General features: G+C 40.4%; 2 protein-coding genes across 2 annotated transcripts; both read left to right on the top strand.

Moving 5' to 3' along the window:
- The first annotated feature begins 1431 nt into the window (after window positions 1-1431).
- On the top strand, window positions 1432-7734 carry LOC124113925 (protein rolling stone-like). The gene is made up of 4 exons (XM_046474419.2): window positions 1432-2017; window positions 6461-6692; window positions 7007-7117; window positions 7275-7734. Exons 1-4 carry the CDS (start codon window positions 1940-1942, stop codon window positions 7679-7681), a joined length of 828 nt encoding a protein of 275 aa, XP_046330375.2. The 5' UTR covers window positions 1432-1939; the 3' UTR covers window positions 7682-7734.
- A 41284-nt stretch (window positions 7735-49018) lies between these two features.
- Window positions 49019-50302, top strand: LOC124113930 (probable G-protein coupled receptor B0563.6). The gene has a single exon (XM_046474425.2). It carries the CDS (start codon window positions 49019-49021, stop codon window positions 50300-50302), a length of 1284 nt encoding a protein of 427 aa, XP_046330381.2.
- Window positions 50303-68982: the final 18680 nt, after the last annotated feature.

Below are 68982 nucleotides of genomic sequence, written 5' to 3'. Positions count from 1 at the left end.
CGCCTCTCTCTCTCTCTCCCATACCCACAAACCCGCCTCTCTCTCTCTCCCATACCCACAAACCCGCCTTGCTCTCTCTCCCATACCCACAGACCCGCCTTGCTCTCTCTCTCCCATACCCACAAACCCGCCTCTCTCTCTCTCCCATACCCACAAACCCGCCTCTCTCTCTCTCCCATACCCACAAACCCGCCTCTCTCTCTTTCCCATACCCACAAACCCGCCTTGCTCTCTCCCATACCCACAAACCCGCCTCACTCTCTCTCCCATACCCACAAACCCGCCTCTCTCTCTCTCCCATACCCACAAACCCGCCTCTCTCTGTCTCCCATACCCACAAACCCGCCTCTCTCTGTCTCCCATACCCACAAACCCGCCTCTCTCTCTCTCCCATACCCACAAACCCGCCTCGCTCTCTCCCATACCCACAAACCCGCCTCTCTCTGTCTCCCATACCCACAAACCCGCCTCTCTCTCTCTCCCATACCCACAAACCCGCCTCTCTCTCTCTCCCATACCCACAAACCCGCCTCTCTCTCTCCCATACCCACACACCCGCCTCTCTCTCTCTCCCATACCCACAGACCCGCCTCTCTCTCTCCCATACCCACACACCCGCCTCTCTCTCTCCCATACCCACAAACCCGCCTTGCTCTCTCTCCCATACCCACAGACCCGCCTCGCTCTCTCCCATACCAACAAACCCGCCTCTCTCTCTCTCCCATACCCACAAACCCGCCTCTCTCTCTCTCCCATACCGACACACCCGCCTCTCTCTCTCTCCCATACCCACACACCCGCCTCGCTCTCTCCCATACCCACACACCCGCCTCTCTCTCTCTCCCATACCCACAAACCCGCCCTGCTCTCTCTCCCATACCCACAAACCCGCCTCTCTCTCTCTCCCATACCCACAAACCCGCCTCTCTCTCTCTCCACCACCAACAAACCCGCCTCTCTCTCTCTCCCATACCCACAAACCCGCCTCTCTCTCTCTCCCATACCCACAAATCCGCCTCTCTCTCTCTCCCTTACCCACAAACCCGCCTCACTCTCTCTCCCATACCCACAAACCCGCCTCTCTCTCTCCCATACCCACAAACCCGCCTCTCTCTCTCTCCCATACCCACAGACCCGCCTTGCTCTCTCTCTCCCATACCAACAAACCCGCCTTGCTCTCTCTCCCATACCCACAAACCCGCCTCTCTCTGTCTCCCATACCCACAAACCCGCCTCACTCTCTCTCCCATACCCACAAACCCGCCTCGCTCTCTCCCATACCCACAAACCCGCCTCTCTCTCCCATACCCACAAACCCGCCTCTCTCTCCCATACCCACAAACCCGCCTCGCTCTCTCCCATACCCACAAACCCGCCTCTCTCTCCCATACCCACAAACCCGCCTCTCTCTCCCATACCCACAAACCCGCCTCGCTCTCTCCCATACCCACAAACTCCGCCTCGCTCTCTCCCATCCCCACCAGCATGTTACATCATCATTTGTTTCCACACATTCAAGCTGCTGCAGCCTGAGAGAGAGTCCAGTCCGCTCCACACTGCAAGCATCCGTTCAGCGCCCTCTGCCTGCACGCGAGCCCGGGGGTAAATCAGAGGCTGCCAGCACCCCCGCGTCAGTTATATGGAAACTGCGTTTATATAGCATCGGCTGCTCATGAATGAAGTCAGGCGCCAGGCCACAACACACAGTTGGGAAGAGCCGTGTGTTCTCAGTCAGTGGGTAGAGACTGTCGAGTGTTTCTTGTCATGACTCGGATCTCGGAGGACGTATCTCGTCATTTGTGGTTAGGAATATCAGGGTCACAAAACACCTCGGCACAATATATCGCCCAGAGGACAGCTTTAATGTGTGACTTTTAAATTAGTCTCATCTTCCTCGTCAATAGATGTCAGTTTTTAACGACCTACATCAGCGTTGATCATGGGCATTAAAAACGAATTCCGTATTTCCAACTTTGGATTAAACCACAGTGAAGCGCAAAGATTTGTCACATCTCAGGTAAGATAAGGACTAGGATTTATTTAGGAGATAAACGTACCGTGTTTTCAATGTAGAGCTAGCTAGATTTAACCGCGCAAAATTGTATTTAGACTCGAACGGGCAGCGCGAGGTTTAAAATGTTAAATTTAGCGCTGTGAAATCTACAGGTAACCTAGCTCTTCATTGAAAACACAGTATATTTATCTACATTCTACGATGACTACATAAAACGCTCACTCCTTGGTGTTAGAAAATATATATGGAGTGAAGGGACATGGGTTGAGTCCAGTGTTTTGAGTGGGCTGTCGATCAGAATTTACGGAGTCACCAATCTCATTAAAATCAGACCTTAGTTCTCGCTACCGCTAAACAAAGATCTGAGGACATTCCATTACGGGTCACGTCAGACCGACCTTGCGCGAACTTTGACCGACCAATGGAATGACCAATCAGAAGGCAGCTTTCTCGTGTTTTACGGCACTAATTTCAAATTGGCGACTACCCTTCGAAACATATTTTGACAAATTCTCGATTACAAATTTGAAACCTGGACAAAAGAACATTCTGGAATGGCTAATATATGGTCTAGATTGTATGGATTCAGTCGTTAAACCCGTAACTATCGTTCGGAGTTGAAGTTTTCGAGGTTGCATGATTAGACATCACATTCCGACTGTCACTTTCACAATTTGGTAAGCGATGCTGTGATTGGTCGGATGAAAGGTGTTCTGACGTGACCCGTAATGGGATGTCCTCAGATCTTTGTTTAGCGGCAGCGAGAACTGAGGTCTGATTTTAATGAGATTGCGGAGTCACCGACAACAGCTTTTAAATAAAATATGGCGCTTTGTATGCACAAGCTGTTTATTTGCATTATTTAATACTTCACTCGAACTTATGACAGGCATAAAAGCATATATCACTACAGCTTCGTAAACTAACATGAGGTGGTCACCCCTAAAGCTTTAGTTCCACACCGAACATAATTATGATGAGAGGTATATATCGCTCATTGTGACGCAAAAGATATGACGTCATGGTCGTAAACAGAAAAGCGCCAATGGGCAATCTCTCTGTTGTTCTCAAAACTTGAAATACAATTTCTTGGTAGATTTTTATCGTGTTTTATGCACGAAATATATTGCCACACATCCTTTGAATATTGTAGTACCGCAACTTTGCATTTTTGTTGCCTATAATTGTACATACAAGTATTTAAAATGCCTACCGACAATGACTATAAAAGAAGCACTGTTCTAAAAATATCCGCCTCAGATCGGCTGTTTCAATCAGAGGGGGTGTAGTGTGTTATCCTTGATTGACCAATCAAAATCGAGTATTTTCCAAATTCAGAATTATGTTTACTGATTATTTCCATAAACTTTAAAATTTACAAAGTGGCGAAAATATTCAAGTAAATCAGTCACCTAAGATGTTTTTTGCATTGAAGACAGGAAGGTATTTTAATATTCAAAAGTGTTCTAGTGATATGGAAAGGTGCTTCGTAAATTATATTGACATTGGGACAAGTGTCCCCGGGTATGTTTTGATGGCGCAGTAAGATTAATCCACATACCTCAGCTATCAAGTACAATTACAATGTCGCCATGCACGCAGTCGAGGGGTGCGTTGAAAGACCAGCTGTATATCCAACACTAACGACGGGAGTTACTGACTCTCCCTCTGCACGAACACTAGGTGTCTGTAGTCTGACAGATGAGTTATCAGTGTAAATATTGGAATTATCAGATCTCATATTGTTGGGCTTTTTCTATTGCCCAAATACCTTGAAGGGCTGAATACCCCGAATGTATGGAATCCCAGAAGAGACATTGTCGCGCTTACAAAAACAAGCAAAAAGTGTCAAATTAACCAATGCGCGTCAATGCGACAATGCGATATATTTTGACCTTAAAAAATGTCGAGTGGTCGCGTATCCTTTGGTAACAATAAATAGTAAAAAATAGGATTTAAACCGCGTCAATGCGACAACGAAATAAATGTCGCATTGTAGCATTGTCGTGCTTTGGCTAGTTTTGACACGTTTTCCTTGTTTTTGTCAGGGTGACAACCCGACAATGTCCCTTCTTTTATTCCATAGTATTTGTAATGTTAGGCGTTGTGAGGCCTGCTCGTATAGCTGTATCGCGAGAGGATACCCTGGTCTATCTAGAATGTTCACTACGTACAAAGTGATCCGTGGGTGCATAGGTGGTCCATTTAACATAACTACAACTGTGAAGACAGGACACGCCGTGAGTGGGTTCGAATCCTTCATGATGATGATCCTTGGGGTGTCAGCACCGTAAAACGTTCGTGGGTTTCACCAGCTGTAAACGTCTTGGACCTGTGTCACTTCGGACTTTCACACCCACACACCAATCTACCACGCGGGGGCACGCGTGGCCCAGTCGTCTAAGGCGCCGCGATGCGCTGTGCAGAAACCTATGACTGTGGGTTCGAATCCCGGTTCGCCCCAATTATGTTTCTAGGTTTGTCAGCACTATACCCGTGCTCGTTGGTTTCACCGAAGTGGTAAACGTCTGAGACCTGCATCACTTCGGGCTTTCCTCCCACATTAAGCTGACACGCCGCGATGTAACTGGATTACTGTTAAAAGCGGCGTTAAACCCAACTCACTCACTCTCCGGGCAGACGCTCTACCACTAGACCACGGAGGCGGTCGTGTCACTTCGCACTTTCCCCCCCACCAATCTACCACGCCGTGACATAACTAAAATATTGTTCCAATATATTGTTAAACCCGACTTACTCAGTCATGGCGGCTTGCTCTCGAAGGCTGAAAATTGTCGGGTGGTCAGGCTCGCTGAGTCGGTTGAGGCATGTCATCGTATCCCAATGGCGTTGATCGATGCTCATGATATCAGTCACTGGATTGTCTTGCCCTGACTCGATTATTTACAGAACGCCGTCATGTAGCTTGAATATTGCTTGATGTAAACAACACAGCTCCCCCATCTTGAAGTCACTACATTGGCTGCAAATACGCGAGAGGATAGATTAAAAAATCCTCTCTCTTGTCTACCAGTCTCTTCATAACACTGGGACCGCCTCCGTGGTCTAATGGTAGAGCGTCCGCCCGATGAACGAAAGATCCGGGGTTCGATCCCCGGGCGCGTCATACCAAAAGACGTTAAAAGATGGTACTTGTTGTTACCCTGTCTGGCGCTCGGCATTAAGGGGATAAAACAAGGACTTGGTCGGCTCGGAATCAGTATACTGTGTCTGAGTGGGATATTCATGTTAAACTGCGGCATGGTATCTCAGTGAGCTAGCACTATAAATCGGAATCAGTCCGGACTAGTACAAGCAGCCACACAAACACATACACGTACATGCACGTCGCTATATAAGGGCAATAATCTTGGACGCGACGTTAAACCCCATTTCACCTCACTTCACCTCATAACACTGGCCCTGCCTATCTTCAAGAAATGTTTTCTCAATACAAATCTACCAGAAATCTCCGATCAAATGACCAGCTTCTCCTGTCTGTACCAAAATACAGACTTAAGTCCTTCGGTGCTCGATCCTTCTCTCAAGCTGGCGCCTCTCTTTGGAACACCCATCCCTTCAGCCTCTAAAGTGCACCTAGTACCACTGTGTTTAAGTCTGGACTCAAAACAATGTCCCCTCTCTGTTGCATACATGAACATATGCTGACTTTGTGCATTGAGCATGTCCCTCAGTGATGTGGATTTTGCGCTACATAAATAGCATTATTATTATGATGATGATGATGATGATGATGATGATGATGAACGTGTACATGTACCTGGTTGAACATATTGAACATACAAGTAACATTAGTTTTCTTTATGAACTTTGTATTCTTGTATTCCTTTATGCTTTAGCTTTTTTCAATTTATATTAAGTTTATGCATTGTGTTTTCAGTATTCAGTTTTAGCAACAGATGTCGGATTTTGTTATACAGTAAACTACGGTTATAACGAATTCAAAGGGACCACTAATTTTAGTTCGTTATAACCGTTGTTCGTTATAAGCATATATACAGCATAACTACAGCAAATAGTCGGGACCGAAAAAGTTCGTTATATCCGTCAGTTCGTTATAAACGTGTTCGTTATAACCGTAGTTTACGGTATACGTGTTATTGATAATCTAATCTACCTACTCACCTTTCTCTACTGGGGAACGAGATACTTCAGAATCAATGACATCAACGACATTTACACTGTAGAATATTTTACGTTTGGTTTCCGCGAACCTCAAGCTGTTGAGGTTTTGATATTCGGAGCCGCTTATCCGAGAACAACAGCTGAATTTTCGAATATGAATGACATTAAGTCTCCCCATGGCAAACAGAATATCTATACCTTGGCAAATAACACGTCAATCCCATGACGTTATTCTCGTTGAATATGTTCACTCATGGCAGCGTTACCCGTGGAAAATAAAATAAAAAACTTCTGTTTCAGTGGGGCCACCCTCGTCTCTACCTGTCATGGAGGATATTCTGGGCTCTGTTTCATACTTCCTGGCTGGTCAGTAGCATGGTGTATGCGACCAAAGTGACGTCATCACCGCTAGGTGGCGCTGTGTGGTTCATCTACCTCACCAACTGGACCTACCTCCTGCTGACCACCAGTGCTGTCCTGGACGCAGTCATCGTGGTGTTCGTCAGGATCAACAGACAGGACATTATAAAGGGTAAACTTGATCACGTATTAATCGATATATCAACGATCAAATTAGGGCTCACAAAAGCTGTCTCGATTGTTCTCTCTTTAAGAAAATATAAAGACAGTCTTTATCGAATACACCAAACAGTCACGGTATTGAAACGTTTGCTGGCCAGACCCAAAGCTCCAAAGATATGTCCATTCCTTGGTTTAAAATTTGTGAAATTTGCGAAGCATGTATACAATACCCACAACTCTCTCATTTGCTACATCCTCAATGACGTGGAGTAAACTGGTACTCACATACATTTTTGTGTAATATGAATGTTTTTTCATCTTCAGGTTTCACCTCATATCTACCTTGGTACATGAAGGTGTCTTGGCTCCTCAACAGTGTCGTCACTGAAGGGAGTTTACACATCAGCGCCATCTACTGGATCTTTATTTTCAAAAGTGAATACATTTTACCTTCTTATAAAACATTAACCAAAAAAATATGTGTAATATGTAATGGGTTTCTTATTACATCGGTTTACTAAAAATAAATCGGGGATTTTTAATATGATCTACTAAAGGATATACGCATGTATTGATATATCTTCTTTTTCAGATCAGGACCTTACACTGCTGCGATTCATCCTCCACGGTATGAACTCCATCTACGTCTTGTCCAACCTCCTCATCACCGCCATGCCAGTTCGTGTGTATCACGTGATCTACCCAATTATCTTTGGCGTCATCTACACAGTTTTCAGTGTCGTTTATCACATACTTGGTGGGACCAATGAAAAGGGAGAACCGTATATCTACAAGATTCTTGATTGGTCCAAATTGAAGCGGACTCTACCTCTTGTGTTTCTGAGTACCTTTGTGGCTCTACCGTGTTTGTACTTGGTTATTTTCTTCATTCACATACTGAGGATTCATGTACGTTCAAAATGTCTGAAACAGAGAGAGGAGATAAGAATTCTAGATTCGTCGACTGAAAGAAGTGACAGCGAAAGTGCACGTGTTTAACAAAGTATAATACAACATTGTACCCAAGACGATTATAAATTTGTTTATCTCTGTCACGTTTTTGATTTTTAAGAAGAATACAGCATCTAAAGACATATTAATGATTTACAATAAACTGACGGGTAAAAGAAAGCATACACTTCATGAGTGGATTTGATCGACAAGTTACAAACGTTATAAAATCGTTACTAGGCTGAAAGACCCGTGAAGGTGACTACGCGTGTCGTATGAGGTGACTAACGGGATCGGGTGGTCAGTCTCGTTGACTTGGTTGATGCATGTCATCGTATCCCAATTGTGTGATATCAGTCACTGGATTTTCTGGTCCAGACTCGAGTATTTACAGATCGCCGTCATATAGCTGGAATATTGCTAAGTGCGGCGTTAAACAAAAAAACAAACAAACAAAACCAAAAAATGCTATGCTGAAAACAGTCACAGGACACTGCAAGGTAAAAACACAACTCAGTTACTGTATCACATACATATCGTTTGAATAAATCTGGTTTAATTGTAAGCCATTATCAAACATCGGTGTATACTTTCATTTGGCCGGCAGTTAGAATTTGAAAAAAAGATTTATGTTTTGGGTAATGTTTTTAGTATTCTTTGGTATTTACTGGTATAAAGTCTCATTAGCTCCAAGTCACAGAGGTTAGTGTAGACTGAAACTGAGTAGGATTCTTGTTGGAACATGCAGCTACATCTTAAACGACATACCAAGTGCACACTGTACATACATTAGTGTCGCTGGTTGCATTGGTACCTCTTTATAGAGTCTGTGCTCTGTATTACTTGAAACAGGTCTGCTTTATTTGTTGTGACAGAGGTCTACATTACCTGATGTGTTTGAGGTCTGTATTACTTCTTGTGAAACAGGTCTGCTTTATTTGTTGTGACAGAGGTCTACTTTTTCTCGTGTGACGGAAATCTGCATTATCTGTAGCGACAAGAGGTCTTCATTACCTGTTGAGACAGAGGTGTGCAACACCTGTTGAGACAGAGGCCTGCATTACCTGTTGAGACAGTGGTCTGCAATACCTGTTGTGACAGTGGTCTGCATTACCTGTTGAGACAGAGGTTTGTGTTTCCTGTTTAGACAGAGGTCTGCATTACCTGTTGAGATAGAGGTTTGTGTTATCTGTTGAGACAGAGGTCTGTAGTACCTGTTGAGACAATGGTCTGCATTACCTGTTTAGACAGAGGTCTGCATTACCTGTTGAGATAGAGGTCTGCAATACCTGTTGAGATAGTGGTCTGCAATACCTGTTGAGATAGAGGTCTGCAATACCTGTTGAGACAGAGGTTTGTGTTATCTGTTGAGACAGAGGTCTGTATTACCTGTTGAGACAGTGGTCTGCATTACCTGTTGAGTCAGAGGTCTGCATTACCTGTTGAGAGAGGTCTGCATTACCTGTTGAGACAGAGGTCTGCAATACCTGTTGAGACAGAGGTCTGCATTACCTGTTGAAACAGTGGTCTGAATTACCTGTTGAGACAGAGGTCTGAATTACCTGTTGAGACAGAGGTCTGCATTATCTGTTGTGATTGAGACAGTGGTCTGGATTACCTGTTGAGACAGAGGTCTGCATTACCTGTTGAGACAATGGTCTGCATTACCTGTTGTGACAGAGGTCTGCATTACCTGTTGAGACAGTGGTCTGCATTACCTGTTGAGTCAGAGGTCTGCATTACCTGTTGAGAGAGGTCTGGATTACCTGTTGAGATAGAGGTCTGCATTACCTGTTGAGACAGAGGTCTGGATTACCTGTTGAGACAGAGGTCTGCATTACCTGTTGAGACAATGGTCTGCATTACCTGTTGTGACAGAGGTCTGCATTACTTCTTGTGACAGAGGTCTGCATTACCTGTTGAGACGGAGGTCTGCATTATCTGTTGTGATTGAGACAGTGGTCTGCATTACCTGTTGAGACAGAGGTCTGCATTACCTGTTGAGATGGAGGTCTGCATTACCTGTTGAGACAGAGATCTGCATTACCTGTTGAGACAGAGGTCTGCATTACTTCTTGTAACAGAGGTCTGCAATACCTGTTCAGATAGAGGTCTACAATAACCGCAACCACATAAAAGGCCCTTTACCGAGGCCAACGAGTGCATAACGATATGTCATGGCGGTGTATCGCCGTGAGAACACTGACAGTCTACAGGGATATCCATGTGTATCTTTACGATTACACCGTGGAACCTTCTTGAGGTGAAGTAACTGATCCCTGTAGGATTTCACAATACACTATGACTGTTATTTCATAGACATCGTTTCATCACAATGAAAGTATACAAGGATATCTAACCCATCTTGAACTCTTAACAACATGTTTGGTAAAGATGTCCACATGTATGTAAATATTCGGAACAAGGGCTATTATGATACAGTAGGAACGGCTGATATCGCCTGCCTTGTCCAGATAGGAATACGAGCCGTGCTAACATCCGATTTAAGAGCAGCGCGTTGAGCATGTGTATGATCATGGCCTGTCATTTCCTCACACACGAGACGATAAGAAACAAGGAGAGACTTATCCCATTTGTCCGCGTCAATTCTACTGATGCTCCATGCTATATTTCTGTTTGTTTGTTTGTTGTTTAAGGCCGCACTCCGCAATATTCCAGCTATATGACGGCGGTCTGTAAGTAATCGAATCTGGACCAGACAATCCAGTGATTGATATCATGAGCCTCGATGCGCGCAATTGGGATCGATGACATGCATCAACCAAGTCAGCGAGCCTGACCACACGATCCCGTTAGTCGTCTTTTACAACAAGCATAGTCACCTTTTACAGCAAGTATGAGTTGGTGAAGACCTATTCTACCCCGGATCTTCAAGGGTCCAATGCTACATCAAACCAAGTCAGTGAGTCTGACCACCCGATCCCGTTAGTCGCCTCTTACGACAAGCATAGTCACCTTTTACAGCAAGTATGGGTTGGTGAAGACCTATTCTACCCCGGATCTTCAAGGGTCCAAATCCTTGTAAACAGGTTTAATCGCAATTAGGTCGTTAATTTAGTAACAGCTTTAGGTGTGTCAAGTTCTTTTTAAAGTAACTGTATTCACTGTTCATGCATCGTAAAAAGACAAAAAACAGTTAGGATACTTCGAAATTATGAAACTAATAGTTTTAGCAGCAAACAGGAATGGCGCAAAACAAAGTTGCCAGATATTTTTATGTTCATCGAAACACAATATCATCTCTTATGATACGTTATCTACAGCAGAGCAACACTCATGACGGGTCATGGGCCGGTCATCCACGTGTGACGTCACGTCAAAATGACAACCATATTCGGTTGGTGCATCTACGGAATCGATACCAAACTGCCACATTTTCTGATCCAATTCCTAGTTCGAGACCAATTGGTGGCAGAACACTATCCGGCCACGATGTCAAACGATACGCCCACTATTGCTTCAACGTCACCGTTAGGTGTTGACTGCATCTGGGATTCAGAAGACAGGACTCGGACAGCAGATTGTTCACAGATGAGTCCAGGTTTCATGACGACAGCTCAGGTGGTGGTGCAAGGGTCTACATGCGTTTTAGCGACGCTTGAATTACTCAGTGTCGTTTGTGTGGGGGTTGAAGTGTAATGGTATGGGATGGCATCACACTCGTGGGAGAACTTAATTTATCATTGCGGCAAGATAATGCCCCCTGCCATGATTAAAAGACTGTTTGAGGCAGCATAACAATGTAGTACTGAAATGAACGGCTGTTTTTTCGCGACCGTTCCCCCATAGAAAATGTCTTGGATGAGATTGAACGACGCCGACGACAGGAACAGAACCACCCGGCAATAGCAACTTGTAACAGGTGACAAAAGGACACGCCCTAAAAGAGGAGTTGTGTAACAGCTCAATTAACAATGTCAATATCGGGTGTAGCCACCATTTGAGTTGATGAAGGCGCTTGAAGATACCACATGATCAAACGCAACCTGGGCGACGTAGTTCCAAATGTCTACCAAAGATTGGCCCATCTGAGCTGGCATTATGATGAATCATTGATCAGACGAATGACCAAATGTATGTTGTTTCAGCAACCTAACATTTACACCACTTTATATGAAGCAAAGTTAATCTTTTCCCGAAGAATATTTTCCAACGGCTTCCTGTACTTTCCGCCCACTCACAGAAGTCATACCAATCACAAAACATGGTCTTGTGTGATGCATTATGGAATTGAATTAAGTACCATAACTCACCTGTTAATCAGGCATGAGTGAGTGAGGTAGTTGGATTTAATGCAGTTTGTAACAATATTCAAGCCCAAACACGGCAGGGAAACAAAGGTTGGGTTCACTGACGATGGCCGTGTTCGGAATCGATTCCAGGTCTACACGAGACAAAGATTCCACCGTTATATATGCAAACCCACAGCCCCAGATATCTAAACGTGAATGGTTTAGTTAGGGTGTCTGGTGGAGGAAAGAGGCTGATGGAGAATTGCCAACATGACGGTATACATTATATTGACTTTGGCCTTGACCTTATACCCAAATAACATGGTATACATGTCCACGCGTGGGACTGCATGAATATAAACCACAGAGACAGAATTCTGTTTTGCAGAAATACCACACAGAATGTTTTATCTGGTGTTACCGTTTACAATTGGAGCCGCGCACTCAATAACAAATAGGGCAACTTATGTGACAGTAAATATAGATCATATATGCTACTATTTTCTGAAAACGTCAAATCATGGAAATAATTATCTCAATGTTTATCACATTTATCAGGAACATAATTTCTTTCGCCACACGTTTGAATGTGAACTCAAGGCTCCGATTCATACCGATACAGAAAATGCTCTCCCGTTTCGGTCGACGTCATCATTGCAATCATACGATCGTTAGAGACTGGAGGATTTCCTTTAGTGTGTTTTTTCATTTGAATTCATTTGGGCAGGTCGTATGTATCGTCACCATATTGGTAGCAAATCCCGTTCTGATTTGATTGGGGCGGCGGGGTAGCATAGTAGTTAAAGGTCGTCACGCCGAAGACCCGGGTTCGATTGCCCACATGGGTACAATGTGTTAAGCCAATTTCTGATGTCCCCTACCGTGATATTGCTGGAATATTGATAAAAATGGCTTAACACCATACACACCGATGTTTCAGAATACACTGAAGCATGTAAACTATTTTTTCCTACCTACATACATGTATGTCCTAGACAAGAATGTATTTGTATATAACGGTAAACCTGTTCAGTCGCGATATGAAGTCAAGGTTACACAGATTATCCAGAGGCATTGTTTGCTCCTATATACATAGGTCGCAGTACTTCGACGTGCCGATCTCGGCTTCTCATTCATATATACGTCGTGGGAAGGGTATGCATACTTGGTTCCGTATAAATAAGTATTAAAATATAAAGGCAAAAAAAAATTCATTTTGTACATATCTCAAGCAACTGCAGGTAGGACAAGACTTCCTGTGAACAAGGTCTCAATTGGCCACGTGCACAGACTCCGCAGTGCCTCTCCATGACATGGGGTGCAAATAATCTTTACTGCACTTGCACGTTATCATGACGTAAAAGAATTTAAACATCAAACGTTTCTGAGGAGCCGTAATTCGCTGTTCCATAGCTGCCAGGAATCGCTGATCCGTCGGCACCATCCATGTGCAAGTACTGTTCAATGCGGCGTTAACTCTCCACTTGTAGCATTGCAAATCTGTGATCATCGTACAGGTGATATATAGAAACAGCAAATGGTTTATCTTTATTGTCGGCTTCATCAGTTTCCGCGACTGGAATCACGGACAGAATAGCTCCCCAGTTTCAACCTAGGGACTAGATGGTTACAATGTTGTACCTTGTCGATTGTGTGACATCCCTCCCAACGGCGTGGGACGATGGTCATGCTATCAACCACTGGTTTACCTTCCCAAGATGATACTTTACAGACCTCCGCCAACTCACTTAAATCTATTAAGAGTATATATATGTAGTGTATATTTACCTGCCGTTATCCATGTGTTCACTGTACGCGACGTGACAATACATCGAAGCTGACTGGTCCCGTGGAGATCCGGGGTAGAATAGGTCTTCAGCAACCCATGCTTGCCGTAAAAGGCGGCTATGCTAGTCGCAAAGGGCGACTAACGGGATCCGTCAGGCTCGCTGACTTGGTTGATGCATGTCATCGTATCCCAATTGCGTGGATCGATGCGAATGATGTCAATCACTGGATTGTCTGGTCCAGACTCGATTATTAACAGACCGCCGTCATATAGCTGGAATATTGCTGAGTGTGGCGTTAAACAACAAACAAACAAACAAATCGAAGTTTATTGTGTAGTTTCCAACATCAGAGATGATATATCGGTCTGACAGAAATTATACATACGTCTCTACTGGGGTTTTCCAGTTGTAGAATATACCGTTATACTTCTGTTCTCTACACGTCTTTATCCCATGCCAGCTGGGCTGGTCCTAGATCTACATCCACCAGACAAAATATCCCAGACCGGGCAGACATTAATATCAATATAATATAAATTGTCAATGCAAGAGAATAAACGGTCGAGTTATCCCCGGAAAAAAATTCCGATTGGCGTAAAGGGCAAACAGCTGTGAAAATAATCTGAATGGACCACTGAAAATCAGTGATGACACCAATGTTAACGAAAAGGCTAAGCATGTCCTGCCCTATTGGTAGCACCCGCCATACTCGCAATTTGTATAAGAAAGAACATTTACTATTTATCGCCTGACCCTGCACAGCAGTACTCCTGCCATGCAACGGCGTCCTGTAAACAAACCAGACAATCAAGTGATCGATGATGCATTTACCGTTATTGTTTAAATTGATAACTACGACATGTTAATTTTGAGTCACGTCTGCTGTGTTCAAGTGCAGAGAATCTACTGCTTTATAAAGGTAAACGTTCAAAATATATAAATGTCTATATGTAATGGTCTATAATTGCATAAGGAAGTTTGACCTGTGAAAATGGTCATCAGTAGGAACCACAGGTTAGGAACTGCCACTGCTACCTACATTATGTAATTCTCACCATCATTGCTTCGGCTGTATGAAATCATACATATATATTCAGCAATCTTTGATCACCCCTAGTTGTTAAAGGTTAACATATTTTATTCCGCTCACATGAACAAACGATATGAGTAACTGAGAACAGAACCGTTAAAAGAAATACATGAAAAGCACTAATAACTTGTCAACCAGAACGTCACCTTGGGCTACCCACTTCGTGTTGTAACAAAAGGGCAGTTGGTTGTACATGGCAGAAGACAGATAGACTTACCCAGCTGTCTAGAACATAACTAGTCAATAAAATACAGACGGAAATGTTTTTTTTATTCAGAAAGAGTTGGCAATGAAAACGATGTAATCATACATCACTGATACGATCTCAGGAAAATAACAGTATTTGCTCATGGTAGGGAAAGCCATTTGTTTCCTTCATTGTTTTCACATTCAACTTTGTTCTGGAATTTTTAAGTGTGTAATGCCTTTGTTAAGAGTAGGTTTAAGAATAACAATGATTTTACCAGAAAAATAAAGTATTGCGTGGAAGGACACGCAACAAAACTACTTAATGACATTTGGTTTTCTTCCACTCACAATACGATATGTGGTAGCTTAAAAAGTTCAATATCTGCACATGTACACTTGGTATTCATAGTAGCGCTGCGTCGTCGAGTGACATCGATCTCGGGGCTATGCCAATACTGTGACTACTGAGCTAACTCACAACGCATCTTGCGATTGAATTTTAATAAAATAAAAGTAATGAATCAAATATAACTAAATGTGTGTTTTTACTCCTCATGGTGTAAATTTCGTGACATCAGCGATTAATATTTATTGTTTTTTAATAAATCATATTTTGAAACAGTTTCAGGTTTACAATTTAAAACGCAATACTTCTTGGATCCGGATTAGTACTGGAAACTCGCAGACCAGGTCATAAAAGGTCAGTTGAAAACATAAGATGAATGGTTCATTTATATGATACAGCCTTTAGTCACACTGCGGTGCTTGTTGTGCAGTTGGGCTGCGCTCTGTTTTATAGGTGACCTGCAAAATCACGCTCTCTTCTCAAAGGAAGAGGTGGGATAAGTGTCCTTTGGGCCTACTGGGAACGTGAAGTTGAAAGTTGCAGAAAACTTTGAAATATTGGTGTGGAAGTTATGAGATGTGAGTGTGGTTGACTGCTAGCTTCTTTTCCCCCTTACAAGACACATTGCTAACCTGAATGAAAAAGATGAATATGTTACCATTACATCTCCTTAGAAGAATGATCTCATATCGACATCAAGAATGGCGTTAAGTATTCTATATATACACGAAAGGAGTGATACTGTGCAAATAACAGTTCATTTTGAAGCATGAACATATCACTTTCGTTCTTCAATTCATATCGTCATTATGTTGACAAACGGCCTGCTTGCTAATACGTTTAGACGTATTATATACAATGTCATGTAATTGTTTTGAAGGTATTCATTGCACACCGTACATGTTCACGTTGATTCGTACTGGATTCGTCTTAGCGCAATAACCAGAGTATCTCACTATAGTGATCGTGAAATTGTTTTAAACTTTAAGCAAGATTGTTGTCTTGTTAAATTGCTTGGCAAGTAGATAAGGAAATATAAAACAAGTGTCTATGTAAAGGTATTAGTATTCATATTCCCCTTCTTAATAATTTGTATTTGTAACATTTTTTTTTATGTTCTTGTGTCTGTTGTACAATAAATTTACAGTCGTAGTTTGTTGACTCTGCAAACAATATTAAGCTGAGCTCAACTTGATTTCTATCTAGTAATGATAAGCAAAATTCCACGGCCATATCTAATTTGCCAAAATGGAATATTTGCATACCGTATCCTAGGATCCCAGTCAGTGTATCGTTAAGTAAATCAATTTATTTCATGACCCGAGCCTTATCATCATCTCAGCTTATAATTAGTAATCTAACATGATCTCTGTATTTTTATCAATAGTAGGCATTTCCTATCAAACGTCTAATTGGTAACTACGTTGTAAAAAGTGTTGAATGCTTGTCCGATAATATAAACGCGTCTTGATGCCTAAATATGTTTATATCCTAAATTTGTTGTGGAATTGTTTAGAGTGAAAACGTTTTAGATTTATTTATTAATCAAAGCAAAATGATACATTATTCAGATAATCATTTGGGATATGTGACTTACACTTATGTCACTTACAGAATTAAATGGTCTCGCACAACAATCGACATTTCTCTTTTGAAATGCTTGATTGTATTTCACTGTGATTAAATGTTCCTAAGACTCATGCGTTTGATATATCGATTTTAGAAACAGTTGATTTACGTATTGACGCGGTAACTAAGGACTGACACCACTTAACAAAATGTCAGTTTTTACGTACATGTTTATGTTGAAAATATGTTGAGATTTGGGGATATTGGGATCACGGTGTGTTATATATAGCATAATGTGTTTAGTTGAACCATACACAGCCTCTGTTCCTTTGGGACATAAATCTTCAGCACCTGTTTTGTACCTCAACACATTTGAACAATGTATAAACATGGTAATATCTAACTGTCATGACCTTTACCAACTGTGTTGTAGCAGATAGAAGAGTAAGATGCAATACATCCTTACCTTCTCAGCTTGCTGACGGGGTTAACCTCTTTGGTCACGTGGACAAGGCGTTCGACTTCGGATCAGGAGGTCCGTGGTTCAATCCCATCACGGATTTAGGATTTTAGGGCCGCTACATTGGCGCGTGAGGCTGAGCACGTTCATATTAAATTTGATCAAAATAAGCCTCAGTACCCTACTATGTGGCCCAGGACGTGCCTTCTGGTGACAGGGGAGTAAGTAGCAGGGCGTGGATTCGTCCCACAGATGACATCCTTACCATGTCAGCTTGCTGACTGGGTTAACCTCCTTGGTCACGTTGACAAGGCGTCCGACTTCGGATCACAGGGTCCGTGATTCGAATCCCATCACGGGACTCTAAAATTTTAGGGCCGCTACACTTACAATGTAATATACTAGTTTTAAAGGTGATATTTATCATTATACAGTTAATTTTAATCTGAAGAGTATTACGTTCAAGTGGTAAATTCTACTAAAACGCAATAACAGATCTAGAGTATTGATTCAGGGAACATGTACCTTTCGCTCATATTACCAACTTACCATTTATTAACACTTGTAAGGGTATTATATAACCGACAATGTTCATTTTCCCACAGTTTTTAAACAAAAGCATATTGCCAAATTAAAATGAAGTACACGGGATCATATTGATCGAAGTACCCATATCCTGAAGCGCTTTCTGATTGGCTTGCGCCATTTCGACGCAGGACGGCCTTCGAGAGGGGGACCTCCATGACGGCGGAAACATGCAAGCGCTGATGAATGGTACAGTGCAATGGGACATCGGTCTGGATCATTTTTTATTTTTTCGAACATCAATTAGATTGCGACTTGTTCCTGTGTTAATTTGTCTCATTGTACTAGGGATGTACTATCCCTATCGGTTTTCAGTGCAACATCCCCAATTCATATTTCTACGAGGACGGAAAAAACCAAAGCCAAAACACATGGCGTTATTGAAGCAAATTGAGAATGGAGAATTACATTTATTACGCATGCCATGAGATAAAAGAGCTTGAAACTATAAACATGTTTTACGTGTGGGTACACTCCTCCACACGTTATGAGTTTTTAATCATACACAATCTGCTGGTATTGTATCAGTCGCCGTGTACAAGACAATAATATGATAATGTGCAAGCTTGTTAAAGGTTTGGGGATGCTCATACTGTAACCAAGGAGTCACCATGTATTGTAACCAAAGAGGTTATAGTAAAAGTGGACCAAAGGTTGACGTGTGCTTGATTATGTGCAATGGAGGATAAGAGAAAATATCAAGAATGACAAACTACATGGACATGAACTTGAATAATGAAGGACAACATAAAAAAAACACTCACGTGCTACAGTCAGTTGGACAAAATACATTCACCTACATTCTGTTGATTAGGATCCTTAGTTGTACAGAGCTGAGTTTGAAGGACAATTGGAAAAGACAATTGTATGCTGGTAATTGTGATCTGGAGGAATAGATTGAAAAAAGCATCTGCATGGAGAGCAGAAGGTCGTGGGTTCGATCCCTTGGCCACGTCATACCAAAAGACGTTAAACGACGGTACTTGCAGTGGCCTTGCATTATAAATACATTTTTCAAGATGCTATACAATGGAATGATGCAGGGCGTAGTTGTTTATGAAGTCTTCATTTTTTCGGGTTCCTCTATTAAAATCTCCTAAGATATAAACTTTTCCACATTCAAGGTACATCGCTATTTGAGTTCAAGGATCAAATCATATTGTCAAAAGAAAGTTGATTTGGCTGATGTATGTTTACCAAGGCACTTGACATGTTGTGACAGATGTGTCATATTTTAACCAGACCATGGTATCATACGACACCTCGCATAAAGTTATGACTCCTTGTGGCTCCTTGGTATGTCACATGTCATGTATGATTCGACTCCAAAGTCAGACTTGAAGGTTCGATACCGTTGAAGTTTATTACCTCCCTTGCCTCGTCTTGTCGCGGGACATTCAAGCTTCTGCTTCCAATCACCAATACAATTGTTGATTTTAACAGTTGTAACAACATACTTGGCTTTGAGTCCGTTATTTATATCAAACAGTTCTAACAGTTTAGCAATTTCAATTTTGAGTGAACTCGTTTGATCCAGTTTTTCTTATTATTCAGAGCCTGTCCTCAGGACCACTGGAACAGTTTATATGTCAGCCTCTGTCTGTTCAGACTGTTACATCTTGTATAGAAACGCTTCCCCACAATCTCACTCCCGGGGGTGTCCACCCCATATCCCCCAGAGTTCGAAACATTTTCGTTGTCGTTGTTACACTCTGCGACAGTATCTTCAGCCTGGTTACAATTTAACAAGTCTGAATAAGCTTCCTTCCAAATTTCCAAAAACTCGTTCTTGATTTATAGTCAGTGTCCCATCTGGTAACCTCACCTCCATAAAAATATTCTGTGTTCTCTTCTGTCCCAGGCCAACTTTCCCGATTTCCCGATCTGCTATAAGAATTCGTTCTTATTTCCTTAACACAAGGTCTCAAATTCTGCTGTCATGCCACTGTTGTATCGACGTTTAGCTCGTTTCACTTCAGAATCGAATCGCTTTCTCCTTAGCTTGTATAACTCTCTTAATCTACCTTGTATAACACAATGACGCTTACACCACTCATGTTCTGTAGCACACACTTCATTCCACAAATCAGTTAGGACATCAGTCCACCATGGTTTTCTTCTAATCTTCCCCTCTCCCCTCCCGGATGATACACGTACAGTTCACGTTGGCAGAGAAACGTCATTTCCTTTTTCACAGTTGACACAAATGTATTATATGCACCATCTATGTCTTTTTGACGGCATTCGGAGGATTCAAGTTTTTTCAATTGTCGTTTGTTTACAATCACTCGAGGTCAAGGAGGTTTCGGGCACTGATGTGACGTCATAGTTCACAAATGACGTCATAGTTCACAAATGACGTCATACTTCACAAATGACGTCATCATGAAATTTTCCTTCTAGGTTTCGTCCTTCGGGAACTCGTGGGGAACACGGAAGATCTGTTGTCTATGACAGGAAGGAATGATTCAGCGCTGATAGAGCCTTGGCTCCAACACAACCCGAACTCTGTAGAAGATGAGACGCACGAGCCATACTAAAGTCATGTATTTGATCTAAGTGCTCATAAGGAGACAGGCAACACAGAGACACCCTTTCCTGACACACGGGTATATTCAGTATTCATACATGTACGACCATTTACAACACAAAAGTTTTATGTATATCAAAATGTCTCATTAGAAATGTCCGTGATTATTTACAGACTCATCCACAATGTGTCGTTTAGGTAAAACGTCAACGCCTTCAATGTGATAGATCACCAATTCTGCTCACTCAGTTCCATCTTCAACTTACTATGCACCTGTTTGACTTCACTACTTAGTTTCCCAAGTAGTTCGTCCATAATTGTTGTTTTTTGTATCTTCTAGCTGCTTATTAAAAGTCTCAATCATTGATAGAGATCATAGTTGTATCTGGATTCATACCAAGTAGGAGATCGACGTTGGACTTTGTACTCAGTGTTATGTGAGGTAATGTTGTCAGCATCTTCCCGAGGCAAGCGTGTCCACTAGCCTATATTAAAGGCTAGTTTCTACCCTTGCCACATCAAGGCCACTTTTTTTGTCTCGACCCTGGCGCCACTTCGCCGCGATCATCTTCCCGAGGCAAGCGTGTCCACTAGCCTATATTAAAGGCTATTTCTACCCTTGCCACATCAAGGCCACATTTTGGCTCGACCCTGGCGCCATCAGGAGTTGTGCCCCTTGTAATGAAAATGCGATATCCAATCAGATCGCTGTTCTTATCGCGTATAGCTTCACGATCAGATAACGAAAACATTCCTTATCCCGGACACAAAAACATAGGCAATCGTTTGGGAGTTTAAAATGTGAAAAAACATATAACCACAAAGGCATTCAGCGGTAAATCACATTCATACGAAGGTGTACCAGTCGTGGATGTTGATTGTGTGAAACGTTTTCTGATTGGACTATCGATAAGTGCGATAGTCCAATCATATTTAGCACAGGAAAGTGGGCTTGATGTGGCAGGGGTGGAAACAAGACTTTGATAAAAAGGCTAGTGGACGCTCTTGCTTCAGGAAGCCGGTTGTGAGCTGGAGAACTATTGTTGTGGCACTGTTTTAAAGTATACAAGTGATCCTTGTACCTGATTGTCCATATCGTTACACCCAGTGCCGCCATGATTGTTTGTTGTTGTTGGCACTCATTTGAACTGAGGCACTTAATCTTTGTTGAGACTTACGTTTCAGCATTCGGTGTAATTTCATTATTTGAGATTTTTATCGGAGAGTCCCTCTCCCCAGACGTTTCCTTATCAAGGGGCGTAACTAATATACTCGAACGTTGTTTTCATACACGGTTTAAAAAATTTTTTTCTTCAATAAGCGGAATTACATCTTAAAAATCGATGATTTTAAGAATTTCATATGCTAAGAATATTATTACACTCGTGTGTTCGCATTGTAAATATCATATATTAGGAATAAACAAGGCGTATACTGCTATACATGATATTTACGATACAGGAACACACTTAACTACTATTTACAAAAAAAATACTTATGTTGTGTTGTCTGTAATATTTTTTTTTTCAAAATCAATTTATGATTTAAAGACTGTGACAGATATTCTTTAATGATTAAACTAATTTATGACGGGAAAAGTGTTGATATTAACTCAAATATAAACATATTGAAAACATACTTCTGTCATTATGCATGGAAGTGTAGAAAAAGATATTAAAATATTCAAGTTACTCAGAGCTTGCGTGTCCTTCAGTCTTCTTGTTGACCCTTTGGGTATATCGACATCACTTGAAAACATGAAGAAGGTGTTGATAATTGGTCGAAAATTGCTTTGTATGAGATTAACAAGAAAAAAAAGATTTGGAGGTATAATTATTGTGATGATGCGTTTCCCGTTGCTGGAGATGAGATTACCGTTATTTGCATTAGCCGTTCACCCAGTCTGGGGACAATAAGTACAATAACGATTGGATACTTCCATACTATCAGGAAGGTCGGCTTGGGGTATGTTTTAATACGTAGAAGTTATCTCTGGAGCAAAAACATCGATCTATTATGATTAGAAATGAAGCATGTTTACGACTTACCAAAAACTATTGCCTGTTAAACACTCCCTGATTAATGCTATGTGGTGTATTAGGTAGATATCCACTTTCTGTTACATCCTGTATCTCATTGTATTAGGTAGATATTCACTTTCTGTTACATCTTATATCTCATTGCATAAGGTAGATATCCACTTTCTGTTACATCCTATATCTCATTGCCTTAGGTGGATATCCACTTTCAGTTACATCCTATATCTCATTGCATTAGGTAGATCTTCACTTTCTGTTACATCCTATATCTCATTGCATAAGGTGGATATCCACTTTCTGTTACATCCTATGTCTTATTGCCTTAGGTGGATATCCACCTTCTGTTACATCCTATATCTCATTGTATTAGGTCGATATCCACTTTCTGTTACATCCTATATCTCATTGCATTAGGTGGATATCCACTTTCTGTTACAGCCTATATCTCATTGCATTAGGTAGATATTCACTTTCTGTTACATCCTATATCTCATTGCATTAGGTAGATATCCACTTTCTGTCACATCCTATATCTCATTGCATTAGGTAGATATCCACTTTCTGTTACATCCTATATCTCATTGCCTTAGGTGGATATCCACTTTCTGTTACATCCTATATCTCATTGCATTAGGAAGATCTTCACTTTCTGTTACATCCTATATCTCATTGCATCAGGTGGATATCCACTTTCTGTTACATCCTATGTTTTATTGCCTTAGGTGGATATCCACCTTCTGTTACATCCTATATCTCATTGTATTAGGTCGATATCCACTTTCTGTTACATCCTATATCTCAATGCATTAGGTAGATATCCACTTTGTGTTACATCCTATATCTCATTGTATTAGGTAGATATCCACTTTCTGTCACATCCTTTATCTGATTGCATTAGGTAGATATCCACTTTCTGTTACATCCTATATTTCATTGCAGTGGGTCGATATCAACTTTCTGTCACATCCTATATCTCATTGCATTAAGTAGATATCCACTTTCTGTTACATCCTATATTTCATTGCATTAGGTTGATATCCGCTTTCTGTTAAATCCTATACCTCATTGTATTAGGTAGATATCCACTTTCTGTCACATCCTTTATCTGATTGCATTAGGTAGATATCCACTTTCTGTTACATCCTATATTTCATTGCATTAGGTAGATATCCACTTTCTGTTACATCCTATATCTAATTGTATTAGGTAGATATCCACTTTCTGTTACATCCTATATTTGATTGCAGGTAGATATCCACTTTCTGTCACATCCTATATTTCATTGCATTAGGTAGATATCCACTTTCTCTTACATCCTATATTTCATTGCAGTGGGTCGATATCAATTTTCTGTCACATCCTATATCTGATTGCATTAGGTAGATATCCACTTTCTGTTACATCCTATATCTCATTGCATTAGGTAGATATCCACTTTCTGTTACATCCTATATCTCATGGCATTAGGTGGATATCCACTTTCTGTTACATACTATATCTCATTGTATTAGGTAGATATCCACTTTCTGTTACATCCTATATTTGATTGCAGGTAGATGTCCACTTTCTGTCACATCCTATATCTCATTGTATTAGGTAGATATCCACTTTCTGTTACATCCTATATTTGATTGCAGGTAGATATCCACTTTCTGTCACATCCTATATCTCATTGCATTAGGTAGATATCCACTTTCTGTTACATCCTATATCTCATTGTATTAGGTAGATATCCACTTTCTGTTACATCCTATATCTCATTGCCTTAGGTAGATATCCACTTTCTGTTACATCCTATATCTGATTGCATTAAGTAGATGTCCACTTTCTGTCACATCCTATATCCCATTGCATTAGGTAGATATCCACTTTCTGTAACATCCTATATTTGATTGCAGGTAGATATCCACTTTCTGTCACATCCTATATTTCATTGCATCAGGTAGATATCCACTTTCTGTTACATCCTATATCTCATTGCAGTAGGTAGATATCCATTTTGTGTCCCATCCTATATCTCATTGCATTAGGTAGATATCCACTTTCTGTCCCATCCTATATCTTTTTGTATGAGGACATTATTGGACACTAAACGAGATCCCCTTTCATATCAAGTTTATGTCCCGAGTTTGTCAAAGCAATTATACTCCACGATGAATATAACTTTGATATGAAAGGGGATCTCGTTTGTGTCCTATTTCTTACCCATTCTTTTTAAGTTTTATTAACGCCCCAAAACACCATGTTTGGCGTTCTCTATATAAGAAGCCATATGCGTAGTTATGTAAGTGCTTGGTGAATGGAATGTCGACTATACAAGCTACTTAAGAAAATCCTTGGGCACAGAAAAAAATCAGTAAATCAGCAATCTCGGACCACGTCAGCATCTGCCCTAATCAAGTTTGTGCTCTTTGATTCTGGTGACAGTCCACATTTGACTATTCCAAGGCTATTCAATCCGCCTACTTCGAACTCATTAAGCAATAATCACCACACACGTATCCCGTTTAATTGGCTTCCTATATTATTGGGTTCCACCTCATGTGATCTCATATATATATATATATTCTGCACCATGTTCCTAATTCAGTCTTGCTTGACAACGGTAAAAGGATTTATACCGAAACGTCGCTTTAATGTAATTAAAGAAGTTGTTATCCATAAATTGTCATAAATTCATTCAACACAAGCGATGTGTAGGAGGACTCCCCAATTTGTCAGACACCTCAATATCTCCCAATGTCCAATGCCTTTTACACAAGCGGTAAAATGAATTAGTCCTGATTATACCCCATTCGTCAGACCCTAAAAATAGAAGACATAAACAAAGAGACTTAAATAGTCACACAAAAAATGCAGATAATTTAACAAGAGTCAACCCAATTTCACCATTCTGCTCACAACATCCAAATACTGGATTGTGAAATGCATAGTGTAAACACCTGGTCAATAAGTCTACCAAGACGGTTGTCTGTCTCTCGGGAAACCCGTCTCAGAGGTGGAGGAGCAGCATCAAAGTCCAACTGAACAATTTTCATTTTTCGGAAGGACGGACAATGTTTGGGTGTCGGAGGACGACTGTTGAAAACTTCAGGTCTGTTGTTGGTTCTAGGACCGAATGTCTCATGGTGGTTTCACATTACTTCAAAGGACTTCGTTCAATTGATGTTACTTATATATAGGATTAAGTCTGGTAAAAACGTCATAAGCCATGTCTCCACACTGGTCATATTTAGTCTTTGTTTGTTTGTTTGTTGTTTAATGCCTCACTCCAAAATTCCAGCTATATGACGGCGGTCTGTACATAATCGAGTCTGGCCAGACAATCCAGTGACTGACATCATGAGCATCGATCCATGCAATTGGGATACGATAACATGCATCAACCAGGTCAGCGAGGCTTACCACCCGATCCCGTTAGTCGCCTGTTACGACAAGCATAGTTACCTCTTACGACAAGCATAGTCACCTCTTACGACAAGCATAGTCACCTCGTACGTCAAGCATTGTCACCTCTTTCGTCAAGCATGGGTACATAGCTTTTGTGGCATGTTCACTTAATAAGACCATAGACACGTCGTCTGTTCCTATGCAATTGGATTCCAAGGTATGTATAGCTCTCAACATTTTCTAAAACATTTTTCCAAAAGCAGAATTTAACTTAGAAGATTTGGCTGGCTCCCCTCCAAAATTAGTAGCTTTCTTTGGACGACATTTACGTTGAGTTTTCACGTGGTAAAATGATCATAAAAGAGTTGTTTGCTGTCCCCAGGGCCTTCATGGAAAAGACCAGTGTCATCAACGAAAAGAAGAATGATACATCGAAGCCAAAAGTAATAGTGGACACAATTGATATTAATGTAAACCCCTCGGCAGCCCTTAGGTTAGGAAGGGATCAATGGCATATAAAAATATTGAGAATAAGAGAGGACAAGTTCTTTCCCTGTCTGATCATGACACCTGTGGGACAAGAGGTGTAGTCGGACGACATTTTGTTTGCTTGTACCACTGATTTTTTAACACCATGCATATCTTTCACTGATGGTAGGAATTTACCTGCAATAACACTTTTCTACATTTGTTTCCAAAGTGCCACCCTCCAAACAGTGTCATAAGCCTCAGTAAAATCAATAAATTCAAAATACAATTTCTTTTTCGGTATGTTTAAGATATACATTTGTGTATTTAAGACAAAACTGTTACCTTCGGTCATTAACGTTTTTTTTCTAAAACCTGTCTCAACTGAAGATAAAATATCACTATTACCAAGAAAATTGGTCAGGCGTGTGTTGTAAAGTTTATACTTCCACCAATTATTTTCTGGGCGTGATCATCGTGTGTAGGTCCGCCCGAAACCTTAGCCGCCCAATTGCGTAATCATTATGTGCAAGTCTCCTCTGAATGATTTCCGGTTATGAAAGGGCAAGTAAAGTGAAACTAATGATTGCGATTTGTCGCGAATATCCATTGTCCTAGATATATGAAGCCAATTCCAGGAAGAAAACCATCGTAATATTCGGATAAAGTATTTGAATGTCCAAGTATTTGAAAGTGTTGAAATAGCACGCTCCGTAATCGGATAACAAAACTATTTGGGAGAGTGCCCTAAAGCTGTCGGCGCAAAGGAGGGGCGATGTGATTCAGACTTGTAATGCTTAGAAGCTATACGGATACGTCAGGAAGCGGTCAATCCGAAAGTGCTGCTATTTCTGTTAATCCTACAAATCTATACTTAAGCAATATATAAAATGAAAAATACAATGTGCACAACCAATAGCTCAGCGTTATATGAGAAAAACATTTGTATGCAGATATTGCTTCCTTCCTTTCTTCCTCTATTAGATTGAACTTGTCTCTTCATTGAAGATTTCAACTTTTCAAATACGATGGTCTGAAATGTCTTAACATGCAAATGGTGCTACGTTCTTGAAAGGGTGCGAGAGAGAGTATGGTTTTACACCGCTTATAGCAATATTCCAACAATATCAAGGCGGGGGACACCGGAAAATGGGCTTCACACATTGTACTCACGTGGGGAATACAACCCCATGTCGTGAAGTGCAAACGCTTTAACCACTAGGCTACCACCCTGATTCTTGGATGAAGCTATCAGATGTGCCAAGCCATTGTTTTGCATAACAGACGACAACTTTGTAAATTCGTCTCTCATCTCCTTTAATCTAACCCACGGTCTCATAACACTCGACCACTGCCGGACAATTGGGACATCAACCTTGAGTACCGTTGATAACCAAATTTGGGGCATGGTATCCTCAATAATGCATTATATGCATATTGCAATATTGCATACAATATGCATATATGAAGTTAAACTTTATATAAGGACATTTATTTTACCATGTAGCATACATTATATTTTAAACATTTTGATTTCACAACTTTATGTTCAAATACATACAGGTGTTCTTACAAGTTGCATGACCCATAATGCTACTCATTTTAACTTAATTCAAAGATTTTATAGCGTTATTGAAATATTTCGCCTTCGCTCAAAACTCATGTTTTTGTTTCGCAAATACATAAATGTATTTCTTTCAAGTATCATGACACAAAATTTAACTCATTTTCAGCTAATTCAATGATTTTACAGCGATATTAAAATATTTCGCCCATGGGCTAGAAAAGGGTTTGACCAATGGGCGAGAATATGTTCCTTTACTTGAAACTCATGTTTTTGTTTCGGTAATACATAAATGTATTATGATAACCAAATTTGGGACATGGTATCCTCAATAATGCATAACATGCTTACTGCAATATTGCGTACAATATGCAAATAGTTACACATTATGTAAGGACATTTATTTTGTCATGTAGCATACATTATATTTGAAACATTATGATTTAACAACTTTATGGTTAATTCAGCATATTGTTTCCCAAGATCCGGGGTAGAATAGGTCTTTAGCAACCCATGCTTCCCGTCGTAGGAGGCGACTAACGGGGTCGGGTGCACTTGGTTGATGCATGTCATCGTATCCCAATTGCGTGGATCGATGCTCATGATATCAATCACTGGATATATTATATATGGTAATATATATATATATATATATATATATATATATATATATATATATATATATATATATATCAATGTTGGTTTTAATGTGTATATATACATACACATTAAAACCAACATTTATCAATATTATTGATAAATATAATTTTGATTCTCTTACTTTGTCCTGGAGCGGTGTTAACTTTCTAAGAGTTCTGTGGGTGGCAGATGCTACTGGTTGAACAGGACTTGCTTTCCCTTTTCGCGAACACCTGGTGTGGTCACTGGTTTTCAGTGGTCAATTCATATAGTTTTCAGAGCGGTTTTGTCCTTTGCGACAGATGGAATCTGTTTCGGCGGATAGAAAAGGACACTTGCATTGCCGTTTTATATTTTTGATTTATACAAATTGTATACAGCCTATTACTGTATATTAAACTATTTGTGTAACATTTCAGAAACTGACATGTATAAAAATCGTACATGCATTCAAAGCAATCAATATTTACTGTTTGAAAACTGCATTTCTTGACTTTCTGTGCTCTTTAAGATTTGCCAAACATCAAAATATATTATACACTTTAAGCTGCACGACTTCGTTTTGACTACCATGTTCTGTAAAATATCTGATTGTGTACAGTGGTGGCTTCAAAGGAAACATAGTACTGCTTGTTATTCAATCCAGCCGATTCATGTCATCGATGTGTTTTAACATGAACTATACACTGAATATTCCTGAACAAGTTTTGGCTTCCTTACCTTAACCATCAATACATCATTGAATATTTTAGCATTACCATTACGATAACAGTCAACTAACAGAATTTCGTTAGGGGAAAGACATTTGAGACTTCTCAAAGTTGATGGTTCAGTCAGTTGTGCAAACAGATCAGCTGTGAATCAGTATTCTGTCTGAGTTGGGTATTCATGTTAAACTGTGGCATGGCATCTCAGTGGGCGAGCACTATGAAATCGGCATTAGTCCGGACTGATATAAGCAGTTTTCTTAAAGCTAAACTACCCTAAAGGAAAAGGTAACTGTGCTTCACATAAGTTCTATAAAACATTTTTTAATGACAAAATAAATAATGCATCTTTTAATACATATTCATGAAGATATCTCCTTGACTTAAAAGTCGTTTGATTTACAATTCACGTGCATGTTGATGCACGCGGCACAATTTGGATGTTTGCGTGTTTGTTGGGAGCATGAAACTCCCACACGCGATTTTTTTAAATGTGAACGACAAAGATTCATTGTTTACTATCAGGTGCTCATAAAAAAACTTTTGTTTAACCGTAAATGCCACGGCTTGCTGAAACGCAACGTCTATGCTGCAAATCAACTTATGCTGCAAACAGGAGCAGCGCTAAACGAAGTTGCCAGACACTTTTATGTTCATCGAGCTACAATATTATTTCATGTACAGCAGGGAAACACTCATGGCTTGACGTCACGTCAACAAGACAATCAGATACAGTTAGTGCATCTGAGGTATCGACACTAAACTGCTATATTGAGACCAATTATTTGCAGAATCGTTCAGGACTGGACTGAAGACAAGAAATGCAAATGGCCGTCACACCTCATATTGACATTGTTAATTGAGTTGTTACACCTCCCCTCTTTTAGGGCGTGTCGCTTTGTCTCCGGTTAGCAGTAGGCTAGCAGTGGATTTAAATTTGGAAAAACTTCCCCCTGGCTGTTTTCAATGAACTGGTGTCTTCAATGCGCCGCCACCTTGCGCGTATGAACGCAAATGGTCGCCACACCCGACATTGACATTGTTAATTGAGTTGTCACACCTCCCCTCTTTTAGGGTGTGTCGCTCTCTCTCCAGGTGTGGGTTTTGTCAGTGAAGAAGAAAGAAAAAAGAACGAATGAATGAATTTGTTATGATAAAACATCGATCAGACGAATGACTAAATATTCTGTTGTTAAATTCATTTACATTTACACCACTTTATATGAAGCACAGTAATTGTTTCCATTAGTATACATGAGCACCATCTATATCGATATATTGTTTTATTCTTAATGGCCCTGACGTGGCACTAGTAACAAAGGCAGTAGTGAATCAATCATCACGAGTGGGTACAGTGACATAAGAGGCAATTGACTTCTGCTATAATTGCGGACATGGATTGGCCGAACCATTCCTATAAATCCTGAAGCTTCCGAAGTGGTGTTAGTTAGTTTTCGACTCTTATTCACGCCTGAACATCTTAAGGCTGGGAGAATTATAAAAAGTATACATTCTCTGTGGACTGATTCATCGAATGAGGGATTTGATAACACCATTTGATTGTGGGATTGACATTCAATGACGAAAGAGGAGTGAAGTACGACATGTACTTTATTGAAGACAGGGCTAAAGCACACTAGTTTTATCTATTTTTCAAAATGGAGCTGAAATGGCTTTGTGCTATGTTGGTCGTAAACACATTAACGTTAACGGCACAAGAGTCGACATCAACATCAACATTGCATAAGATCACAGATGTGTCTCACTCCACGGTTGAAGAAGCATCATCGTTAATGACAAAGTTGTCGACCGTGACATCAACATCATCATTGCTTGACACCACAGATGAGTCTCACTCCATGGCTGTAGACGGATCATCGTCGATCGTGTTTTCACCATCAACAGCAAAAGCGCTTGACAGAGCTGAAATGACAACTGCCACAATACATAACGTGACGGACATGGACGACAATGGTAACAATACTACTGGTTTGATACATGCCATGTTTGAGTCTGATTGTGTGTTGCAACCATTTTTGGTTTGAAAAAGGACAACGTTTGTTTCAAAACCTTAATTTTTTTTAATGAGTGTATTGGGCCATCCAACGCTATCCGAAATATGTTTTTGATGGAAAACTGTATTAATCTCGAACTCTGGGAACAATTAAAGTAAAAAAAAAACATAAAAAAAACTGTGACACATTATGTCTAAAATTGTCATTTTGGATTAACACTGAATAAGATTGATTGTTTTATTGTTTGGCTAGCAATTAGGCAACGTAACGTAAATCAAGGCACTGAGGGTTGAGGTTTATAATTGAGGATGACGTAATATCGTCACGTGGACCGGCACGCAACACGCACAGCACGCACAGCACAAACACAAATAAGGAAATGTTTTTTTAATCACCATGACATGTTTTTGTCCACACGATTTCTTGTATCTCTTGTGATTGGGAAACATAAATGTTAATTTTTTGCTTTGACACCAGATTTGATACAATCTGTAATTCGTCGTTGGTAGATGGTAATTGTCTAAATATATACAGGTTGGTTGGGGCGTGACATGCGCGCACGCACGCACGCACGCACGCACACACACACATTTCCGGTACCGCTCGGTATCTCCGGCGATCGCTATCGTACAGTCAGATCATTTTTGTTTTAGAATTAATGGTCCAACTATTTCTCTCTCTTGTAATCTCATGACACTCTCAAACAATCTAATGACTAGATGTATGTTGTCTCTCATATGTTCGCTACCATATTCCTATATTGAAAATGGTCATTTTTGCCTCGTCAATAATTGTTCATAGCTTGTTGGGAATCTTTTTTTATATCTTATGTTCAGCGCTCTATTTTGTTACTTACATCTCCGCTGTAGATATATTGTAGTAAGTTTGTAATTCGAGTTTTCCCCGTGTATAGAAAAACACGTTGGCTTGTCTCCTCAGTGGGTTCCTGGTATTTCTACGACGACGTCCGTGTGCGCTGTATATATAGACTTTCTAGATCTTATATCTTCACCCTCCAGATTTCGTTAAATCGTTCACGATTCTCTCGCTACTGGAGTAGTGACGTTCGAAAATTAGTGAGTTCGGGGCTTTTGCGATCTAGATTCTGACTTCGTCCAGTTGTACTGAACTAAACCTAGTTACTAGGGTTTGTAATACACTGTTTTGCTAGCAACACGTGGATAACCCACCTTTCCGTGATTAACTAACTATTTTGGAACTTTTTAGTATTTCCTTGTTCAGTCAAAGTGACAGGAACTTTAGTCAATTAAGACTAGTGTTTATGCAGACGTAATCGTCTAGATTTGTTGTCTAAGGACTAATTTTAGAGATAAGGTCTCGGTGTGTATTTCCCCTTTGTTTACTGAGCCGAGGTCATTCACTCATTAGAGTGTAGGGTTACTTGAGTCGGGTGTTAATTGGTCGGAGCACCTCTTGTCAAAATGTTGCTTTAGCTACCTTCCTTTTTATGGCTGTAATACAGTTGTTTGGCTAAAACTTGGTTGTATATTTGGATTAATTTGTGATCTGTGTGAGCGCAGAGTGGATTTATTTGTAATTGTCAACAATTTGTACAATTAGTAGTTATCTAATAAAACGGTGAACCTATTACCATGTTTTCTTTATCACCATATTCTTATTTTATGACACCCCTGATCATTGGAGCACAGCTCAGTGACCCAGGTTCACCCTCACAATCGTGATCCTCGCTGAGAGATTAGAACACAATAGGTATCTGTGTGTATATCCTTCACGGTAGGGGATTCGTTTGCTTCAATTTGTTTGTTTGTTTGTTGTTTAATGCCGCACTCACCAATATTCTAACTGTAAAATAATCGAGTCCAGACAGTGATTGACATCATGAGCATCGATCCACGCAATTGGGATACGATGACATGCATCAACCACGTCAGCGAGCGTGTCCACCCGATCCCGTTAGTCGTCTTTTACGATAAGCATGGGTTGCTGAAGAACAGTTCTAACCCGGATCTTCTCGGGTTGTTTTTACCTGTGTCAGGTCTTGACGTCTTAATTATCTTAATAATATCGTAACAGGTTACACTGTGTATTGGGATCATTATCATTCCAACAACGTATATTGTACACTTAAGGTGTGTTAACAGACGAATACGTTAATTTACGAGGCTTGACTCGTCCTTGTCCGCCACGAGGCGAGCAATATCGGTTTTCTGAAATATCGGCGACAGCGAAGAAATCAATGGAATACGACATCAAATCAAACATAGTTGTATGATAGGCGTTGTGTATATCATGGAAAGATATGTTCTAACAGCTACCGGTGTTACAAGAATTTCTTTCTTTGTTGTTTAACGCCGCATTCGGAAATATTCCAGCTATTTGAGGGCGGTCTGTAAATAATCGAGTCTGGATCCGACAATCCAGTGATTAACATGATGAGCATCGATATACACAATTGGTTGGTTGGATTGTTGTTTTATGCCGCACGAAGGATTTTTCCAGCTATATGATGGCGGTCTGTAAATAATCGAGTCTGGACCGGAGAATCCAGTGATTAAAATGATGAGCATGGATATACACAATGGGGATGCGATGACATGCATCAACCAAGTCAGTGAGCTTGACCACCCGATCCCGCTAGTCGCCTCTTACGACAAGCATAGTCGCCTTTTATGGTGAGTATGATGTTTATTGTTGACAGAGTGACGACAGTCATTACTCTAGCGTGTATCTCTGCATCTAGCCCGGTTGGTGCCTTCTTTTCTAACTGCGATACGAACTGCCACACCCCTAAGGCCGTATCGCCAACCAGATGAAGCTAATCCCTATCATCTCGACGACTGTGCCATTATATTGCATAGTTTTCGCTTTAAAACCACAGACATTACATTGTGAATAAGACCCTAGGCGACAAAATTCGTTTCACAAAATAGTTGCCAATTCAAATGTTATACAAACTGACCTCGCGAATGTGCTTGTATCGACATCTCCATCTGGGACCATGCGTTTGAAAGGACTTTGATGGAAAGATATGACTTGTTTGATTGTTGTTTAACGCCGCATCTCAGCACTGTTATAACAAGAACATGAAGGCCTGTATGTAATAGAGTCTGGACCAAACAAACCAGTGACTGATTATAAGGCGGGGTACGATGACTAATAAACAAAGTCATCTTCTGATCATTTTTTCTATTTAGTCTCCCCTTATAACATACATGGGGTATTGGGCATTGTTTCTAACCAGGATTCCCTAAGTGGGGATACCACTGGGGCTTTGAATTGTCTGAATTTTGTGAAGCATATTTACTCTTCTTTTGGTATGATACCCGTGAAAATGCGGGTTAGAATAGATCCATGCTTGCCGTAAGAAGTGGCTACGTTTGTCGTAAGGTTGAAACGTCTTACCTGTGGGGCAGGATACTGTCACCTTTTCGCGAACACCTGGTATCATCAATATTTGATAGTGATTTATGAAAACATGCCCATGGTATAGTCGAAATCGTAAATATACTTTGAATTTAGCACACATATTTTTGTGAATATGTATTATTTTGTAGCTTTTATTTTGCTGGTTCTTTAGAGACGTGAAACGACAATTGAATATCGAAGAGAAATGTAGTGTATATCTTATCGGGGGGTGTTTTATTACGGAAAGCCCTATTCTGTTTTTGTTTGTTTACAAACGCGTTTGGTGAAACGTAGTCTATGTTTGTGTTTTAAACGAATGAAGCATTTCTCTGAGTTAAACATCCATATCTATATCCACATCACGAATTGCAGTTAACCTCCCTGTAGAAACACCCTTATCTGTTGCGATCGGTCTCGTCGCAGATACACATTGAACGTTTTACCCATAGTAATGTAGTGAGAAATCATTATCACAGTAAAAATACAACATTTCCCAGACCTCGACCCCGATCAGAGATAAAACGTCTAGAGAGCTGGTTAATTGTCTATCCGTGGGGGCAAGCATACATAAGCTGTACATCTACACCTTGTGTGTGGGTTAAAGTGAGTGAGTATAGGTTTACGCCCCTTTTAGCAATAATCCAGCAATATCAAGACGGGGACACGAGAAATGGACTTCACACATTGCATTAGGTAGATATCCACTCTCTATTACATCCTATATCTCATTGCATTAGGTCGATATCCACTTTCTATTACGTCTTATATCTCATTGCCTTAGGTGGATATCCACTCTCTGTTACATCCTATATCTCATTGCATTAGGTCGATATCCACTTTCTATTACGTCTTATATCTCATTGCCTTAGGTGGATATCGACTTTCTGTTACATCCTATATCTCATTGCATTAGGTAGATATCCACTCTCTGTTACATCCTATATCTCATTGCATTAGGTAGATATCCACTCTCTGTTACATCCTATATCTCATTGCATTAGGTAGATATCCACTCTCTGTTACATCCTATATTATCATTGCATTAGGCAGATATCCACTCTCTGTTACATCCTATATCTCATTGCTTAGGTAGATATCCACTCTCTGTTACATCCTATATCTTAGTCCATTAGGTAGATATCCACTTTCTGTCACATCCTATATCTCAATGCATTAGGTAGATATCCACTTTCTGTCACATCCTATATTTCATTGCAGGTAGATATCCACTTTCTGTCACATCCTATATCTCAATGCATTAGGTAGATATCCACTTTCTGTCACATCCTATATTTCATTGCAGGTAGATATCCACTTTCTGTCACATCCTATATCTCATTGTATGAGGACATTATTGGACACTAAACGAGATCCCCTTTCATATCAAGTTTATGTCCCGAGTGGATTTAATTAATTTAAATTAAAGAAAATATTCAATTTATAATTTTGTAATACATTTTCTATTTTAAAAGCTTAAGTCGTAATTTTGTACTTCTCGGTCGTAAGTCATTATATATTTTCTTTTGTCGACAGAGAATCATCAATAAATTCTAACTATATCGATTGTTTCGGGTAGATAGTATTTTTTAACTCATTGTATTTCCGCCCGTGAGTCGAGAAACAGAAAGAGTCGAGCGAGAGAGAGAGAGAGAGAGAGAGAGAAATTGTCAAAAGTATGGAAGGTTTACTCTTCAGGTAATTAGTTGTACATTATATTGTTTATTAATGCTTTGAGTAGCTTTTCATGTATTATTTCATGTAATTTTATATTTATGCATATTTGAAGGAAAAGTGATGACTCTTGTATAGGTCCATTATATTCTAGCGTAGGGATGTTTTCTTAAATGTACATTTATTAGCGCCAATGCACTTTTTTTTCAATTTCTTCCCAATATGTGTAATGTTTATCGTTTTCGCTTTATTTGGGCGTTTGTTGGGCTTTCCTTTTTGAGTACATTTACTTGAACGCACAACCTATTTCCCCTCGAGTAAAATAGACTAGTCTAAATCTCGGCACTAGGCCGGCTGGCAGTGTTACGCTAGTTTCAGTGTTTGTTCACATTTTGGAGTCAAGTAAATGTTGTTATATATTCAAAAGGGTTAATTCTTTCGCTATTTTGGTATTTTGTAGAATATCTAATGATATTTCCGAGTACTTTGCAATTATTCTCGTTAGAGAAATGGACTTTCAAATGAGTTTTTTTTTGTAAGCAACAAGTGTATGAAAGCTTCCAGAGATTATTGCGTGCACTTTATTTTTGAGTTATGGGTTTCCTGATATTTTGTTACACTATTTTATTTACTTATTTGATAATTATTTCATAAATGATATAAGTCATTCCAGAGATAATTAGTAACACCGAGTCATTGTACAATTGAGAGTAATTAATTTAATGCCAAGAGACTTTCACTAAGAGATGTATTTTATATATTTAGTGATTGTATGAATTTTTGGTGATAAAACAAAGAGATTGTTTTCAGAATAGGTGAATAAATAGGTGTTCGGAAGCCCTCCCGTTTATCCATTCTTCTCTGTCCAAACCACCGAGTTTGTCAAAGCAAATATACTCCATGATGAATATAAACTTGATATGAAAGGGGGATCTCGTGTGTGTCCTATTTATTACCCATCCCCTTTTAAGCTTTACTTACGCCCCAAAACACCATGTTTGGCGTTCTCTATATAAGAAGCCAAATGTGTAGTTATATAAGTGGTTGGTGAATGGAATGTCTACCGTACAAGGTACTTAGGAAAATCCTTGGGCACAGAAAAAAATCAGTAAATCAGCCATCTCGGACCGCATCAGCATCTGCCCTAATCAAGCTTGTGCTCTTTGATTCTGGTGACAGTCCACATTTGCCGCAACAAGCCATCAATCAGCATTTCTATTCCATCCGCCTACTTTGAACTCATTAACCAATCATCACCACACACGTATCCTGTTTAACTGGCTTCCTATATTATTGGGTTCCACCTCAAGTGTTCTCTGTCCATCATGCTGTTGCAGTATTATTCTTCTGTTGTTATTACTTAACCTCATGTTATTCCACTCATGTATTCAATTGTCGTTACTGTTAAACCTCCACCTTATATATATATATATATAGTCCTGATTATACCCCATTTGTCAGACCCAAAAAATATAAGACACAAACAAAGAGGCTTAAATAGTCAGACAAAACATTCAGATAATTTAACAAATAGTCAACACAATTTCACCATTCTGCTCACAACATCCAAATACTGGATTGTGAAATGCATAGTGTAAACACCTGGTCAATAAGTCTACCAAGACGGTTGTCTGTCTCTCGGGAAACCCGTCTCCGAGGTGGAGGAGCAGCATCAAAGTCCAACTGAACAATTTTCATTTTTCGGAAGGACGGCCGATGTTTGGGTGTCGGAGGACGACTGTTGAAACCTTCAGGTCTGTTGTTGGTTCTAGGACCGAATGTCTCATGGTGGTTTCACATTACTTCAAAGGACTTCGTTCACTTGATGTTCCTTCTATGGAGGATTAAGTCTGGAAAAACCCGTCTTAAGCCATGTCTCCACACTGGTCATATTTAGTGTTTGTTTGTTTGTTTGTTGTTTAACGTCTCACTCCAAAATCCCAGCTATATTGCGGCGGTCTGTACATAATCGAGTCGTGCCATACAATCCAGTGATTGACATCATGAGCATCGATCCATGCAATTGGGATACGATGACATGCATCAACCAAGTCAGCGAGGCTTACCACCCGAACCCGTTAGTCGCCTGTTACGACAAGCATAGTTACCTCTTACGACAAGCATAGTAATTTCTTACGACAAGCATAGTCACCTCTTACGACAAGCATAGTCACCTCTTACGACAAGCATAGTCACCTCGTACGTCAAGCATTGTCACCTCTTTCGTCAAGCATGGGTTCATAGCTTTTGTGGCATGTTCACTTAATAAGCCCATTGACACGTCGTCTGTTTCTATGCAATTGGATTCCTAGGTATGTATAGCTATCAACATTTTCTAAAAGATTTTTCCCAAAGCAGAATTTAACTTAGAAGATTTGGCTGGCTCCCCTCCAAAACTAGTAGCTTTCTTTGGGCGATATTTACGTTGAGTTTTCACGTGGTATAATAATCATAAAAGAGTTGTTTGCTGTCCCCAGGGCGTTCATGGAAAAGACCAGTGTCATCAACGAAAAGAAGAATTAATGATACATCGAAGCCAAAATTAATATTGGACACAATTGATATTAATGTTAACCCCTCGGCAGCCCTTAGGTTAGGAAGGGATCAATGGCATAATAAAAATATTGAGAATAAGAGAGGACAAGTTCTTTTCCTGTCTGATCACGACACCTATGGGACAAGAGGTGTAGACGGACGACATTTTGTTTGCTCGTACCATTGATTTTTTAATACTATACATATCTTTAACTGATGTTAGGAATTTACCTGCAATAACATTTTTCTACATTTTCAACCAAAGTCCCACCCTCCAAACAGTGTCGAAAGCCTTACTATATCAATAAATACACAATACAATTAATTTCTTTTCTGGTTAGTTAAAAACATGCATTAGTATGTTTAAGACAAAACTGTTATCTAAGGTCACTAACTTCTTTTCTGAGGTGAAGATCACTATTTCCTAGAACATTGGTGAGGCGTGTGTTATAAAGTTTATAATTTTCAATGATTACCTTTAATCAATATGAGTTTCACTCACGTCAGCGACAGATATAGACAAAAGCCGCCCAAATATAAATCCATCTCCCAAAAATGATTTCTGGGCGTGATCATCGTGTTTAAGTCCGCCCGAAATCCAAGCCGCCCAATTTGTTCTGGGCGTGTTCATTATGTGCAATGCATCGCTAAATGAATTCCGGTTATGAAATATAAAATTTAATATGTTTATAGGGCAAGTAAAGTGAAGAAAAATGATTGCGATTTTGTCGCGAATATCCATTGTCCTAGATGTATGAAGGCAATTTCCGAAAGAAAACTATAGTAAGCATCTTAGCATCTATATGGATACGCCATGAAGCGGTCAATCTAAAAGTGCTGCTATTTCTGTTAATCCTACCAATGTTCACTTATATAAAATGAAAAATAAAATGTGAACAACTAATAACTCAGCCTTATATTTTATGAGATAAGTTTGTGCAGGCAGAGATGACTTCGGCCATTTGTACCTCTATCGGATCGAACTTGTCTCTTCAATGAAGATTTCAAATTTTCAAATACCATGGTCAGATAAGTCTTAACAAGCAGATGGTGCTACATTCTTGAAAGAATGAGTGAGTGAGTGCGGTTTTACAACTTACAGCAATATTCCAACAATATCAAGGCGTGGGACACCTGGGCTTCACACATTGTACCCATGTGGGGAATCAAACCCCATGTCGGGACGAGAAAACGCTTTAACCACTAGGCTACCACTCCCATTCTGGGAAGAAGTTATCAGATAAGACAAGCCATTGTTTTGCATAACAAATGATAACTTTGTAAATTCGTCTCTTTTGTCCTTTAATCGACCCCACTGTCTCATAACACTCGACCACTGCCGGACAATTGGGACATCCACCTTGAGTACCGTTGATAACCAAATTTGGGTCATGGTATCCTCAATAATGTATTATATGCATATTGCAATATTGCATACAATATGCAGATATGAAGTTAAACTTTATATGAGGACATTTTACCATGGACCATACATTATCTTTGAAACAATTTGATTTTACAACTTAATTTTCAAATACATACAGGTGTTCTTACAAGTTGCATGACCCATAATGTTACTCATTTTAACTTAATTCAACGATTTTATAGCGTTATTGAAATATTTCGCCCATGGGCGAGAAAACGTTTGGCCCATGGGCGAGAATATTTTCCTTTGCTCAAAACTCATGTTTTTGTTTCGCAAATACATAAATGTATTTTTTTTTCAAGTATCATGACACAAAATTTGACTCATTTTAACCTAATTCCACGATTTTATAGCGAAATTTAAATATTTCGCCAATGGGCGGGAAAAGGGTTTGGCCCATGGGCGAGAATATGTTCCCTTACTTAAAACTCATGTTTTTGTTTCGCAAATACATAAGTGTATTTCTCTTAAGTATCATGATACAACATTTAACTCATTTTAACTTAATTCAACGATTTTATAGCGATATTGAAATAATTCGCCAATACACGAGAAAAGTTTGACCCATGGGCGAGAATATTTTCCTTTGCTCCAAACTTGTGGTTTTGTTTCGCAAATACATAAAGGTGTTCTTAGAAGTTTCATGACATATAATTTAACTCATTTCAACTTAATTCAACTATTTTGCAGCGTTATTGAAATATTTCGCCCTGGACGAGAAAGTCCGGTCCATGGGGCGAGAATTTTTTCCTTTGCTCAACAGTTTTAGTTTCGAAAATACATATAGGTGTATCTAAAAGCATGACACATGATTCAACTCATTTTAACTTAATTCAACTAATTTGGGGTTTTTAAAAATATTTCGTCAGTCCCTTTAAAGCATGAACTAATTGTGTGCAAAGTATATTTTATCATGTGAAATATACTTTATATTATATCATTACATTACCACTTAAAAGGGCCTTTGGTTGGATGTTTACCTTATAGCAGTTTTACAAATTTCACCTTTTTTCACATTCTAACGATCTTTAATGAACCCTGCCCTGATTCTCAAACTTTTTTGATAGTTTATAACACTGGGCAATTAAGTGACACTAGGTATGCAATATACAGGTACACGTGGGCGTATTTATAACGGAAATAACCCGATTCATCTTCCATTGCATAAAGTCTCACATTCTAACGAAATCTCGGAATAATTATTTAATTATATGCGTGTTACTGACCAATGGGAATTATGTTTAAAGGCGATTGAGGAAAACTTGAGTGAATATTGTGACACTAAAGCAACTTTTAAATGCTTTGCCACTTTTGGTATGAAAATTGGAACAGTTCAGAAAAAAACAACAGCCTTCTTATAATAATTCTCATATTCTCATTAGTACGTTGTATCTAATTACAGTGTCGGCCTTATTTACAGGTGATTCTACAATACCTGCTCTCGTTCAATTACAATCTACCACACCACGCGTGAATAAACAGTTATGCAGGTGTTGCTGTGGGCAAATACCCAGCCTGTATATATATTTTTGTTGATACATGTATTTCATATTTTCGTTAATATGTGGATATATTAAGCACAAAAATACAAAAAGTTTATGAAAGATGACTTAGTGTCTTGATATATTCAGCGAGATGTGTATCATCGTTAAATTGGTCATTCAATAAAAGTATGTTAGGAGGCAATATCAAAGGCGCCGCCCAATGTACACAGTGTCGTCCGGTGAACTACCACCCCACCCTTTCAATAAGAGTTATGTAATCGGTTCACAAATATCTTTGATACGGTGTCAGTGTGGAAGGAGTTTGAATTACGTCCGCCACTGGCCACAGAAATTCTCAAAGTATAGTAACAATCAACAAGGCCAATACGTACTAATAACCTAGTGACGCACGTAACAACGACTGTCAATCTGTCGACTGCTATAGCCACAATACGATCATCCCTGTCACAACTGGCATATTAACGGCTTATTAAAAAAATAATTGTAACAAAAGTTCGTTAACAGACAAACGCATGTCATATACAGTCCTCTTTCTTGATAAAAAACAGTAACAGCACGTCAATTGGAAAATCAACTGGATGTTACATTCCTTATATCAGCTAACGGCCCTGTTTGTGAAATTATGCACAATACATATGATTTAAAGACTAATAAAATCAATTGTAAGACCGCATAGACCATAAAACCGAATAAAATATTTCTTGGTATCATCTTTTGTGTATTAGATGATGGTAATGACCTGAAATGTAATGTTAGGAAGGCGAAACATTAAAGTGTTTCATAATACTTGGCAACATGAGCTAAAGATGTAGCAACATAAACATGGATGGAATGGAAAATGGAAAATAGTGAAAACAAATTGAAATTGATTTTAATAAAACATTATTGTAACACACAACTGGCAAAAGCGATGCCCAAAATTTTGTGTGTTGTGGACTGACGACCAGCAAGTAATTGTCATGCTGTACGAATGGTTCCATATACAAATTCAGCTGTACAATCCAGTATGAAGCTGAGAACTGAGATGCCAAGTATAACCTGCATTCACACATGGAAGCAATATACTTGTGTGTATGCCCTCTCCTCTGAAAAATGTATCACTAAAGTATTTGCTTTGTAATAAATAGAGTAATTAATAAAACTTAGTAATTTGGTGGGTTTCCGACAGATATGACTTTCAATTTTTTTTTACACCTTTTATTGATACGGATTACGTACATGTAGTCACTGTCACTTATGTATCTAAGTAAGGATAAGAATTTATGGATGAACAACTTCATTATTACAATTAAGGGCGACGTTTCGGTGTAGGTTCTAACACCGTTATCAGGCAAGATATAATTTGCTTGATAACGGTGTTGGAACCTACACCGAAACGTGTAATCATATTTAACAAACCTACTCATCACCAAATACAAACCTTTTTAACCTGTTCTACACTCCGTCCCAATGGACCTGGATCATTCACCTCGCTCGCATCTACAGTGTACAAGTAACTCTTAATTGTATCATATATATTCATGATAAGCAATTACTTTAGTTCCTAATTCGAATGAGCATATTCTGAGGCTAAATCTGCAAAAGGACAGACAAAATACAAAATAAATTTCTTTGTACAATGCAAACGATACAAAAGTAGCGGCTGATAAAGAGGCAATGATTGAGTAATCCGCAATATATTATTTCTTCTCGTTCAATCTATTGTACATTTTGAAGTCATTGTAAAGTTTTAAGGAGTAGTAAAATGTTGTGGTATTGTGAATGAATTTAGAATATGAATAGTGAAAAACAGTCACTATATGGGATGTACATGTATAACTTGTCTTCCAACACCACGCCCGAGGCCCGTGGTCATAAAACTAATCGGTCCCATAAAAGGATCAACTCGTTTCTCAGATATTCCGCTGTACTTGCTATGGTTCAATCCCAATTGTCAGACGACCTAATCATCGGAGAGACCAGTCAAGTGTGACCATTATACTAGTTATGTCCGGATTATTCTGAACAGACAACAGCGTAGTGTTCTTGCAAAATTGAGATGTGCGACTTTACCTTTGGAAATTGAGCTCGGCAGATACCGGCGACCGATTACCCCAATTAATGACCGTATATGTCAGTTCTGTGATGAACATCAAGTTGAAGACGCGACCCATTTCCTGATCAACTGTACCCTCTCCTCTGATATCCGCTACGACCCTATCAATTATATATTTGATCACCTGTAAATAAGACTGACACTGTAATTAAATACAACGTACTAATATGAATATGAGAATTATCTTATGAAGGATGTTTTTTTCTGAACCCATTTTTATACCAAAATGGGCAACGCATTTAAAGGTTGCTCTCGTGTCACAATATTCACACAAGTTTTCCTCAATCGCCTTTAAACATAATTCCCATTGGTCAGTTACACACCGCATATAATTAAATAATTATTCCGAGATTTCGTTAGAATGTGAGATATTCAGCCAGACTTTATGCAATGAAAGACGAACCGGTTTCTATCCATTATAATACGCTCACGTGTACCTGAATATTGCATACCTAGTGTCACTTAATTGCCCAGTGTGATGTATCAACGAGACATAAAATGTGAAATGATAACGAAACTAATTAAACTTTAATGTTGTCGAAAATAACGATAATGAATTGGAGTACACGCGCATGAATTCGTATGATAAACTATCAAAACGTTTTGAGAATTAGGGCCGGGTTCATTAAAGATCGTTACAATATGAAAAAAGGTGAAATTTGTAAAACTTCTTTAAAGTAAACATCCAACCAAAGGCCCTCTTTTAACAGTAATGTAATGATATAATATAAAGTTTATTTCACATGATACAATATACTTTGCACACATATAGTTCGTGCTTTAAAGGGACTGACGAAAGCATGGGCGAAATATTTAAATAACGCCACAAATTATTGAATCAAGTAAAATGAGTTGAATCATGTGTCACACTTGTAGACACACCTTTATGTATTTTCGAAACTGAAACTATTCTCGCCCATGGGTCAAACTTTCTCGTCCAGGGCGAAATATTTCAATAACGCCGTAAAATAGTTGAATTAAGTTAAAATAAGTCAAATTATATGTCATGAAACTCCTTAGAACACCTTTATGTATTTTCGACACTAAACAAACAGTTTGGAGCAAAGGAAATTATTCTCGACCATGGGCCAAACCTTTTTCTCTCCCATGTGCGAATATTTCAATAACATCGTACAATATTTGAATAAAGTTAAAATGAGTTAAATTATGTGTCATGAAACGTATAAGGACACCTGTATGAATTTGGGAAACAAAAGCATGAGTTTTGAGCAAAGGAAAATATTTTCGCCCATGGGCAACATAGTCTAAATATTGAGTTTTGAACAATTTTTCATTTTTTCTTCCGTAGTATGTTCCCATGAAAACAGCATGTTTGATTTAGTAAATACCTTTGACCGAGACTGGGCAAAGACCGTAGAGTTTCTGGACTTTTGGGTTTCCAGAATTAAAATGGGACGTGTTTATACACTTTAAGCTGCACGATTTCGTTTTGACTACCTTGTTTTGCAAAATATCCGATTGTTAGCTGTGGTGGCTTCCAAAGAAGCATGGTATTGTTTATTATGCAATCCGGCCGATTCATGTCATGGACCAAACACTGAATATTCCTCAACAAGTTTTTGCTTCCTTACCTTAACAATCAAAACATCATTGAATATTTTAGCATTTCCCGTTATGATAACTGCTAACTAACAGAATAACTACAACTTTTTTCAGGTGTGTGCAAAACGTTTATATTTACTTCAAACACACATGAATACCATTTATATTATATTGATATCTAAGAACCAATGAAGATCCGGGATAGAATAGGTCTTCAGCAACCAATGCTTGCCGTAAAAGGCGACTATGCTTGTCGTAAGAGGCGATTAACGGGATCGGGTGGTCCCGACTTGGTTGATGCATGTTATCGTATCCAATATGCGTGGATCGATGCTCGTGATGTCAACCACTGGATTGTCTGGACCAGACTCGATAATATTGCTGAATGTGGCGCAAGCAACAAATAAAAAAACCCAAACGAATGATATGTAGGAAGCTACACGATAAATCTCAAAGTACAATGAAGTACGAAGCGTGGTTTATTTCACGATAAAATATTGTTTTATCATGACGTCATACCTGGATATTCGAATATGCGCCCGCAACTTAAATATTGGACGACGTTATATTTGAGGGGTGGGGGGAGTGCCTAGTAAGTAGTCTAGGAAGCTGCACCCCATAGATGTAGCTGGGCTACGCAGATTAACGCAGTAGCCGAACGATCGCTTCCAAAAGTGAGAATGATATGACAGATATGACGATATGAGCTGTTATTGCTCACGCTCATGTGCCTCCATTGTGCTGATCAGACACGAGTTTTAGTCACGTGTTGTTAAGGAATACAGGATTACACCAATCTGATGTCAAGTTCACTGTCATTTGGTGAAATAATGCACCCGCTGTCTTGTTAGAACAATGACCACTGCTAGAAATGATTACATAAGAGAAGCCAATCTACTAGTTTGATCCCGGCAATATCTTCTTCTCGGTAATACAATAAATAAATATTGATCTGGGCTGACGTTTGTAATTTTCCCTCCTCTATCAATCCAAGAATCCACAATACAAGAATAAAAATGGTATAGCCTAAACATCATGTTTTGTGGAAGCAAATTGACATTTAAAGGTAGCCTTTATCCATACAGTTATACATTTGATGAATAAAAAATAAAATATCTGATTAAAGGAATTGTCGATTCAACACCAATCACAAGACAACACTTCTAACCAAGACTCTCTCAGCTATACGACTAAGTCAGGACCCAGTTGACCTCATTCAAACTTGTTCCTGAAATCATATTTGAAACTTTAATTCATTGTCTATTTACTTCTCTAGACTTGTTTTCGATTTACCCTTTGGAGCTGTCTATACTTGTTTTCACATATTTAAGAAGACTATATAATGCTTCTGTCACTTCCCCAGACCATTGTTGTGAGGGTCTTGCCCTTTGCGACAGATATAATCTGTTTCGGCGGATAAAAAAAGACGTATGCGTTGAGTTTTAATTTTTTTGCTTTTATACAAATTGTTTACAGCCTAGGACTATATTAATATATTTGTGTAAACGTTCAGAAAATGACATGTATAGGAATCGTACATGCAGTCAAGGGCAATTAATATTAAATGTTTGAAAACTGCATTTATTGACATTTTGTGCTGTTTAAGATTTGCCAAACATAAAAATGCAGAAAACAAAACTTTGTGGAATTGATAATGTCCATGGTTCGAGAACTGTCAATTCTGGATGTGGCCAACCTAATCTGTCGTTCAATAATGCATCTTTTAATACATATTCATGAAGACATATCTTCGACTTTAAGGTCGGGATTCACAATTCACTTGCATGTTGATGCACAGCACACAATTTGGATGTTTGCGTGTTGATACGTGTTGAGAGCATGATACTCCCACGTGCGATGTTTTTAATGTGAACGACACAGAATCATTGTTTACCTATCAGTTGCTCATAACAGTAAATAACGGTTACGCAGTGCCAAGACTTGCTGAAAGACAACGTCTCCACTGCAAATCAATTGTGGCAAAAAGAAATGTCGCAAAACGAAGTTGCCAGACATTCTTATGTTCATCGAAACACAATAGTATCTCTTTTGAGACATTATCTACAGCAGGGCAACACTCATGAATTGACGTCATGTCAACAAGACAATCATATACAGTTACAGTTATCTATGGAATCGATACCAAACTGCCACATTAACAGCTCTGTGTTTAGACCAATTAGTGACAGAATCGTTCAGAAGACAGGACTGGATCAGTATACTGTTCGCAGAGGAAGACAGGTTTCAACTGGACAGCTCAGATAGCCGTACAAAGGTCTACAGGTGTCCCGAAAATCGTTTTAGAGACGCTTGCCTTCCACGACGTCGTCAGTTTGGGGGTTGAAGTGTAATGGTATGGGGTGGCATCACAATTCATAGCCGAGCATAACTCGCTGTTTTGAGTTTGAATGCCGTACGCTACCGGGATGACATAGTTTGATATCAAGTTCTCCCCTTTGTGCAAATGCAAGGACGTAACGTCACGTTGCACGAAGATATTATCCGCCCACATGTTGCACGTGTTGTAACAGAGTGTTTGAGGCTGAATAACATTGCTTTACTGCAATGGCCGGCTGTTTCTCCAGACCTCTCCCCCATAAAATCTCTGGGATGAGATGGAACAAAGCCTACAACAGGACCAGTGCCACTCAGTAACGCTGGCTCAGTTTGGCCAATCTTTGATTTAAATTTGGAACAACGTCCCCGTGGCTGTTTTCAATCAACTAGTGTCTTCAATACGCCGCCGCCTTGCGCGTATGAACGCAAATGGCCGTCCAACCCGATATTGACATTGTTAATTGAGTTGTTACACCTCCCGTCATTAAGGGCGTGTCGCTCTGTCTCCTGTTACCAGGTGTGGGTTTTGTCAGTAAAGAGGAAAGAAAAAAGAAAGAAATCATGAATTTGTTATGATAAAACATTGATCATACGAATGACTGAATATTCTGTCATTTTCAGTAACATAACATTTACACCACTTTGTATGAAGCACAGTATTTCTTCCGTAAGTATACACGAACACCATCTATATCGATATACTTTTATTCATTAGGGCCCTGACGTGGCACCAGTAACAAAGCCAATTGTACATCAATCATCACGAGTGGGTACAGTGACATTAAAGGCAATTGATTTTTGCCATAATTGCGAACATTGATTGGGCGAACCATTCCTATAAATACTGAAGCTTCCGAAGTGGCGTTAGTTAGTTTTCGCCTTTTCTTCACGTCTGAACACCTTTAGGCAGGGAGATTTGTACAAAGTATACTTTCTCTGTGGACTGATTCATCGAATGAGGGATTTGATAACACCATTGGATTGTGGTATTGGCATTCAATGACGAAAGAGGAGTGAAGTACGGCGTGTACTTTATTGAAGACAGGGCTAAAGCACACTAGTTTTATCTATTTTTCAAAATGGAGCTGAAATGGCTTTGTGCTATGTTGGTCGTAAACACATTAACGTTAACGGCACAAGAGTCGACATCAACATCGACATTGCATAAGATCACAGATGTGTCTCACTCCACGGTTGAAGAAGCATCATCGTTAATGACAAAGCTGTCGACCATGACATCAACATCATCATTGCTTGACACCACAGATGAGTCTCACTCCATGGCTGTAGACGGATCATCGTCGATCGTGTTTTCACCATCAACAGCAAAAGCGCGTTACAGAGCTGAAATGACAACTGCCACAATACATAACACGACAGACATGGACGACAATGGTAACAATACTGCAAACGAGGAAGTAATGAAACCTAAATCTCCATTCTCCCCGTTCGCTTTGATCCATTCTGGCAGCGTGGCGGAGGCTACCTACAAGTCCTTCTTCCTTTTGACAGAGAACATCACACTTCCCCTCTATTTGATCGCCCTTGCTACCAACATCTGCAACGTCATCGTGTTCTGTCAGAAACGGATGAGAAGCCCGACAAGTACCATCCTCCTGGCCATGTGTATTTCCCAGGTCCTCTACCTTAGCTGCACCCTCGTCACCAAAACCATGAGGTATATATACGGCAAAGAAGTCGAAAGTGTACGCTTCTACAAACTCTACGGACTCTACGTAAACCTCTACGTGGCTGTGGCTTTGGGGAGACTTGGATTTTGTTACAACTTTTTGTTGTCAGCTGAGAGGTTCATCGCTGTGACGTTTCCTCTACAAGCCAAAAGTATGCGTCTTGTGAAAAACCCAAGTGTCGTCTGTGTTTTAATAATGGTGGCAAGTTTCGTCGGACATATTTTCAGCCCAATGAAATTTTATGTCAAGCCTTATTCCACTTCAGACAACATAACAGTCTACAGGTACGCCTCTTCGCCATTGTATGTAAAGTATGAAGTTCATTTCATGAACTGCAGCTTGGCTAGCCAATTCATATTTGTATATTTCATGCTTCTCGGATGCCTTGTCTTCAACTTCCTGATTGTAATATCACTCCGACGTCACAGCAAAGCGCGACAATCTATGAAGACCACTCAGAACACTGGAGATGCCCAGAAGAAAGAGATGCAGACGACAATAACCATCATGGCGTCAACCGTTGTCGTCGTTATCCTCGCTCTGCCTTCCAACGCCAACTCCTTCGCCAGCAGCTTCAACGATGACTACGGCCTATTTACTAGGGAACACTATCTTTTCTCACTCGTAACCATGGTCGGAGGTATTTGTCAGCTCGTCAGTAACTTCACCAACTTCTTCTTCTACATTGCCCTCAGTGCAACCTTCCGGAAAACCTTCATCCAAGTGTTCATCCCATGTGCAACTTCCGGTAAGTCTGCAAAGAGTACCGTAACAGGAACTAGCAACCTCGGCACCGTTTCGGCAGACATCTCACGTCGTAACTGAACTAACGGAACAATTGACGCTCGTTTGCACAATATTTAGCACATGGGATCAAGTAACTGTGACACATTTCTTTAACAAAATATGATCACTTTTATTCTCAGCATTTGATTCATAGCTCTCTGTTGATACATACCATGTTAGAGTCACATTGTGTGTTGCAACCATTTTTGGTTTGAATAGGACAACGTTTGTTTCCGAACCTTAAATTTGTTTAATGAGTGTATTTGGCCATTCTACGCTATCCGAAATATGTTTTTGACGGAATACTGTATTAATCTCCAACTCTGGGAACAATAAAAAAAAGTTAAAAACAAAAACCTAAAAAAACTGTGACAAATTTTGTCTAAAATTGTCATTTTGGATTAACACTGAATAAGATTTATTGTTTTATTGTTTTCATTGTTTGCATAGCAATTAGACAACGTAAGGTAAATCAAGGCGTTGAGGGTTGAGGTTAATAATTGAGGATGACGTCACATCGTCACGTGGACCGGCACAGCACGCACAGCACAAACACAAATAAGGAAATAGTTTTTTTTTATCACCATGAAATGTTTTTGTCTACACTACGTATTCATGTATCTTTTGTTATTGGGAAACATAAATGTTCATTTTTGCTTTGACTCCGAATTTGATACAATCAGTAATCTGTAGATGGTAATTGTCTAAATATATACAGATTGGTTGTGGCGTAACATGCGCACGCACGCACGCACGCACGCACGCACGCACACACACACACACACACACACACACACACACTCCAACTATGCTGTTAATGTGTGCAGGTTGTCACCGTAGATTTATTTTACCCAAGTCATAGTCCGGTCCCGCTTTGTTCCCCGGCTTTATTTCCGGTACCGCTCGGTAATCTCCGGCGGTCGCTATCGTACAGTCAGATCATTTTGGTGTTAGAATTAAGGGCCCAACTATTTCTCTCTCTTGTAATCTCATGACACTCTCAAACAATGTAATGACTAGATGTATGTTGTCTCGCATATGTTAGCTACATATTCCTATATTGAAAATGGTCATTTTTGCCTCGTCAATGATTGTCCATAGCTTGTTGTGAATCTTTTTTTACATCTTATGTTTAGCGTTGTATTTTGATACTTACATCTCCACTGTAGATATAGTAGTTAGTTTGCTATTCGCGTTTTCTCTTTGTTTAGAAAAACACGTTGGCTTGTCGCCTCAGTCAGGTCCTGGTATTTCACAGACGACGTCCGCGTACGCTGTATATATAGACTTTCTAGATCTTATATCTTCACCCTCCAGACTTCGTTAAATCGTTCACGATTCTCTCGCTACTGGAGTAGTGACGTTCGAAAATTAGTGAGTTCGGGGCTTTTGCGATCTAGATTCTGACTTCGTCCAGTTATACTGAACTAAACTTAGTTACTAGGGTTTGTAATACACTGTTTTGCTAGCAACACGTGGATAACCAACCTTTCCGTGATTAACTAACTATTTTGGAACTTTTTAGTATTTCCTTGTTCGGTCAAAGTGACAGGAACTTGAGTCGATTAAGACTAGTGTTTATGCAGACATAATCGTCTAGATTTGTTGTCTAAGTGACTAATTTTAGAAGAAGAAGAAGAAGAAGAAGAAGAAGAAGAAGAAGAAGAAATGTTTTATTAGTGTGTCACATGCTGCAGTACAAAATATATAGACATATAAACATTTCATTAAAAAAACAGCACCCGGCCAGTTGGCCTACGAGACACTAATTACATAATGGTACATTTAAAATATAAAAAAGAAAAAAAAGAAAAATTAGTTGTAACTTTGTATATTACCACACCCACACCCACACCCACACCCACACCCACACCCACACCCACACCCGCACCCACACCCATACACCCACACCCGCACCCGGACCCACACCCACACCCGCACTTACACCCATACACCCACACCCACACCCACACCCACACCCACACCCGCACCCACACCCATACACCCACACCCACATCCGCATTAAAATCCCGCTCAAAGCATACAAACAGGTAAGCATATAGGACGCTCACAGCAATCTCATACAAAATACTCACAGCAATCTCATCCTGAACATTCACAGCAGTCTTAGAGATAAGGTGTCGGTGTGTATTTCCCCTTTGTTTACTGAGCCGAGGTCATTCACTCATTTGAGTGTAGGGTTACTTGAGTCGGGTGTTAATTGGTCGAAGCCGACTTAGATGGCAGTCGACGCACTGGGTCCACCTCTTGTCAAAATGTTGCTTTAGTTACCTTCCTTTTTTATGGCTGTAATACAGTTGTTTGGCTAAAACTTGGTTGTATATTTAATTTAATTTGTGATCTGTGTGAGCGCAGAGTGGATTTATTTGTAATTGTCAACCATTTGTACAATGAGTAGTTATCTAATAAACCTGTGAACCTATTACCATGTTTTCTTTATCACTTTATTCTTATGTTATGACACCCCTGATCATTGGAGCACAGCTCAGTGACCCAGGTTCACCCTCACAGTCGTGATCCTCGCTGGGAGATTAGAACTAAATAGGTATATGTGTGCATCTACGTCGGGGTAGGTTATGCGTTTGCTTCAATTTGTTTGTTTGTTGTTTAATGCAGCACTCACCAATATTCCAGCTATATAACGACCGTCTGTTAAATAATCGAGTCTAAGCCGCCGAGATTTGCTGTGCAGAGTTGCGTCCCTTGGGCAGGCCAGAAACCTATGATTGTGGGTTCGAATCCCAGTGTTTATAAAAGTGCCTAATATCTTTAAGTGATTGTGTCAGGGTAATTTGCATCAGTGATTACCGACCGTGATGGGCTGTAGAAACAGAAGAGCAGTCACTCGTGTATTTCAAGCTGGGACACGGTTCTAATGAACATGGTCTTACCAAATTTTGTTTGTTTGTTTGTTTATTGTTTAAAGCCTCACTCCAAAATTCCCGCCATGTGTCTGTAAATAATCGAGTCTGGACCAGACAATCCAGCGATTGACATCATGAGCATCGATCCATGCATTTCGGATACGATGACATGCATGAACCAAGTCAGCGAGCCTGACCACCCGATCCCTTTAGTCGCCTCTTACGACAAACAACGCCGCTTCTTACGACCAGCATTGTCACCTTTTACGGCAAGCATGGGTTGCTGAAGATCTATTCTACCCCGGATCTTCACGGGTATCTTACTAAAAGAAGAGTGAAGATTCTTAACTACAATTCAGACCACTCAATGCACCAATGGTCTCCCCACTTAGGGAATCCTTGGAGCACGGGTGGCCCAGTCGTCTAAGGCGCTGTGCAGAGTTGCGTCCCTTGATCCAGAAACCCATGATTGTGAGTTCGAGTCCCGGTTCGCCCCGATTATGTTTCTTTATTATGTAGGCTTGTCAGCACCACACCCGTGCTCGTGGGTTTCACCGAAGTGGTAAACGTCTGAGACGTCCATCACTTCGGGCTCTCTTCCCACATTAAGCTGACACGCCGCGATATAACTGGAATAATGGTAAAAGCGGCGTTAAACACAACTCACTCACTCACCCACTCACTAAATAATCGAGTCCAGACAATACAGTGATTGACATCATGTGCATCGATCCATCGGGATCGGGTGGTCAGGCTCGCTGACTTGGTTTATACATGTCATCGTATCCCAATTGCATCGATCGATGCTCATGATGTCAATCACTGGATTGTCTGGTCCAGACTCGATTATTTACAGACCGCCGTCACATGGCGGGAATTTTGGAGTGAGGCTTTAAACAATAAACAAACAAACAAACAAACAAACAAACAAACAAACAAACAAACATTTGGTAAGACCATGTTCATTAGAACCGTGTCCCAGCTTGTAATACACGAAAGAGCATCCCGAGTGACCGCTCTATTTTTTCTACTGCCGATCACGGTCGGTAATCACTGATGCAAAATACCCTGACACAATAACCTACAGAGATTAGGCACTTTTATTAATACCCAGATGTATATGTTGACTGAAATATGTACCAGCTCACACACAAAACTAATTTGTTCAATTTTATCTTCATCTTCATCTTCCTGTTCTTATCGTTAGCGACGGGATGGTGTGAGGTAAATGACAATATCAAGAAGCCAAGCATCTGCTGGAGCTACTCTGAAAAAAAGAACATGTGCAGCATTTTAAATCGAATTTGTTTTTCAGCTCCATGCCCTTGATGTGTGCTATTTTGGATAGGCAACTTAATGGGATTCGTTAAATTCATGTTTAAAAAACAACAGTGATTACAGGTGCCGGTTTTCAACATGAGTTATAATGCAACTCGCGCTCAACCATCGAGACTGTTGATAGAAGTAGAGAGTGTGGCTTCCTCAGACACCACGTGGTATGATTCCGTGTGTGAGTAACTGCATCCACGATTTCATTGATACCAACAAAATACATTACTGACACAAAAGTTGTCGACAAGATTTACATGTTTCTGTGTTCCTGTCATACAGAACAAGATGTCCAGATATTCCATTTTGTTATCTATTCGTAGATAGCTGCATGTGCCACATACATGCAACGATGGTTTAATTCACATATCTACAGCACAGTTTAAATGATGTCTGATGCGGTGATCAAAATACATACCACGTGTTACGAGCAGTGGGAGGTTTCTGCGACCTGCAGGTGTGACTTTGGACCTTTCCCTCTCTCATCAAGCTGAAATACCTTGTTTTATATATAATACTGTGTAGAGGCTCACACTCAGACACTAGAAAGAAACACACCCCGCTACATATAAACAAACCGCAGGTCAACATTAATATGAATGACTTGCCTTTGCATGTGTTTGTGACGTGTGTTACCTGTGGGGCAGGATACTGTCACCTTTTCGCGAACACCTGGTATCATCAATATTTGATAGTGATTTATAAAAACATGCCAATGGTATAGTCGAAATCGTAAATATACTATGAATTTAGCACACATTTTTGTGTGAATATGTATTATTTTGTAGCTTTTATTTGGCTGGTTCTTTAGAGACGTGAAACGACAAATGAATATCGAAGATAAACGTAGTGTTTATCTTATCGGGGGGTGTTTTATTACAGAAAGCCCTATTCTGTTTTTGTTTGTTTACAAACGCATTTGGTGAAACGTAGTCTATGTTTGTGTTTTAAACGAATGAAGCATTTCTCTGAGTTAAACATCCATATCTATATCCACATCACGAGTTTCAGTTAACCTCCCTGTAGAAATACCCTTATCTGTTGCGATCGGTCTCGTCGCAGATACACCTTGAACGTTTTACCCATAGTAATGTAGTGAGAAATCTTTATCACAGTAAAAATACAACATTTCCCAGACCTCGACCCCGATCAGAGATAACACGTCTTGAGAGCTGGTTAATTGTCTCTCTGTGGAGGCAAGCATGCATTAGTTGTACATCTACACCTTGTGTGTGGGTTTAAGTGAGTGAGTATGGTTTTACGCCGCCTTTAGCAATATTCAGCAATATCACGACGGGAGACACGAGAAATGGGCTTCACACATTGTACCCATGTCGGGAATCGAACCCGGATCTTCGGCGTGACGAGCGAACGCTTGAACCACTAGGCTACCCGACTGCCCCCCCCCCCCCGTTTAAGTATGGGTTATTTGGGCTGACGTTGGGTCAGTACGTCACCTTTTCTCAGTAGAGCCATTCCCCAAACATTTCTGATAAAGTACACAACGTTGTAAGATATCTAAACCAAATATTAATATTTCGAAATTTACCAATATAATAATCAAAGTAACGATTGTTTATACAGTATATAATCTATATATTGAGTTTTGTTTGTTTGTTTGTTTGTTGTTTAACGACGCACTCAGCAGTATTCCAGCCATATGACGGCTGTCTGTAAATAATCGAGTCTGGACCAGACAATCCAGTGATTGCCATCACGACAATCAATCGCCGTAATTTGTTGGTAGTTTGGTTGGTTGGTTGGTTTGTTGTTTAACGCCGCACTCAGCAATATTCGAGCCATATGACGGCTGTCTGTAAATAATCGAGTCTGGACCAGACAATCCAGTGAGTGATATCATGAGCATCGATCCACGCAATTGAGATCGATGACATGCATCAACCAAGTCAGCGAGCCTGACCACCCGATCCCGTTAGTCCCCTTTTACGACAAGCATAGTCACCTTTTACGGCAAGCATTGGTTGCTTAAGACCTATTCTATCCCGAAATCTTCATGGGTCCGCCGTAACTGGGAAACGATGACATGCATCAACCTGGTCAGCGAGCAGCGAGCCTGACCACCCGATCCCGTTAGTCGCCTCTTACGACAAGCATAGTCGCCTCTTACGAGAAGCATTGTCGCCTCTTACGACAAGCATAATCGCCTCTTACGACAAGCATAGTTGCCTCTTACGACAAGCATAGTCGCCTCTTACGACAAGCAAAGTCGCCTCTTACGACAAGCATAGTCGCCTCTTACGACAAGCATAGTCGCCTCTTACGACAAGCATAGTCGCCTCTTACGACAAACATAATCGCCTCTTACGACAAGCATAATCGCCTCTTACGACAAGTATAGTTGCCTCTTACGACAAGCATAGTCGCCTCTTACGACAAGCATAGTAGCCTCTTACAACAAGCATAGTCGCCTCTTACGACAAGCACAGTCGCCTCTTACGACAAGCATAGTCGCCTCTTACGACAAGCATAGTCGCCTCTTACGACAAGCACAGTCGCCTCTTACGACAAGCATAGTCGCCTCTTACGACAAGCATAGTCGCCTCTTACGACAAGCATAGTCGCCTCTTACGACAAGCATTGTCGCCTCTTACGACAAGCACAGTCGCCTCTATGCTTGAGGCGACTAACGGGGTGGGCTTTACATTAACTCGGTCATATCACGGATTTCATGTCAAATTTGTCGCAGGTTGTGGAGGATATTGTCTTGAAGCTCAGGAGCACAGGTGTGTCGGATCATAACTAGAGTGTTCTGTGACTTCTTGAATTTGTCGCTCTCCTTATGTGTGCTCATTTTCTTGTAAATAATCCTGAATATGAATATGAAACTTTCTTACATAAAACAACTGTGAAACTGTCTGTGAAAGCATCCGTTTAACAGAGAGAGGGCGAGAGGGAAGGCAGACACGGACCTGTGTAGCTACCTGGAAACATGTTCAGTGCAGACACCAATGTGGCAGTCAAGTGCAGAGAACATTGCCCCATGGCTAGACACACGGATGTCTGCACGTGCACTGCACTCGGTGCACATGTGCATGTGGTATGCAATCTACTTGAAATTGTTGAACAAAACAAACAATTTCTGACATAATTACATTTAACAATTACGGAATGAACTGTTGCTTATTTAGATCACGCTCTCCACTAAGGAAGAATGGAAGAGACGACGTGATAACAAATAGGTCCATAAGATTGTATAACCCATCAACGTATCATTTACAAATGCCGACTTAATACAGTAAACTACGGTTATAACGAACTCAAAGGGACCACTACTTTTAGTTCGTTATAACAGTAGTTCGTTATAAGCATATATACAGCATATATACAACCAATGGGCGGGACTAAAAATATGTTCGTTATATCGGTCAGTTCGATATAAGCGTGTTCGTTATAACCGTAGTTTACTGTAGAATATCTGTTTTGAAAAGTAATGCTCCATGAATGAATCCTCGCTTCTAATTATAATACTCCAATATTCCTGCTCCAGCTTTTGGTGTCTACATTTCACCACTTTTGAAGTACAATCGAGCAGGCTTTATCTCTGACAATTTCAAAGAGCGCCATTAGACTGTGACTCCAAAGTTGTTTGGTCTGGTTTACAATATTCCAGGCCCTAGTAAAGCGTTCAAAACGATTTGTGGTGGAAGACATTCCAGATTTGACGCATCACTGACCGAACTGATGTTTGATGCAATTCCCTATTTTGATTTATACCATATGTTCCCCCTTTTCACGTTAACACATAACTTGCCTTTGCATGTGTTTGTGATGGTACCACAGTTGGGACGGGATACGCTCACCTTATCGCTAACACTTGATATCATCACTATTTCATAGTGATTCATAACCTCATGCTCATGATACAGGCGGAATCGTACAGGAATTTATTATGAATATCGAAAGGGTTTTGTCGCTTTATTTGAAATAAGTCACGGTTTCATAAAATTAACAATATGGAAAATCTTGTTTCTGAAAAATCGTTTACGGCATTGCTTTTCACATTATTTGGTCCATTACCATTATTTGGTCCACACACGCAATGTCACTAACCAAAGGACATTATATCCCCTTATCGTGCGTCTGTTAAAATGGGCGTTTGCTAAATCAATTTTCTTTTAAAAATTACTGCTAAATCCTAAATAATATATGTTGATAATAACGTGCCTTGGCGGACTCCACACTGTGCGGCGCTTAGATGGTATTTCTTTGATGTTTATTGCCCTAATGGTTTGGTTTCTGGTTCTCAGTGGTGAAGACTGACACATTATTTTATTCAATTACAGCAGATTATAAGTAAAATATTTCTGACATGGCTTTCAGGAGCCATAGCGAGATGGCGCAGAGCAGATATTTACCTCTACGGCAACAACTGTGGAGTCAATATTGTATTTGATTATATCACGGCGTGTCAACTTCAGAACCCTAAACTGATACAGCCGTTGATATTGTTTACTCCCACGGAGATAGACCAACGAATCCGGGATTCGAACCCACTACTTGGTTGACAGACGCAACTCTGATCAACATATTGTCGTGCCTTTAACCACTTGACCATCCCTGCCCTGTTAATCGAAATGTTTCCTTAAACAGAATCAGAAGTTCAGTTTTTGTTCTTAGCTACGGCCCTAGTGAGTCAGGGTTTAAGGTCAGCGCGTCCCATCAGTAGTATATACATGTCGGTAGTGATAAGTGAGAAAAGGGTATCCGGTAACGACCATTATGATGAAGACGATATCCCGGATGAGATGCTGACAAACCAGGGATAGTAATGAAGTTAATCGTGGATTTGAACCCAAAACAATTGAAGCCATCTTGGCTGGACGAACCTCTGCAGAGCGAGTACCTTGCCTTAAAGCACTGCCCCGAAACACTATAACCTGCTTCACATTGAATTTAAATGGCAAAGGGCCACATATGGTCCATATAAGAGAGTGAGTATGGTTTTACGCCGCTTTTAGCAATATTCCAGCAATATCACGGCGGGGGACACCAGAAATGGGCTTCACACATTGTATCCATGTCGGGAATCGAACCCGGGTCTTCGGCGTGACGAGCCAACGCTTTAACCACTAGGCTACCCTACCTCCCCGGTCCATATAAGAGACCAATGAACACGGATCTCATAGATTCTGAATATGTTTCAAGATCTCAGTCAGTACCATTGTAAACATTGGTACACATCTATGACCTGTATCACTTCGGGCTCTCCTCCAACATCAAGTTGACACGCCGTGATATAACTGGAATACTGTTCCAAGTGACGTACAACTTCACTCACTAACTAACAGAATCACTACACGAGGACAGATAGTGCGATCATTTCTTATGTGCAGGTTGGTTGTTTAACGCCGCACTCAGCAATATTCCAGCCATATGACGGCGGTCTGTAAATAATCGAATCTGGACCAGACAATCCAGTGATTGACATCATGATTATTGATCCACTTAATTGGGGTCGATGACATGCTTTAACGAAGTCAGCGAGCCTGACAACCCGATCCCGTTAGTCGCCTCTTACGACAAGCATAGTCGCCTTTTACGGCAAGCATGGGTTGTTGAAGACCTATTCAGAACCGGATCTTACGGTTCAGAAGTGTAATGGGAGCTGACATCTGATTTTGACACAAATAAAGAAAGTCAAGTATGCTCATTGCTGACGTAAACTACAGCTGAGTGACAATCAAGTGAGCGAGTGTGGCAGACATATCCGCCTGCAGCACAGGAACTGCTACATGCAGGTTATAAAAGGACCAATTAGTGAACAACTTTACAAATTACGAGTTCTTTCTATCTGTTCACCTGTTGAGATTGTGTGAGAGAAAGACTGAGATGAGCGAGCAGGTTCCGCAAATAAAAGAGAAAAAAACACACTGGAGGTTAATTAACGACGCCTCCGGAAGGTAGATGGTTCAGTAAATAGGAGTGGGTGTAAATAAGGCAGACATTATAGACAGTGTGGTACATTACTATCATTCTCAGCCATTTCTTGATTAGTACAAGGAATGGAAAGGATTTGACAGATTAACTAGGGAGTCTGACATATCTTACAACGCCGGCTTACAAAAATGTCAAGAGTGCAAAATTAGCTCCACCGGAAGCGTTAATAAAATGTCATCTAGAAAAACCCGAACGACCACTCGTCACATTACGGCCGGGGGGGGGGGGGGGGGGGGGGAGCTGTTAGATGTTTTAACAACAGTTGCTTCTGTAGTTCGGTGTCGTACGTGATGTCCGTTGTTGTAGTGTAGTGAACAGACCACGCTCTGAATCCAGTTTGACGATGCTTAGCTATATAGGTTTCCTGAAGACGTGACACGTTCTGAGATGCCAGAAGGTGTATTACTCGTGTGCTTCAGATAGTTGGTTAGGCCGGTTGACTTACACAGGGATAACTGAAGCACAGATTACACGAATGAATGAAAGTAGTTTGGAATGGACTCGCGACATCCTACACAGAGATAGGGTTTGACGCTGGGTAGTTATAACCCTAACTGATTTATTCTAATGAACCATCAGAACTTGGGCACAGAAATACAGCAAGCATAAACCATAGATGAATACAGTGGATTCTGACCAGCCAAACTAGATGAACCATTTCATATTTATCCGTTGCCAAGGGAATGAACCACATCGGTACCAGACTGGCGTTTCTGAGACATTTCCACCCAGTGAAGCATATAATGACATATGTTCAGAAACTGTTGCATCTGACTGCTACTCTACCACAGGAGATAAAGAGGATACGTGTCTCTCCTTGTCCTAAGATGAGTTAATCCGAGTTAAACCGGAACAACTTCCTCGCAGCTGCATCAAAAATGTTTTCATTTTTTTTGTTTAGCTACAAGCATACGTCAAATACATGTACGTTAAGGCTGTCTTAGGTTTTAATCTCCTCGTACACGTATGCAACCTTTGAAAGGGGATTATCAAAAGGTTCAGCCTAAGTGTACACGCATGTATCACATGTATAATGGAAATCTATAGATTAAGTATGTACATTCAGAAACCATATAAAACGTCTTAGATTTCCTCACCTTTCATAGTTGTACTTGTTAATGCTGCATAAACCAGAACCACGGGTATAATGTAAACATGATTTTTCGCGAACACCTGGTGTCAACACTGACTTTAAGTGATCCATTCATATATTTTACCATTGTTTTGCCTTTTACGCCAAATGGAATCTGTTTTAGCGCTTACTCGGAACTGGTTACTCTCTGACGTTTCAAATCCAATCTGCACTTCCTTCTATTACAGGACATATGAACAGAACGGGAAAACGTGGTGTACCATGTAACATCGTAGCTTCACAATCACAGTTTGAAATACTTAAAGTTCTTTTGAAGTAAGGTACCTAATATATATATTTCCCGGTGAGTTGTCCATAACCTCAAGCTTTGCCCGGCCCAGTGCCACAAATAAATATCTAGATATATCCAGGGGACACCCCATACAACCTTGTCTTGTCCTGCCTAGCATTTCTTTCTGCCGTGCTATAAGGAGTTTCTTCTCTTTTGTAAGAGAGTCATGTCAGTATTGGGTACCAATGACGCGTGTATAACATGTGCTGTGTATACCTAGACCTTGACATTGTAAGAGCCAACGAGTGTACCTTCAACTGATTTCACACGTTCGACAGAAAGTATACATGTTATCAACCTTAGATACATCGTTGAAAGACATTTGCAAAGTTCATATGTTTGTGTGTCGTTGTCCCTGATACCAACTAAAATATGTGAACACGTTAGAGGAAAAAATACTAGTGATTTATTATAAACTTGAGTTGAATGGCAAGAAGAAAATAAAGCGAAGTTGGCGGTAGAAAAAACAAACAAAACGAACCCACTCCACACTATGCTGGCAACCAGTTACTGATCTGAACATTAAGTTATGCTGTCAGAACGACGTGACAGGTACATGTACAATCACCAACTGCAAGAACTTTAATAACTTTTGTATTTCGACAACCGACGAAAACAAATCGGTCTTCCTCGTCAAATACATTATTACCAATTTTATTACAAAAAAACGCTCCTTTTACTCCGTGGTGGCCTGAAAGATGAAACTGTTATCTTTGTGTTATAAACTACAGGTAGTCACAGGTGTGTTAAAGATGCGCAGATGCGATTCTGTCGAAACTTAGACACCGCCCATGCTAAGCAGGATTTCAATACTTGTGCCAGGGAGTTGCCTCTGCACCTGTGCAATAGACGCACGCGGGGGCCACCTGCACGATACTGGTGACAGCGCTACATTCATCTCCAGAGGCGATCCATCGCAGGTGTCCTCATCTCACCTGTGGGATTTAGTTCTTTATTGTAATGAGTGAGTGAGTGAAATGTAACGTCACATCGGCAATATTTCAGCCATATCGTGATTCTTCATTGTAAACTCCCAGGCAAAAGAAAGCATGTTTCATTTTGGCTAAAAATGAAACAGACAAGAAATGGTTATTCGAAGGTGATGAATTTGATACGGGTATAGTTGTGTTTTTGACTTAAGTTTCGTGTTTCGGCGTCTGTTTCAGCCAAGTAACGTTTTAATAACGTTTGTAATGTTTGTTTCAAACCCAAATTTCAAGTTTATAATGTCTTAATTTCAGTTTTTATTAGTCTGTACGCACCATACCTGTGCTTGGTGGTTTCGGAAAAGTGGTATACGTGTCAGACCATCCTCCCATTGGGCTTTCCTCCGAAGTCAAGCGGCCTCGCTGTGATATCACTGAAATACTGCGGCGCCGAACCAAACTCATATACTTTGTTCTTAAATTTACCTGCAAAAATATGTGTTGCTACATTTCAATAACATGGACTTCAATGGAGAATAGGCTAACTGACGAATACCTATATAAATTGAGAATAGGCAAAGATGCATTAAACTGAAGCGGTATGCTTATGATAGAGTACAAAATCGAAAAAAAAAAATCTTTTGATTGTGGAATGGGTTTTGTCTCTTTTGTCTATTTATTCTGGATGGCTCTTAAAGTGGAAAGAAACTAATGATTAAGATATAATATAGGTTGTAGACCATTTACAACGACCGTGCTGAGAGACCAAGCCATGTCGAATGTGAAATTAGAACGCGCGATCATGGAATATTGACACAACTAACGGGAGAAAAACTGCACAGCGAATTGCAGAGTGTTGGACGACATGATCCACGTTGTATGAGCAAAAGGAATCAATAATAATGTGAGGGTATATAATAGTTATGTAGGTATATTCCCTTGGCGGTACAGCCAGATGCATTCCTCGTCTTGGTAGGTTGTAGCTCATCTGTACATCCGGTCGACCCTTGTTTATCAGAAACTTCGTCACATCATGTTCGGAAAAACACACGTTTGAACTTCTGTAAGTGTACCCAGTACACATGGTTCTCTTCAAACAGCTGTGAAAGTAAGGCGACGTAATGTAAATGGTGAATGAATATGGTCTCTATACTTCACCTCTACCACATCACTGCGGGGTAGAGCAAGGATGGGCAGGTTCACTCAGAGTGTGAGGAGATGCAGATCTTCATCCTGACCTACCTCATCGATACGTTAAAACAGTACATCGGATCAAAGCCTTCTTCAGCAACCCATTCTTGCCTTAAAAGGCGACTATGCTTGTCGTAAGAGGCGACTAGCGGGATCGGGTTGTCAGACTCGCTGACTTGGTTGAAGCATGTCATCGATCCCAATAACTTTGATCAATGCTCATGATATCAATCACTGGATTGTCTGGTCCAGACTCGATTTTTTACAGACCGCCGTCATATGGTTGGAATTTTGCTGAGTGCGGCTTAAAACAACAAACTAAACCAAAGCTTCAACCCTTTACGACTGAACCACTCACTCCATCACTCAGACCTATCAAGTGCCTGAAACATAGTTGTAGTTAATGACGAATGGTCTTAAAATGTTGGACCCGTGAACATTCCGGGGTAGAATAGGTCTTCAGCAAACCATGCTTGCCGTAAAAGGTGACTATGCTTGTCGTAAAAGGCGACTAACGGGATCGGGTGGTCAGGCTCGCTGACTTGGTTGATGCATGTCATCGATCCCAATTGCGTGGATCGATGCTCATGATATTAATCACTGGATTGTCTGGTCCAGACTCGATTATGTACAGACCGCCGTCATATAGCTGTAATATTGCTGAGTGCGGCGTTAAACAACAAACAACCAACCAACCAATCTTAAAATGTCGAGAGCAAGGTCTTTATTACAAAAACTAAATAAAATTCAATCTTCGTGTTTAAGTGATGGCCCAGACATCCTGTGTTTTCTCACGGAGCACCACGTGACCCTGATGGTGATTGTTTGTTGTGTATTTCCTATGGACGACAGATGTCCGCCATCAAACGTTTACACAAATTGGTTCTGATTGAAGTCATATGTAGATGATGAGGTAAGCAGTTTGAAACTGTTTCTACGTGTTGTCAAGACTACTTGGGACTAAGAGGTTCTGCTCACGCCTACACTTTCACCAAGTTCAATAATATCCATTATATCATAAGTATGTATATTAATATGGGAATGTATGAGAACAGGGCATGTTTACCTGGCCGTTTACAGATCATGATTAATGCAATTAACCCTTGTCGTGTTATCAAAGAGTACCTGCAAAGGTGATATCCAGGTCAATATCTTCGTTCTCTGTTCATCCTTTCTGAGTTAGTGAGTCAGCGAGTGAGTGAGCGAGTGATTGAGTTGATTCCCTTGTGAACGGACACTGTAAGCCATTCAAGGGAACGTTTTATGGTAGTCATGTGGAGGACGGTTCCAAATTTGACGTATCACTTACAAAAATGATGTCCGATGCAATTCCCTCTTTTGACTTGTACATGTTCCCTTGTTTTTGTAGGTGAACAATTGATTTGCCTTTGCATGTGTTTGTGACAGGTGCCACCGGTGGGGCAGGATACGCTCACCTTTTCGCGAACACTTGGTATCATCACTATTCTCGAGGCATTCATAAACACATGCTCATGATATAGTCGGAATCGTACAATCGACTCTGTTTTATGCAGAGATTTCTATTGGATATGGAAAGGGTTTTTGTCGCTTTATTTCCAGTGGAGATTCCGCTGGAGAATAGATTATTGAATTAAATTGCCGATACCAGTGTTGACCTTGATGCCGTGTGGATCAATGTTTAAGCACTGGTTTGTCTGGTCCAGTCCAGACTCGATAATTTACAGGTCGTATTAAAACTGTTACATTGCTTGCACATAGCGACCACCAACTGCATTCAAGCTGCGCTATTGCATTTCAGGTGTAACACATTGTTCTACGTTCCTTTTCGTGGCATAGCATGGGTAATTGATTGACAACCAATGGTCGAAGTTGTTAGTTGCATGTCCGCATTTTTACTGTGTTGAATGGCGATGTTCAAAGAAGAAATAATCTTTGTATTTAAAATGTTAAGTGAACTGTGATGTTGAAATTTGCTTTCATTTTCCTTTCATCTTTTAAATTAAAAACGACTATATCTCTTCGAGCGGATGTCCTACTTAGCATTGTGACTTAGTTAGAAGGATGCGTCTTTTGATAACGACCTCCAGGCTGAGTTTACACTGATAGAACAACATGCTTAAACATATACTGGCTGCACATCTTCATGTAAACCAAACCTGTTAAGTACAACATAAGAATTTAAGTTAATTCTTTGTTTTGTGGAAAACAGTATCTCTCTATAAATGGTTATCTACGCTGTAAAGATCATCAGATGTTTCGATCTAAGGATGCCGTGATACATGATTCCGTTGATGTAATGCCGGCTGCTGCAGCGTGCGATACTGTAAACGTTAGGAGCATCGTGGTGAAGTACAGGTAACCACGTGACACCACATAATTGGTAGTGAGGCTATTCATACCGTTACTGTAACGTACTACCTGTTCATTCAGACAGCTAGACCCGTGAAGATCCGGGTTAGAATAGGTCTTCAGCAACCCATGCTTGCCGTAAAAGGCGATTATGCTTGTCTTAAGAGGCGACTAACGGGATCGGGTGGCCAGGCTCACTGACTTGGTTTGATACATGTCATCGTATCCCAATTGCGTGGATCGATGCTCAGGATATCTATCACTGGACTGTCCTGTCAAGACTCGATTATTGACAGACCACCGTCATATGGCTGGAATATTGCAGAGTGCAGCGTTTAACAACAAACCAACCAACTGTAACGTTCAACTTGAGTTCAATGGCTAGATCTATCCAATAAGCAGCACATCGCGCGGATTACGAGTTATAATAGGTTCCTAGCAACCTGGTCGTGCGAGGGGACTGATTAGATCGGGTTGTCAAGTTCGGTGATTGGATGGTATCGTGTCATCGTACCCGAGGCGTGAAACGTTGTTCGTAATGACACGCGTAACCAATAATCGACAAGACAACTGGATTCGAGCAACACACCTACGAAAAATCGATTCCAGCCAGCAACAGTGACTGTAAGAAGCATCCCGGGCCTTCGACGAATATCTTCACAAACCGTACGTCGTCGCCTCAGATGTGCAGGGATTGTCGCCAGAAGACCCGCCAGACGTCCCATTTTGACAGGAAACCACCGTCAAGCACGTCTACAGTGGTGCAGACAGCGTCTACGCTGGACGGCCATGCACGGCTATTCACTGACGAGTCTCGTTTTCACCTCAGCCACAGCGATGGACGGATTCGAGTGTACCGACGTCAAGGTGAACGTAACGTCAATCATTGTGTCATTGAAGAAAATCGGTTCGGGGGCGGCAGCGTTATGGTATGGGGTGGGATTACAGCAAGACAGAGGACCCGTTTGATAGTGGTAGAGGGAAATATCAATGGACAGCGCTACCGCGACGAGATCATCGACCCTGTTGTTCTCCCGTTTTTGCGTCGTCATGGCCCAGGCATTACCTTTCAACATGACAACGCCCGGCCTCATATTGCTCGACTTGTTCGGGATTCTCTTCAACAAAACAACGTGAATGTCACCCCCTGGCCGGCTCGCTCCGCTGATCTCTCACCAATCGAGCACATGTGGGATGAGATGGATCGACGTCAACCGAGTGTTCCACAGACACTCCAGGAACTTCGAAACATGCTCCAGCAGATATGGACAGATATCCCACAGGACTTTGTGCGACGCCTGGTCCATTCAACGAGACGAAGATGTGTTGTTTGCATCGCAACCAGAGGTGGACACACACGCTATTAATTTGTAAATTGACATTTTGGCATGCTCATTTTTTTAAAAATGAAATCACGCATTTTCTGAAGTCAGTATGGCAAATTAAACCATTTGAACACTTACTTTGAGTCTTTTATCTATTTCAAATCGAAATTGTTTCAGATTTGGTAAAAAACATAACTTTGCATTAAATCTTATTCAATGTTCCAGGAACTTTTGTTGTTCAGTGTATATAATCTTACGTGATTCCTGTGGTCTATTGCATTCGATGATAAATACGTTCGACTTTGGCTATCTCCGCACTGGGTAATCAAGTGCACGCTGATGGGGTACCGCCTCATGTCTCTCGTCGGCTCCAAATGCTCCATGTTAGATGTCAGCACATATGTGTGGTCTAATGCAAATGTCGTGTAAGTAATTAAAAAGGATGGGCTTACAAGACCACCAACAGTGTCAGATAGTGTCATATCATATCCAAACCTAAGACTAAACATTCCTGTATAATCTGTAAAGATAACTTAATAATGTGTTATTTCGTACCAAATCGGACACGGTTACAAATAATGACACGGTTGTCGCTATATATGTATATCAACATAATATTGACGTCGTTCCCATTCAAAAGACCCATCATGTGTCATTATATAATGCAGGTGTTTCCCTTCGAGCCAACCGACCGGGGACTTCTATATGTTAAAAAGACGCCTGTTTGTCATTGAGTGAGTGAGTGAGTATGGTTTTACGCCGCTTTTAGCAATATTCCAGCAATATCACGGCGGGGGACACCAGAAATGGGCTTCACACATTGTACCCATGTCGGGAATCGAACCCGGGTCATCGGCATGACGAGCGAACGCTTTAACCACTAGGCTACCCGACCGCCCTGTTTGTCAATGAATGCAAATTCAAAATAACCTGGTAAAGCTTCTTTAGCTATACCTTCGATGCAATATGAGACGATGTTGCAATCCTCTTGCAAAGTACAATATAAACATATACGAGAATTACCTCTCTTGCGTTTGTTCAGCCTTTCATAATTGATCTATTTGTTGTCGGCATGTATTCGTTAGTTACACCTATACAAGGCACATAGCATCTCTGAAATCCTGTATTATGTTCGCATGCTATAAAGGTGGTGGAAAGTGAATGTTCACATCCATCGAATTGTTCTGTCCATGTAGCCTTCTTCATAGGGAAGAGGGAGTGAATTGGTTCACCGCTTCCAGCAATATAGCAGCCACATCACAGAGGGGTGAGTGACTGAGTATGGTTTTACGCCGCTTTTAGCAATATTCCAGCAATATCACGGCAGGGGACACAGAAATGGATCTTCGA

Source organism: Haliotis rufescens, unplaced genomic scaffold (assembly GCF_023055435.1).
Source record: "Haliotis rufescens isolate VD_foot unplaced genomic scaffold, xgHalRufe1.0.p SCAF_16, whole genome shotgun sequence".
In the NCBI taxonomy this organism is placed as follows: Eukaryota; Metazoa; Mollusca; class Gastropoda; order Lepetellida; family Haliotidae; genus Haliotis; species Haliotis rufescens.
The sequence above is the reverse complement of the archived record's forward strand: the minus strand, read 5'-3'. Positions and strand labels throughout refer to the sequence as shown.

Bases quoted from the DNA above. Each gene is read 5' to 3' on its own strand.
- LOC124113925 (XM_046474419.2), top strand. From the start codon at position 1,940: ATGGGCATTAAAAACGAATTCCGTATTTCCAACTTTGGATTAAACCAC. The intron at 2,018-6,460 runs GTAAGATAAGGA...CTTCTGTTTCAG, and splicing joins AAAGATTTGTCACATCTCAG to TGGGGCCACCCTCGTCTCTA. The intron at 6,693-7,006 runs GTAAACTTGATC...TTTCATCTTCAG, and splicing joins CAGACAGGACATTATAAAGG to GTTTCACCTCATATCTACCT.
- LOC124113930 (XM_046474425.2), top strand. From the start codon at position 49,019: ATGACATCAACATCATCATTGCTTGACACCACAGATGAGTCTCACTCC.